Source organism: Ambystoma mexicanum, chromosome 7q (genome assembly GCF_040938575.1).
Source record: "Ambystoma mexicanum isolate Mex_15411 chromosome 7q, UKY_AmexF1_1, whole genome shotgun sequence".
Lineage (NCBI taxonomy): Eukaryota > Metazoa > Chordata > Amphibia > Caudata > Ambystomatidae > Ambystoma > Ambystoma mexicanum.
The window spans coordinates 353,727,078-353,799,166 of NC_090941.1; positions in this window are offsets into that span (position 1 = coordinate 353,727,078).

Sequence of the window (72,089 nt, forward strand, 5' to 3'; positions counted from 1 at the left end):
CGGATAGCTGGTTATGCCTGAATTGTACATAAAGTAAAGGCTGAGTGGAACTACTCAGTCGGCCAGGTGCTCACAAAATGCTCTTGTGATGAAGCTGCAGTGTATCTGTTTTTTTATTAGTAGCTTAAATTATGAAATTAGTCCATGACTGCTTTAGAAAAAATGCTCAAATTGATTTGTAATCATTATTCAAGTAGTCAAATAGCATTCTCAGCAGTGTTAGCTCATACGCCAATGCATTTCGGAAAAGGTTTCCATCTTCAGGGCTGAGCTCTTAGTAATAACAACACATAGATTGAAAATAAAGGGTACCTCTGCATGATAATTGGTGCAATATATTGCCATTCAATACAAATAATATACATAACATAATTAAAACCATTGGAAAAGAAAACAATGTGAAAAACAAAGTAAAAGAACTGAAAAGGAAACAAAAACATGGACAACATTATAGATTTTGTAATTCTACACACATTCTGGTGATAGTCCAAAAGAGATGTTCTAAATACCTAAGCTTATGAGGCTGTTTATCTGTAAACATAATGGTATGAGTCAGGACTGTGTGTAATGTAATATTCAGTCACATTTAGAGGATAGGGAAGACCTTAACTGGCTGCAATGAGTGCAGTATTCGCAGAAGTGTTCTACGACATTCAGGATCTGTGAGGAATTCAGTCTATCGGTAAAAAATGTATGTACATTCCTGACCAGCATTATGCATCATGATTTTGAATATACCTGAATTGTAGCCATTTTGGCATTATCCAAACGAATTTGAGTGACCATTCAATGTTGGAGGCTTCCTTCTCTGTACATTGGGAGATGAAGGCAACAGGGATTCACGCTCTGTCTTATGTATTGGTTAATGTATCAGGTGTAAGAATATTGTGCCCCACATCATAAGCCACAAAAGTGAATGAGCTGGTAGCCAACTGGTGGATACATTAATCTGAGCAATGGAAACGTAATATTTCCTCATTATTCCTGGTCAATATTTGGACCATTTTTTAATAAGATCCTTGGTACTAGTAAAGTCCTTAGAAAGACTGGAGGTTCAAAACCAGCTATTAAACATCTGCATGCTTATAATGAATCTTAGTTACTCGAAAACGTGATATGAGAAAGAACCTTAGAATCATATGGAAAAGGTTAGACATCTCATTTGAAGACAAGTACCAAATGTGTCGTAAATTGCGACAGTAATATGGCAACTGGCTTCATCAGACTTGCATCAATAGATCTCAAGAAGATACAAAGCTGATGTTATCTACTTTGAGTAACATGAACACCTCTGCCTTCTGGCTGGTGATTAATGGCCTTGATACTTCCCAACTGGAGTTACAAATCAATGCAGTTATGGAAGCCAATTTAGTTGCTCACTTTCAGGAAGTATTTTCTGCACCCATAGGAACATCTTATTTATCTTCTTTGGTTCTCCAGGAAATAACTGAGTCCAGTTTAATAGACTTTGGGTATGAGACAGTGTGAGGCATAATTGGTTGCCTTAGTTGACGGTATGCTCCAGGGCCTAATGTGCTGTCTAACTACTTGTTGAAATCAAATCCAGAAATGTTGGCCACAAAGTTATCCTATTTGTTTCAGGATATTGATAAACATAAAATATTCCCAGATAGTTTGTCCACTGCATACATGATCTCCATCTATAAGAGGGGTTTGAGATGTGACCCTCTTAATTATAGACCAGTAGTAGTGCTTGATGCTGACAGAAAGGTTTTTGCCTCAATCTTGCTGTAGCATCTTGAACTGTGGCCAGTGGAATGTGTGAGATTGGAAAAATGGCAAATAGGATTTTGTCGAAATATGGGGACATCACAAAACAACCTTCTATTTAACTGTATTCAGCATCTTGTCTTAAGTGGGAAGCGCAAATCGGTATATCTTGTGTCAGTGGACATAACAGTGACTTTTGATGTAGTCGATCACAGATTGTTGTAGTCCAAATTGTATGAATGAGGGATTCCATCATCCCTATTATGCATGATCATCGGTTTGTACTCCAATTCCAGGATCCAGTTTCATCTAAATCATTCAGGGCATTTACCACGGTCTGTTCTCTCCTCTCAGGGAGTCAGGCAAGCATGGGTTTTGGCTCCCTGCTTGTTCAATTTATACATAGCCGATATAGGAAAAATGTTGGTACCAGCAAACTTTATTACCCCGAAATTACATCACGTACGCCCAGTATGGTTTGCGTATGCTGATTACTACCTCCTTTTTGATTGTACCCAGGTGGGTCTCCAATGCTTACTTAATGCTTTCTCTGACTTTTCAACAAAACATTCTCTGAAAGTGAAACCTGTCAAGACAAAAACAATTCAGTGTTTAAAGTCCAATGCGAAAGAAGGGGGTCCTGATTCTGTGGGGAAACTAGGGAGTCTGATTTATTTGGGCTTCTTGATTTCCTCCAGGCTCAGTGTTCCTAAAATGTGTGCATGGATTAGGATTAGGGCTGCAGCTTTGGCCACTCAACTCCATAGGGTTGATTCCAAATTTGGTAAATTTACTTCAAAGTGTGCAATACAGTATTATGAAGGGAAAATAGTCCGCAAAAAGGCCTCTATGGGATTGATACTTACCCTATGGGAACGCTTGGTTCTTTGTCAGTTGTTGAAGCTTTGTTATGGTGAACAGTGATGAAGATTCCTTCCTCAATTCCAGCAACTGCTATTAGGTATGAGCTGAGTGGTGCATCTTTAAAAGCCAGAACTGATTGAAAGATTCTGTTGCTTTTTCGGAAAATGCTGTGTCCTTTTGAAATCTCACTGTATGTGGACCTTAAATTGATATTATAACACAGAGGTAACACTTTATTAAGTGAAATACATGTTTAATGTAGCAATCTTCTTGGGGGGGATGGGTAACACACTGCACAAGTTGATTTATTACCTAGCTAGAATCAGAAGTAAATTGTATGAGTTGGGTTGGATATTTAGCATAGAGTCCTTGCACACATACTCTTCATTGGGTCATCTGAGGGATAAACATAAGAAATAGCGATTTTGCGTGGAATCTGATCCATACTAGATCAACTCTGGCAAGGTATGATATGCTATCGGTTGAACACATCTCTTGTCGATATTGCAATGAGGAGAATGTGTGTAAAACTCTAAAAAAGATCTTAATTATCTGTAAACCCTTCCAGGGATTGTAAGGTGGAAATATTTAAAGAAATACCAAGAATATTCTTTGGCACTGTGTCACATTTGTCAGCTTGTTTAGCTGGATGTACCTCTTCAATGGTTGTTGCTATCACAGGTTTTCTAAAAGCTCTGTAGCTAGATGCTAATTCATTTTAAGTATATGTTGATATGAACAGCCTGTTTTGTGGAATTATCTGCACATAAAATGCAGATTTGCAAGCCTTTCTGCCCAAAAATCCCTGTTTGAGGTATGGGGATTTTCGGGCAGAATGGAGTGCAAATCTGCGTTTTACGCGCAAATAATTTCATGAATCAGGGGCTAAAAGTGCTGGAGCTTTCAATTAATTGGACTTGTATTCTAATATATGTTAACATTTTGAGTTTTGGATTTATGAATTAACTGAATCTTTTAATCCAGCATGTAACACATTTTTAATTGATAAATTCTCATGTAATTATGTGTGAAATTTTCTATTATCCTCTTGAATCATGATGAATAGTTTTTTCTTTTTAATTGTGTTATGAAATGTTAAAGGTTGACATTTTTTTCAACCAAATAAAAATAAAATGTGTTTATTGGGAACATGATGTACTGACAAGAAACACAGACATAGGTGCATGCGGTTGCCAGGCCAATACCTACCTGGTTTTGATGATGGTCAGGTGCAGCAAGAACTGCAAACCACAACAGTCAGGGAATATTTGAACAGGGGTAACCAAATAATAGGTGGCAGGGTAATAGATGGTATGAGGAGTGGAGGGCCCTTTTTATCTGGAATATGCAACCCTTTTTGAATACGTGGGCATTGTTTTTAGTTTGGGCTATTGGGGTATTGGGTGTCAGAGCCAACTAAAAGCCAAAACGATTGCATTAGAGTACAGATAGGAAGAAATGTCATATGAGGGGGAACACGCAGATTGTAGGTGTTGTTTGTTTATTTGGCCGCCACTCATTACCTGCCCATTGCCATTCTAATCCCTAGGGCCATTCCCAACCAGTTCCTGCCCATCCCTATCCAAAAAAACCTCCCCATGGGAACACTTTCAGCTGGCTTTAATCAAGCATTATTATCAAACTGTGCACCCAAATACCTGCCAGTGTTTTTCAAATGTAGTCTTCTGAGAGTTAAGGACTTATTTGGAGCAGTAAATATCCCCTGATGCAATACGTGTCTAAGCCAGGTATACCTTCAGCCACTTCAATTATAAGTTCTCTGCGTGTCCTTCAATGAAGTCCTAAAGCCCAAACTGCTGCCATTTTTTTTTATTTCTGTATTCTGCATTTGTTGCAGCATTTATAATACTGTGCACGAAAAGAGAGATTCAGCCTGCAACGCAGCTGCCCACGTGGTTTAGCTGCAAGCTTGGAGTAGTACTCAAAAACGTTGGAAATTGCTGTGGAGGGAGGTGAAAACCCACCACTCCAGCAGCAGTTTATAGTACCATACAGTAGACCATATAGGCCCTGGGCCCAATGAGAACTACTCCTTTGTGAACTCGACTTTTTTACCTACACCTCACAAGATTGTAATTTCAAATAATTCTGTTATCTTTATCATACTGCTCAACCCCATGTAAGCTACGGAAACACCATCATTGCTCTCTGCAGTGCATGTTTAGAATATTACACACCATCTATCTATATATAAAAGTCAAAATGTGTTTGTGTCAGTATTTTTGTCAAAACAGTGTTCCTCATACAATGCCACACCATTTTACCAATGTGCACCAAATTTTGCATAGTTATCTGTTAGGTCCCACTGGACATTACTGGCTACATCACCTTTGGAAACCCCAGCCCGTTTCCCGGATTTCAGTACAAATTAAAATTTGTTTGTGGGTATGTGGCTTGGTGATGCGTTGTTCCTTATACAATTCCACACCGTTTCCCCAACCTGCACCAAATGTTGCATAGTTACCTGTTAGGACCCTCTAGAAATGACTAGCTACATGACTTTTGGCCACCCCACCCCTTCCCCCTGATTTCAGCACCTTCACACATGAGACAGTTCCCTGATATTGGTGTATGGGATGAAAGGTCCTTAGAACCCCCCTCCCCTACACTCCTGTCCTACGTGAGGCTTATCACTCATCCGCGGCCACCTATGTGCCTGGGCCCGGGATGCAGGATGGCTGCGGGCCTACGCATGAGACTGCATGGCTCACCTTCTAGCATGATACAGACTCCATTTTGTAATACACTTTGGCTTCCTTTTGAGTACACTAATTCAAGCCTCTGTGGAACAAGCAGCCTGCAGAGTTGCAGCCCTCCCCCATTTGATCAGGCACAGCGAGCACATACTTCCCCCCAGCCTCCTCCCCATGGCGGCTCCACTGAAGGCCTGTTCTCACGAGCAACTAGGCGCAAACAAGTAACAACAAACACTGAATGTTGAACTTGTGTGCCACCCAGTCTTACCCATGCTGCTGAGCCATTTGCAAGAAGGCTCAAAACTCATAATGTTGATTGTTCATGTTAAAATGGGTTACCATTAAAAGGGATGACCCTTGCCTACCGCAGATACCTACATGCAAAGTTGTCCAACATATGCCTATTCGAACCTAGTGTCACCGACTAAAGGTTATTGCTACTGCACGATATTCACAAGGCAATGGAAAAAATCCCTATGTATGATATGATCTTAAGTGTTGTAACATATACCAGTCATTTAAAGTAACACACCCCACCCGTTGGCAAATGAGATGTCATTTGTAGTAATTGTTTTTTATCCTGAAGAATGTACATTAGTCCTATTATAAAGATAACATTGTAATTTGTACGTACACACCAATCTCGTTCTGCCCCACGCCCTATTCTAGCTTTCCCCATGTGTCCCCGCAACGAAATAAAGAACTGCAAATGATGTGATGTTTACAAAAGCTCTTCTATTGATTCTGTAAACACAGTACTTATGAGCCACGAAGAAGTGTAAGATGAATAGTGTCCACGATATATCCATAGATTAATGCATATATGTAAACATGCAATTGTACTGCCATGCCTCAGTTCTCCGTCTCTATAATGATGCGCCGGCTATCTGATGAATGTAGACCTGCAAGAAATTACAAGGCCATCTCCCCCTCCTGCTAGCATTCAACTCCCACCTTCCTCCCTCCAATACCCGGCTGAGGCTTGAAGGCCCCTGGTTCATTGATGTTAGAATAATACAGCTACACCTCCCCGCGTTCCTGTTTAGTTCACACCAAGTATTCCCCTTTTCCCATGCCCCCCTGACACCTGATGCCACCATAAAATCACCCTGTACCACCATGCCCTGAAACAACACAGCCCCGCAGCCCGCAACCTTTTGAGTTGCCAGCCATGTGCCCCTCTGACCCAATGGTACCTCGGTTCACCCCACCCTCGACGGACCACGGAGGTAGTCATTCACCCTTGTACTAATATATCGTAAAGCTGTCTCTCACTACATCTAACAAACCAAAGTGATGAAGGTACCCTAACCCGTACCCCCTGATAAGACACCTGGAGTCATGATACTGGGTCCTTTGTACCAGCAATTTTATGATGATGCATTGAGGATGCCCAGAGTTATATACTATTTATCTCTGTCTCTTTTATGGTATTAGATTAATGAGTTGTAGGAATTATAGGCTAAACTGACACAGAACGTAGTGATGAATGTGAGTGTGTGGCCACAAGGGCAACATGTTAGTGCATCCGCAATGGAAAGCTTGTGACCTGATACTCCACCCTGATGAGCCCAGCTGACCCAAGCACCCAACGATGCCACCACGTGGATCTCCACCAATCATGGATCGCCATACCTACATTGTACATAGTAGCTAGTCTTCACCACCCAATCCCCATGCTTATGTGCCCCCTATAGCTTACCTAATCCATGACATATTTCTGTAATAAATATGACTGTCTTTGCTATTGTCAGACAGGGCGCTCTCGGAGTTTGCAGAGTCCTTTATATGCCCTATATAGATTTAGATAAAGCCTTTTATATCTCATTCGCACTTGGTCTTGGTCTCATTCCCTGCTGCGTTGTGTCCATTATTGACTCTCATTGTGGAGTTTTAAATGCCTTTTTGGGGGACGCTCACTTTCAAGTGGTGACCCCATAGATGTGATTTGTCTTTTTGTTCCTTTTGGCACGAGACGTCCCCGGCCACAGCGGAGACGCACAGCGCGCCCCCTCAAGAGAGATGCCCGCCCACTGCGACTGATACTCTTAGACGTGCGCACGCAGTAGGGCGAGAGGGTACGGGTCCCACTTCAAAAAACCCTTAGTACCACTCGCCGAGCCGGGGGCCGCCCTTGTGTGTGAAGGAAAGGATCAAAGGTGAGTATTGGGAAAGGAATACAGAATAGGTTGCAGCTGTCCCTGATACACATAGGAGGAGGGGGGCCAAACTACATACCCTGGGCTCAGATGGATAAGGCCAACTTGTTGAAATGATTGCCCCCGCTGTCGGGAGGAACAAGTAAATGCATATATGCATTCGAGAAACACGCAGCAGGGATTCCACTAGCTGTTGGTGATGTTAAAAGTTTGTTGGTATCTGCAGTGGGTGATCAAGCTGACAGGGTTTGGGCAAAGGCCGAGTTCCCAGGGATAACATTAGATTGTGACCACCATGATGGTGCCTCTTTCAATACAGTACGCCTGAGAATATGGGATGCCTTGAGAGACACCTTCCCAGATACACCAGATTTGCAGTCATTAATGCAATCTACAATGAATGATGGGGAAGATGCCATGGATTTCATTTTACGGGTGCAGGAGATGTGGAGACCCGAAACGGGTACGGCTTAGGATCAATCGACATCTTTGTTTAACTTTATAATAAAGAGAGGGCTCCCAAAAGAGGTTCAGAAAGCACTCGACAAAATAGCAGGAATAGAAGGAAAAGGCTGTCCAGAACTACAAAGCATAATAGTACACCACTGCAATAGCACAGAAAAGGTTGGCAGACGAGGCAAAATTAATACAAACAAAACTAGTGAAGGTCGCAGCAGCTGTAGCCGCACTCCCCACAAATAGAGAAGCAGAGGAGGAGGAGGAGAGGTCAGTAGCAATCCAAGGGAGAAAGGCAGCTAATTGGGCGGGAAATTGGCAATCACAGTGGAACAGACAGGAACAGTACGGAGGACCGCAGTGGCAAGTGTGGAGCGCACGGGGAGGAAGAGGTGGGTACAGAAGGCACAGAGGTAATGGTTCAGGGTACGGAGGGAATGGCAGGTATGGAGGACCAAGCCCAAGGGGGGGACAAGGAAATTGTTGGAATTGCAGGAGGTGGGGGCATTTCTCACGGGAGTGTAGGAGCAGGCCAATGAATAATTACCAAAATGAACAACAGTATGGCCACCCCCACCCGGGGAGCCCATACGGGCTACCAATGGGTGGTGGAGGGGGACGAGGACTGCAAGATCAGAGGGACCCAGGGAACATAGGGAGCAAACGCATAGTGTCCAGCAACACCCACACCCTTTGGAGGGGTGGAGGGGTGGCCATGGTATCAGGAAATGTTTTCAGCCAAGGGGGCACAACGAGACACCCGGCATAGGACAGCCCACAGAGAGCTCTTGCGTGTCCAGTACTATCGACGGCCTTCGATGCTTCAGAGGAACCATTGATAGGGGCGGAGATAGAGAACAAACAATTCATTTTTATGGTAGATTCGGGAGCTGAAAGGTCATGCCTTAAAGCTATTTTAGAGTAAGGGCCATACCCTGTTTACTCTCCCTCCTGCCCTCACGGTTCTTTTCGTCCAGAGATAGTGCCAGGAACAGTGAAGTCATTAGACTTGCAAGCAGTAGATGTGTCAGCACAGAGGATATCAGTTATTGGAATGGACATACATGGCTGCCAGTGGCGCACAGTATTGTGCATAAATGCAAACATTGTTCAGCGAGATTCATCTGACGAAGACCTCTTCATAGATTCAGACAGTGATGGGAAAATAATAATGGAGATAGCAATCCCCTGTGACATCATGATACAGACAAGACAAGTGCCAGTACAGCTGATGGCAGTGGTAGGAGCGCCACCTAGATTTTTTCACAGTGACATGCAATCCATACCGGTTGACCTGTGGACAACCGGCCCACATGATGTAGGACTGTTGCATGAGGTAACACCAGTTAAGATAAAACTCAAACATGGAGCATTATTGCCCAGAGTAAAGCAGTACCCCCTGTCCCGGGAAGCAGAGGAAGGGATAAAAGAAATGATTACCGCGCTGTTATCACAGTGCATAATAGTACAATCAAAATCACCATGCAATACGTGCATTTACCCCATCAAGAAAGCAAAAGGTGGGGCTTGGAGGATAATGACATTATACAGAAAGAATTCCCATTAGTTCCTAACCTAGCATCAATTTTGTGCAGCATACCAAAAGATGTGTCTTGTTTTACAATGGTGGATTTGAAGAACGCATTCTTCTCAGTACCACTAGATGAAGAGTCCCGATATTTGACAGCATTCACATTGGGAAGAAAGAGATGCAAACAATGTAGGTTACCCGAGGGTTACTGCAAAAGCCCAAGTATATTCAACAGGATTTTTTTAATTAAGATTTAGGAGATGTGGTCACAGACAGCACAATTATGCAGTACGTGGATGATTTATTGATTTGTGGAAAAAATGAGGATGAGTGCAGGAAAGATTCTATTACTCTTTTGACAATGTTGGCCCACAAGGGTTACAAAGTAGACTAAGAAAAATTACAATACTGTCAACAAGAAGGGTTGTATCTGGGACAACTGATCTCAAAGGATGGTAAACAAATCATCCCAGAAAGGGTGGCTGCCATCAAAGCAGTAAGCAAACCAAAAACAGTAAAAGAGATGACGAAATTCCTTGGCATGTGTAACTACTGTTGAGCCTGGATATCAGAACATGCAGGATACACAAAGCCACTACTGCAGGGACTCAAGGAAGCACAGAGAGAAAACACAGACATACAATGGAGAGCAGAATTACATTAAGCCTTCACCACACTCAAAGAGCTAATATCAACAGCACCAGTACTTGCGAACCCTGATTATGAACGCGAGTTCTATTTATTTCCACATTGCAACGGGACACTCATGGCGGCAGTCTTGACACAAAAAACATCTCTAGGGCACAAACAATTGGCCTATTACCGTGGAACGCTGGATGCCGTGATGCAAGGACACTTCGCCTGCGAGCAATCTCTCGCAGCCGCAGCGTTCGCGATTGAAAAAAGTGCAACATGTGTGATGGGGTGTTCTGTGACACTGTTCGTGGAACATTCATTTTTTCGCCATATTAGAAAGATCAAAGAGCACATTAACAACCCAGAGAGCCACATCATATGAAATCATTCTGTCCACTCCCAACATACACATAGTGAGATGCAAAACAGTTAACCCTGCTACATTCATCACAGAAGCATGCACAGTGGAAGACATGCAAGCTCATGATTGTGCAACGTACAGAGGAGAGGATGGGGACACGCCCACAGTAAATGAAAATGCACTGGTTGAAGGAGAAGTTTACTTCATAGACGGGTCAGCATCAATAAACTCAGAAACAGGAGAAAAGCATGTGGGAATAGCTGTCGTGAGATTAGAGGAAGATGAGTATGAAGTTCTCGTCCAGAAAAGATTACCGGCCCATTACTCAGCACAAGCAGCAGAGTTAGTAGCACTTATTGAAGCCTTACATGTAGCAAAGGGGTGTGCGGTTACAATCTATACAGATTCTGCCTACATGACTACTACAGTGCACAGGGGGTTGGCCAGATGGGGGAGAAGAGGATTTAACAGAGCAGATGGGTCCCCTGTGCAACATGCGGAGCTACTTAAAGAGTTGATAGAGGCACTCAAGGAACCCACAGTTGTAGCTATAGCAAAATGCCAGGCCCATACAAACAATACTGATGTCATCTCTTTGGGAAACGCGTCAGCGGACGCTGCCATGAAGGAAGCGTCATACTTAACAAAACAGAGAACAAGTGAGTACTTGACACAGATAAGTATGGAAGAGGATCACACAGATGGGTATAATTCAATGCCCATATCTCAAATTTTAGAACGACAAAATGGGGCGTTAGATGAGGAGAAAGAGCTATGGGAGAAAAGAGGGTGCAGCCAGTCGTCCACAGACCTCCTTTGGCACCAGAACAATACAGGTAAAGTAGTCATGCCCCACATGCTACTAGAAATAGCATTTCAACAGCTCCACTTCCAAGCCCACAATGCAAAACAACACATTGCTGCCGACATACAAGAAAATTGATTTATCCCAGGATTGCAGGAAACACTCTCAAAACTTGCAATGGAATGTACAACTTGTCAAATATACAATTCAGGGATGACATTGAGAACATTGCAGGGGACATTGCCCAAGCCAACAGGTCCCTTTAGGGAGCTGCATATTGATTATGCAGTCATAGGAGAAAGGTGCAATGGGTCACGCTACATGATAGTGGTGATATGTCCATTTTCCAGATAGGTAGAGGCAGGTCCGTGTGCCCACCAGGATGCGAAGTGCACTGCAAAGTTTATAGTGCGGGAAGTATTTCCGTGCTGGGGAATTTTTGGCATAATTCGCTCCGATAACGGCACACATTTTGTCAATTATCTGTTGAAGGAGGTTATGGCCCTGCTAGGAATCAAACATAAACTGTGCACTATTTATCACCCACAAAGTAATGGCATGGTTGAGAAGATCAATGGCCATAAGTGGATGCTGCCAAAATTGTGTTTTACACTCAAGAAAAATTGGGTGTACTGCTTGCCTCTGGCCTTGTTTGAGTTGAGAAATCAAACCAGAAAGGACTACCACTTGTCCCCCCATGAAATAGTAACAGGAAGGTGCATGCATACTGCAAATGTCCCACTCCGCAGACATTCAGACGCCCATAGAAGTGGTACAGTGCTAGGGGAGGAATTCAATGAATACTTGACAAAGCTCACAAAAGCTGCCTGTATGATAGCAAAACAACTAGCACCCCCATTCACACGCGAGGAATGTAATGAAACAACGACACCTGTAGTAGACAGCCCAACAGGGCAGTTGATGCCAGGGGAGATGGTGTAAGTGAGGAGTTTCGTTCGTAGGTGGAATGCTCCAAGATTTCATGGACCGTATGAGGTAGTGTATTGCACACCGACAGCAGTTAAGCTAAAGGGCCTGAGATATTGGATACATTTAACAGACGTGTGAAAGGCTTACGATAGTGTTACGCAAGGACAAGAGGGAAATGGTGATGTAGGAGAGAAGGAAACACAGACGTGATAAAAAAAGAGTTCATTTTCTTGCCAGTACCGATATAAAAAGAATGAGAAATATAAAATGAATTACTACCGTGATGTACATAATGTTGATAATAAAACTGCTGAGATGCCACTCTCTCTCTCTCTCTATTTCTCTCTCTTTCTCTCTCACTATCTCTCACTCTATCCTTCTCATTCATAATTGACAATTGAACGTGTTAAATTAAATATATATGGATGTTTTGGGATGCTTAATGCACTTTTATGTTTCACCATATAGGAGAAACCATCGAAAAAGATGGGGCCCCGCAACAAACGTTGTTAGAGCAGATAGAAACGGGAATGTAAATTTTGACTTGCGTAGATATTCGTATGAGTATGGCTTGTTTGTATGTCCGTATTATTTTTCACACTAATGTTTGGCCTAGTTTGTACTGGGAAGTTACATTTATATCTATCGATATAAATGAGGGGGGAGGGAACGGAACAAGCATGATCAAACAAGGGACCTATCTCAAATGGGATGGTTTCCAGCTCATATGGGGGCATGACACCCACCATGATGGTACACAACACCCAAATGACACAGACAATAAGCGAGCAACCCCAAGCCCAATTCTCCCGCACAATGCCTCTGAATATAGTGTTTATGAATTAAATTATCAAAATCCTTCTGTTTTATCCTGGTTATATTATTTTACCACCGCCACTGTCACATCAACATTTGAAACATCCATAGGGTATGATCCCCCCACAAGCATAAAAGGAGATAATGTGGAAATGACTGAAAGGTTCCTTTCCCTGTATGATGAGTGGGAAAAGGGGGGGGAGGGCAGGAGAGTCCACTCCAATACAACGTACATTAGAACATGAGAGAGTACACCCCATAAGCAACAGGAGAAGGAGGGAGGTTGGGAGGAGAAAATATGAAAAGTATTCCGGTCTGGGGCTAGACACAATAGAAGACCCCAGGCACCCGCATCAATCAAATAAATGGTACGCAGACATGAGTTCCACTGCCAAACAAACAACCAACGAGATGTTAAGTATGCTCTCTGATACCCCATGCCTCAGGTACCCCTAAGGTGCTCCTGTCTCAAGAACTGCCTCTTGCTGACGCCCAGTGTCTCCTTCATCTCACCTTATGTAGAATAAAGAACACCTTCCAGGGACACACAGCCGCTTTTGAAATGCTGCAGAACAAAAAAACATGCTACTCAAGACATAAAGGAGTGATATGCTTGAAAGATCCTTTTTTGGTAATAAAAGGAAAATTGTTTTCAGAGAACAAATGGAAGTAAGAACAAGTGACATGCAAAGCAGAAGTACTACGAGGGTTAGCGGCAGAAAAACTGCAATGGCTCGAGAAAACATGTTCACCAGTATTGGCTGAGCACATCACAAATCTCATCTTGGGTCAAAGCCCTGGAAAAACCCTTCAAACTGCAGAAAGAAATTACATATGAACTGTGCTTCCTCGGTGAAAGGAACAATAACATGGGCACAAACTGGAACTGTAACAAAACACTCATCATTCCACAATCCTGGAAGGGCACGTGTTCTTTGGCAATGCTGCACTCTGCCCTGATGGTGATTCCGGAGAGCCATATCGAAGGGGGAAAGGGGTGCAAGCCGTCCGGGTCCCAGAACACCCACAACCAACAGACGAGACGCCAATATATGCCCTATCCGCGGACAATGTGCAAAGCCTGTTATCCAGAAAACAGAGGTCATCCAACTACATATCCAAGGCCTCCACAGAACTTTTGGTGCAAATTCCAGACAGGTTCCAGCTCTTTAACTCTGCTGAAACATTCTTTTCTTCCCTCGCCCCAGGCATCCAAGCACGAGCCAACGCAAAATGGCTTCAAATAACGCGCTGGGAGCTGATCCAACTGGCCAACGACACTGAATAAGGGTTCAACGTGATCAAATTGTAGCTACGGGCCCTGCGGTTAATGACAATGCAGAACAGGTATGTCCTAGACCTGTTAACGGCGATGGATGGAGGTGTTTGCTGAAAAATCGAGAGCGCATGTTGCACATTCGTGCCTTCTGCAGACACAGACAATGTAACACTGTCTCAAGTTATCACAGCAGTGCACAACCTGGGCGAGCGGATGAAGAAGGAAGGAGGTGTGGGTCTGAACTCTTGGTTCGAAGAAATGTTTTCATGGGTACACTCCTGGCTCGGAATGACTGTTAAAATGCTGATACCCATCATTGTGTTTTTGCTCCTGATTTTTTTGTGTGTTCCAGCTAGGTCTTCGGTGCTGCACAAAAGCGGTTCTTAATGGTACAATGATAATGCTTTCATTGGCAAAACATCAATTGGTGGTCTTAGAAGAATCGGTCCCGAAGCAAGGAACAAAACTCACCGTCCAGGCCCTGGGATGCACGGTTTGCAAGATATTTGCACCCCAATGCACTGCAAGGAACTGCAGCATGTCAGAGTGAGGTGACAGGTGGAGAGAGAACACAGAAGGTCCCGGTATGTAGCAGCACACCAACTCTCGCCTCACCCCAATGTCTGCTTCTGGGTATGTCAGAAAGCCACACTTGCCAATTCTCAGTGCAGTTTACTTCAGGGGAACATCAGCCTACAGGATCAGTGTAATCATATATGTCAGAACCCTTCGGAGAATGGGTACTTCTGCTAGTGCTTTATATATTCCTGTTTCAAATAGTTCACCCTGTTAAATATTGCATGGCCAAACAGCGCTCTGGAGTGCCTCCACTGAGAATATCACATCATGTTGCACATTGTTGCACATGAGACAATACATGTAGTTAAAGCGAGGGCGAGTTATGCATCATCTTGTAGTTGGGCATTCCATAACAAATACTTCTAGCAATTAGTAGATGTATGACTAGTATGTTCTGTTTAGTCATATCTGAATTTGAAATATCAAACAACAACTTCCTGATTGGAGTGTGAGCGGAATGTGTCCTCATTTAAGAGCTAGTTCATAATATGACTCGTTCTCATTCATATATGTATTTACTGGTGCATGATTCTTATATAAGGTAATAAATAAGGACCTCACATTGAAAGGAATGGAGACAACAGTAGAGGACACAATTTTGTGATGGTATGTTATTATTTGTTCGCAAATTCTTGAACCCTATCTTAGATTCTCATGCTCCTCTCTTCATCATTTCCTGAAATAAAATCCCAATAGAGTCTAACGTAAATCAAAAATAAACAACGTGAGGTTTGCAATGCATAGTATGCTACATGTGACATTTCGTAAATTCATAATGAATGTTTTCATGTGGTTCATTTTTTTATTTTTTAAGAAGGAAGAAACGTTATGTCTTAGTGGGAATGTTTAGAGCAGCACATCAAAGAGAAATGAACTTTTCATGTCTACCAGTCCATTTGCCCTGAGCTCCTTTCCCAGCTCTTCCATAGGGACTTCCTACAAATTACTTCACTCCTTACAAATGCTTAGGGCACAACAGAGCTGTGTTGCTGGTACACAGTGTTATATAGTTAGATTACATCCAGAGACACCAATCATTATATACAACCACTTTTCACTCCCTTGATCCTGTTGTTGTTCAACAAGTTATTCCTTCTCAAACTGTAGAAAATAGGAATAAAATATTGCTTTGTACTTTCTGCCTTGTTACTGACACGCAGTTCCTACTTAATAAAGAAGCATAATGATGCACGTGGACCTGGAAGAAGCTCGCGAGTGTTAGCACATAAGGGATTGAGAAAAGAAAAATCACACCTCTGTTTGTCAATGTCTAGGTGATCCAAGTCAAAGAGAATCAAGCACACATAGTTCACACATGTTTCTTAATGACGTTTGCAACAAATAAAGAAACGCAGTAAATGAAATTCGTGAGGATCCGAGAAAAATGTGCCATGAGTGTATTTTATGACCTTAAAATTGTATACCTTAAATAAATAACTACAATTGCGTTTTTTTCCATATGTACTTCAGCATATATGTGTTTTATTTCCCTTAGATGTATGAACATACATTAGGCAGAAAAAAAACTGAAGTTATTTTTTATTTTTAAATTAAAAACACACTAAAACCTTCTGCTGCCAAAACTTGAATATGTATAGACATGCTCGAAAACAAAATACTCTTGACAAGTTTAACAATTAAAATGTAAGAGTTTCATTCAAAAATATGTTGTTAAGGCACCACTGCAGTCTCTGCCAGACAAATGTATTTCACAATGAGTCGCCTTTCAAATGCTATGCCTGAAAATGAATGGGTGGAAATGGGTGCACCTCCATTAACAGGCAGCTTGCAATGCCAACATGGGGTTGTTTGGAGAAGTGGCAATGGATATGAAATATTTATGAAGGGTCGATCTACAATCACAAATTAGAAGACATGATCCACAACTGTGCGCAGTGCACATTTTCGATGCGGGCAAATACACATAAAACAAAGCTGGCTTTTTCTGAACACTTCGTGTCCCTGAAATGCAGCCCCACTTTCAAGTCAAAATCATAAAATGTATACTCAGTGAAAAACCTTAACGTGCCAGTTTAATGATGTAAATCCCTCAGATTAAGCAAGTGTTGGAAGCTGCTCCATGATGAGACCCCATTTGCTAAGTCCATAAGTAGGCTGCTGATATAATAATGACATCACTGATGACATCACTATTGCATCTCTCACGAGATCCAATATGATATCTTCAATGAGAATGCTGAAAGCTAGAGCACACTGATGACATCACTGATGATATCACTCCTGGGCACATCAATGACATCCCTGGTAAGTACCAGTCAGGGTGAAAATAAATGCCTTATTTCAAGAAAGATGTGACTAACACAGATGTCATATACTATGTCATTTTCTATGCATACTTAATTGAATGTAACTTGTTTCACAGCTTTCTAAATGAATAAAAAAACGGAATCATATTCACCGGAAGAAGAGTTTGCAACGTGTGGCTCTCTAAATGTTTTGGACTACACTGACTATGAGTCCTACCCATCATAGTCAATGGTGTGGGATCATAGTATTCGAAATTTCTGGGGGGCCACAGGTTGCAGAACCCAGAACTAGACAGAATAAAGCTTTAGTCAGTAGAGTATGTTTTTAACTCCTGCCATGATAACCCTGTGTTCACGAAACATATAACTGTGTTTTCTAATGACTGACCTTTATAGGCCACCTGCCATAACTTTTACCATTTGGCATAGTAAGGCCTACCGTTTCCTTGATTATGCTGACAGTTTTTTTGCATATGAAAAAACTGTTACTTCTCTTTTATGTAACTGACCTTTTTCGGACTACTATTAAGTCATAATTATACTACTCAAAATGACTACTTATTTCTTCCCCAAGATCTGGAAGACTATACTGTTGCCTTTTATAACACATGACTGCATGCATACAGACCACATTTCAGCACACACTAAAACATGAAATTACTACATTGAGAATCCACCCTAGAGATTTTGTGTCCTGCAAATTATAACCTAGCGGTTCGAGCTGGACTGCCCCTTTTCGGGATTGAACACGCCCGATTTGCATTTTCCCTTTCTCCTTCTGTAGTGGCATGACAGGCTAAAACATAATGGTCTGGAGGGTTGTCCAGAACTGTGCCCCTGGTTAAGATGAATTCTAAACCTTCCAGCCATCAGCATTTGGTTTTGCTTGAAACAATTTGATGGCAGAGTGATAAAAGCACTACACTATATTTTAATTGTAACTACTCCTACCACACTATCTGACACAGCTGTTTAAGAATACCATGATTATAAATGTACCGCATTTTTTAATCTGAACCCCACACAAAATGCGTACTGATCTCCGTACACTCTATTTTACATGCATCAGTACAATTTACCAGTGACGCATGTCTCTTAATTTCAGGTACGATGTCCTACACGATCCAGTGATAGCATTGACATTGATTATCAGTGATGTCATCAGTGTGCTCTACTTACCAGTGATGCCAAAAGTGATAATGTGATGTCATCAGTGATGCATTTTTGGTTCTTATGGGCTGTGCAAAGGGGCTCTTTGTCAGGGTGGAGTTGAACTAGCACCTTAATGTCACATCAACTAACAGTTTTTTTAAATGTATTTCAAGTGTCTTGTTGCACTAAACATATTCACCTTAACTGCCCTGTACCAACCATTTTGTCACCTTATTTCAATTGCGTTTATGCTACATCTACCGCTGCCTGTAATGCTGCCATTTGTTTTCTTTTTTTATCATAATTTATATCATATGGACTGTTATCATTGTGTGTTCTTCATCTATTGCTCCAGAGTGTGGTTTCCCTCATGGACGGGATAATGATGACGGGCTCAGGCACGGCTGAGGGCTGGTGATGAAGAGGAGGGACTGGGATGAGGATGACGTTATGTGATGAGGAAAAGGGACTGAAACAAGGAGGAAAAGAGACTGGAATCTGGTAGAGAAACAGGGACTGTGACAAGGAAGGGGGACTGTGACAAGGACAACTATACTTATGTTAATATGCCATGTATTATATTATGTATTATTATATATTAATTATTTTAAAATTCTATTCTTTATTATATTTGTATTCATTTTGTATATTTTATTATATTTATTGTAATTTCTGTAACACACTATTGTATTTTCTGTTAACACACTAATAATATACGTATCTTCTCCAGCTATGTCAATAAATCTGGTCAAAATGTGCATGATTATTGAAAACATTATTTCATGTTTTTAAAATCTCTTTCTTGTGGGAGAAGCTTTCATTACAGTAACAAGAAAAAGGTGTTGCTGCTGTAGTTTCACCGCTACCCCATGGCTTCATCATAGCATATAAATATACACAACATCCTAATCTTGCAATGGATTCAAATTGACCAAGAGCACCGAGAAGAGCATTTCTCCATCTATTAGCTTCATTTTGTACCGACTGTCACCATATTTCTCTTGAAACACAAACAAGATGACTGGCATTAATCCAGCATATTCAATTACATCATGTTCCTGTGACATTACGCCCCCGTTCCAAGGGCTGGAACCGGGGGTAACGGCCCGGCAGCCCAAGTTAAATGCCCGAGCTAAACAAGGGTCATTAATGAGGGCTACAGGCTTAAGGCCATTAGCAGCCGGGGCTACCAAAGGGGTAACCTGGGGTGCTAAAAAAATAAAAATAATGTTCAGTCATTGAACGGGACACCTTGCACGTCCCGTTCAGTAACTAAAAATACTGTCTTAAGATAGCAGCCATGGAAAGGGAAGACAGGGCACCTTAAAGAGCCTCTTTCCATGGCAGCTTGCAGGAGCCAAGGGCAAGGAGCCCCTGGGGTGGCAGCACTTGCCACTGCCAAAATAAGGTAGGTAGGAAGGATGTAAAGGTAAAAAGTAATGGGGACAGAGGGTGGCAGGGCGAACCAGATGTCAGGCAGCATGGAATGCGGCTTTCATCACTGATTTAAGCCGCATTCCTAGCCACCTGATTGGCTGGCTCCCCCTGACAGGGTGCTAATGAACTTTAATCTTTTGAATTCTGATGCACAGAATACCTTATATACTTCTGAAAGAAGATAAAACCACTTTTTATCTGTAGCACCCCTTTCCCCCAAAGAACCTTCTTTTTTGGAGTAGCCAGGCTTATCTGTAAATACTTGCAGGGCGCATAAAAGGAAAAATGAGTCAATGCTACCTCTCCCTTTGACGCACAGGTAGTGTTGACACAACCTATAGTCTGCTAAGGGATATTTCTATTAGCCATATATCATCACACTGGCACATTAGTAACACTGTTAAAACAAAGTGTATTCTAAAATATAATAAAAGCAGACATACATATATGGCTGTCATTGTCATTTACTATACAAGAACTAATAGCGCTAAATAAGTGGGGTTAGTAACATACAAGTGATAATATGCTGCCCACACATTGACAGCACATTTCAACTGCTGACACGGTTTTGTGTTTCTAGTTCGGAGTCTAAACGGAACAAGATTAATTGATAGTATAGTTTGACAAATGCTCCAAACTTTCGTCAGGACACTGGGTTCTTCCAAGCAGTGGAGAGTTGTTAACAAAGACGTGTTGGAGTGGATCTAGATATAAAAAGAAAAGACAAATGGTGTTTTGGATTGATGTAGTTAGCAAAAGTGTTGCCAATATAAAAACAGTATAAATAAGGACAGGGACTGTAGGTGGCAACACACCCATAAATAATTTGATACATCTTGGTCTGCGAAAGATTTTAAGACTAATGGTTGTCTAGTGTCATGCTTTCAATTGATGGTGGCTGCAAACAAATGAAACAGGGCTTGATTCAGCCAATGGATAATTTACAAATGTGCTGTTGCATTGACTAGAGACAAATCGAATATTATATCGGAAGAATGTTGTTACCTGGTAGACCATTGTATCTGATACAGTAATTTCATCGACAAAGTTTAGATGACACCGCCACAGAAAGTAACCAGTGCTGGAGGTAATGCTACAAAAAAGCACACAGGAGGAAGTCTGTTACTAAACTTTGCTGCTGGTGATAGCACATGGTAGTGCTCTCTTCAGTCTTGGCTTTAACATAAGAATGTCGCTCTTTAAACACAACTTCTGGGTCTCCCTCGTTCGAGCTCAGACCCATTTCAAGCACAATTTCTGCGTCTCACTCATTCAAGCTCGGACATGTTTCAAACACAATATCTAGGTCTCCCTCGCTCGGGCTCAGACCACTTTCAAACAAAATGTCTGGGTCTCCCTCGTTTGGGCTCAGACCCCTTTTAAAAACAATTTCACTTAGTTTCAAAAAGAACTTCAAGTCCCACAATGCCTTCATTGGCCTTTTTTTATTTCCTGCTTTCTTTCTCAAATGCAAAGCTTAGGTTCGTGCTCCAGCCACGCTCACTGGGATTTCCTTGTTCTTGCCATGAGATTCCCCCGGTTAATGCAGTTCTGGCAAGCACCTTCTATGGAGCTCTCTGGGTCGAGGTCAGGGTCTTCCCTTCTGCCCCTCAGGTACCTGGGCTTCCCTTCATATGCCATGGGGAAACGAGTACTTCGGTGGAGAGAGTCAGCAGTATACGATCGGCCGTCTCTGCCTCTTTGAAGGCACAGCTCCTCAGCCCTGCTGCTGCCCTTCAACAAAACAGAATCAGCATCCTGCCCATCAGCTCCCTTCCAGGCTCTCCAGGGTTCTTTCAACACTCTCCTCTGCTCTTCATCTCCTCTGGTTCACACTGCATCACCAGCTCACTCAAAGTGTGTCTCAGTGCGGCACCGTTTATACTTAAAGGGGGTTTTAATTGGAGTCAGTTGTGGGTGGTTGAAAAGGGAGGCCTGACTCTGCCTGTCCTTGTTAATGGGACAAGATGGACACTGCCCATAGGAATTCATGTTACATAGCTCTGTTCCTCTTCTTCATAGTCCCATGGTTTTGGACGAAGTCAATGGGGAGGAATTTTAGTTTTCCCAAATGATGGAGGGAAACTTCTGTATGTGTTTGTCAGGGTTAAGGGGGCAGATGTGTTTTTGTAGGTGAATGGGATTTAGATGATAATGTTCCATAGTGACTGTGGGTATGTCGGATAGATATATATTTCTTTTCCTAAGCCTCCTTGTAATGTTTTTACCTGTTGAAATTGGGGAAGGAGCAACAAGACAGGATTCATAACAACATATAAAAGTGGAAGAAGTGTTGGGTAGGGGCTTGTCAGAAAGTGGCAAATACTGCATCTCTCCTGAGGGCATTCCTCCAACTGTCCCCAAGGACCCGCTGCTCAGGTGATCCTCCCGCAATGGTCCACCCCAAGGGTCTGGTCTCCAAGCTGGTGGCTTTGCCCTGGCCATCTGAACATAGAATCCCTTTGGTCCATAAGGGAGAAAGCCCTCAGGTTTCTCACATACCATAATAGATTTTGTTCACTCAAACATTTTAATCAATGTTGTATTCATCAACTAAGATGAATAGCAATGGTATACCTTTGAAAGACCATTTAATTCCCATAGGGTTGATGAAAAAACAAGTTTGTGTGTGCATATCAGAAGTTCATAACCCCTTTAAAAACAATTTCAGTTACATATTTATACCATAAATTCACAGTGTCAAATAGATTTCACTGTTATTCAATAGCCACATTGTTTTTTGCTTGCTAAACTGCTTCCTGAAAAATATTGCAAGCTGTTTCTAATATGGATTCCAAAAAACAAATTACATTGACCCCTCCTTTTAAGACCTGCAGGAAACATAGGGCCTTTTTTACAAAAAGGCTAGCGTGGAGCAAAGTGACTTTGCACTGGAAAAGCACACGTTGTACTCGCATGTACACTTTGTACCGCTCTTTGGCCTAATTTACATCATTGATTTTCATCTGTGATGTCATCATTGTGGTCATATGCTGTGCAAGGAGGGGGGCCCATAGTTAAGGTGAACTTGCTTGAAATGTGATTGCTGAATTTCAGTGGTTTTGATGCATCACATCTTATCACCTTGACTCTCTCTTAACCAAGGTTTTTTTTCACTGAATTTCAAATTCTTTGCTGCTATGTATTTTTTCACATTAAATCTGATCACATTAATGCTCTCCGAACTAAAGATTTTTCTCAGAATTTAAAGTGTTTTGTTATACTATAGTTTCTTTGGGGCCGACTAGCCATGGCCTTTGGCCATGGCCACTGCAATTGCTGCACCATTACGTTTCTTTTGGGACCTCTAGCAATGGACTTTGACTGTGGCCACTGTACATGTTACACCAAAAGGTTTCTTTGGGGCATGCTAGCCATGGGCCTTTGACTATGACGAGTGGTCTTGGCTTTCATCCATGGCCACGGTACATGTTGCACCAATAGGTTTTTTTGGGCCCATTATCCATGGCGTTAGGCCATTACCAGCGGCAACCGTCTTCTGCCGTGGACACTGAATATGTTCCACCAATAGGTTTCTTCTGAGCCTACTAGCGATGGTCTTCAGCTGTTGGCACTGTACACGTTGCACCAATAGGTTTCTTTGCAGCCCACTAGTCATGGCCCTTGTGCATGGCTGTGGCACAATGGATTTCCTTGGGGCTCTCTAGCCATGCCTTTGGCTGTGGCCTCTGTACATGTTGCACCAATCAGTTTCTTTGTGGCCAACTAGCCATGCCTTTTGGCACATAGACCCATTACCCACTGCATAGGAGATGTTCTCACAGCAGGTGTAAAATTACTGTTTTTTACTCTCTCCCCATTTCTACCAAATTCCCCTGATATTCCCGTCATAATGGCCATGAACTACACATACAAAAGCATTGAACTACCCATGCCTGTGGGATTCCCCAGGTATTCCCCCGATAGCGCAAACAATTCCCAAACTCTTCCCTGTCCTAACAGACACTCACCCTCTTTCCATGGTCCCCACCACTCCCTTCAATTGATTTTAACCTCCCTGCCCCTCTCCTAGAAATTAACCTCTATAAATGTTTGGTTTGTGTCACTCATTTTGTTCTCTGGGGTGGACTTGGTTGAAATGTGACTGCTGAATTTCAGGGGTTTTGTTGTGTTAAATCTGGTCACCTTAACTCTTTCTTAACAAGTTATTTTTCATTTAATTTTAAGGGTTTTGCTATACCTTAGTAGTTTCCTTAGAGCCTACTAGCCATGCGCTTCTGCCATGGCCAGTGTACATGTTGTACCAATCATGTTCTTTTGTGCCCACTAGCCATTTCTAGTGGCCACGGTTGAACATGTTTATTTTATTTATTTATTATTTATTTATTTGTATTTATAAAGCGCACAAGTGGCCCTGAGGCATTGTGGCGTTTTTACAGTTGGTTTACTTAGTTACATGAGCAATGCAGAGTAGGGTACATTCACATTCATATTAAGGAAATTGTGCATGGAACATTTGCTTGGTGACCTGGGCCTGCAAGGGAGAGACACTTGTGTGTGATGGCCAAGGTCTTGAAGAGAATTTGCTCTTTGACAGGCAGCCAGTGTGCATAGCTTCTTGCCTGCGAGAGGTGTTCAATTTTGGGGATACTTAGTGCAGCCCTCAGAACATTGTTTTGCATGACTTGTAGCCTGTGGAGGTTATTTTTGCAGAGTTGCATAGTTTCTTGCAGTCTTACTAGCTATGGCCTTTATCATGCCTTTGCATGTGTTTTGGTTCCATTAGCCATGGCCACTGGCCATGTCACACCATTAATTTGTTGGCTAACACCAATTGCCCCTGCCAGTAGATGTAGGCACTGCAGATGTTAAACCTTTATTCCCAACTTCTTATTCCTATAATAATTTCACAGTAAGCATTCCCAATAACAGAAATTCCTGTATTAGCGTGGTGGTTCGCTGATTCCCACGATAAAGGGAAACATTGCTAAGAATTCAAATGAATTCCACATCCTCACAGTCATTCAACACCTGTCCCCTTCCTTTTTTCCTGGTTCCCTCAGTCCACTCAATTGCTTTTCCCCTCTCTAACCATCTCCCACTACCCCCTATCACTCATAGCTTCGTGACACAAACATTTTTCTGCACAAGACTTGTGGCATTGCCGCTGGAAGTGGAAGTGTTTTTATAACGGCGAGATCCAATCGGAAAACGTTCTGTGAATCAGGCCCTCAGTGTTCCTTAGGAGTGACTACTTAAATACAAAAGTTTTCAGTCTCTTTCTGATGTCGAGAACATTATTAGACTCTGTAAAGTCGTGCAGGAGTTCATTCCAAAATGTGGTCCAGTTCTTGCTAGTGGTTTACCCACTAAAGCTGTTCAAAAACTGCAATTTTTCTCTATGGGAAAATGAAAGGGAGTAGGTTGAGAGCTGAATTTGTATGTTTTTTAAATCACTTTTTTTAAAACAATTGTTCCAAAAACCATGACTAATATAAAGGTTTTAAAAAGCAGTGGACACCCGTTTCTCTGTGGAATATTTTAAAAACTACTAGATGGATTTATCCCAAATCAGTCAAGAAACTTAAGACAGCGCTTTGGCCCAATTTGTGTTTTATTTGGTCCAAATCTGCCAAGCAGTTTTCAAGCTACGCCCAGGCCAGGACTGCCCCACCGGGACATTCCCCGGTAGGCCCCTGGCTGTAAGGGCCTCTTTTTGAGCGGAAGGACACATGCATAAAACATTAAGCTCTCATAACGTGATTTCGCCTCAGCTCCGCCTGAGTGGTTTGCCTTGAATTGGCTGCCACTACCGACCGAGCCGAGGCGAGTGCAGTAATGCTTTTTTTTCTTTCCTGTTGCCGGCCTGGCCCGTGCCTGAATCATTCTTCCCTCTTCTGTACTCCCAGATGCTGCGCAAAGAGCAATTTCTAACTTTGGGAAGCTATGGGCATGGCAGGTTTCACTGCAGGTTTGAGGCAAGGCTTTTCTCCAAACATTTATTTATTACAAAGTTACACTTTGCAGCATGCCGAAGGCATTTGTGCAAAGTATATTTTAACACCTGCCCTTTCCCCACTCAGCCTTTCCTCTTCTGCGCAGCTGCTAATTTTAACTTTGTCCCCTCACTGCTTCACTTCCTTTAACCTGTGAGATGAAAGGCATTTATCGGAGACACCCGGAGCCCCCTTTTATGCAAGTAACTGCCTTTCTGGTCTCTTCATGGACGGGAGGCACTTTACCGGGGCATTGTTCGTCATCTCCCTGTTCAAACCCCCTCCGTACTAAAGTACTCTCATGCCAGCCTGCCCTCCCTAGGCAGTACCCCGCCCCCAGGCAGCTCTCCCTCCTCTTGTGCTACCCCCCACGTCCCATTTCTCCCCAAAGTCCCAGCCAGGCTCTATACAACTGATGTATGTTCTTCAACTAACACCTCACCCCCCTAGCCCACCCATGGCAAGTAAGTTGCAAGTGCTTGTTTACAGCGTTACACCTCTCCCACTGAAACAGGCTTGGATTCCCAATTTAGAGGTGGGGTCCTGATCACTTCATTTCCCCCCCAAGCCCCTGTGTCACAGCAGCCCAGCTCTGATCTGGATTCCTGGGATTGGAACACTGCCCACCAGGACATGCATCATGTGTTCAGGGATATGTCAATAATGTGTTAGAAAGAAAGTGGAAGTCGGTGCACCCAGCCTCCTCCTGCATATTACGCTCAGGGCTGGTTCAAGTGCCTTGCAATGCAGATACATGGAGACAGGCCACACTGTCCTGGGATCGGAGACATTATGGGGCCGCTGGCCCTGGAGGGGAGGTCAAAAGAAATATTGCTGCACTTTGTTTTTCTTCTGTCGTGTCGCACTGGGGAGAAAAACAAATTACAAGTAGTGTAAGAGTTCTAATACACCGGGATAGTAGCCCCGCGGATTTCCCCTGTCCTCCTTGCATATACAGGGTGAGTGATCCGTGTCCGTTTGATAGCAGTAAAATAAACTTTGACATCCCATTGAATGTATCCTATAGAGTACTAGCTGTACCAACTGTGTTCTATTTCTCTCTGGCCCCTTCAGGGAAAAACTATCATACTACATTAATTCTGCCCAGAGGAAGGCTCCAACTAGTGATGCCTATTTAGGCTCGCTGAAACGTGTTTCCCATGCGCTTTGTTCCCCTCCCTTCTGGAAGTACTTCGGGAACAATTCCTTGATCTCTCATACACGTTGGCAGTTAATCATATGGCAAGATAACCATATTAACCAAGTGGACTGAATGATTTCGCTTTGACCGACCAGGGTAATTTTTTATACACCCTGGCTATAGCTAGTCCACATGAACAACTGTTTTCCTGCTGGGCCTCATTTTCATCAACTGGGTTTCTGAAAAAATATCCAATTTGTTTTTTAATGTATTCTAATGAATATATCGCCATTGGCGAACTGATGTACATACGATGAATGTTATGTTTTATGTCTTTTTCTCACTTTTTGTTATGTCTTTTAAACTTGTGTAAAAAGCATTCTGAATTCCTAAAAATGTGTTTTGTATAATAAATGTACTGCCTGTAATCTTAGGACCTTTTCTATGGTTTTTGTTCTTGTGACTTTCTTTGAAAGCATACACCCTGTACTAACATGGAGATTTAACTGAAATAATTGACAGAAATTAAGACTGTCACTAGCGTGGGTACCTCTTCTGGTTCCTTGTTTCGAATGAGAAAAACAAATTGCCAGGAATGGAGGCCACAAGTAACTGCAATGACGACACACCCGATAAGAAAACAGGACTTCTACGGGCTGGAATTTACAAGGACCCTCTCAACTTGGGGCCCTTTTATAACAGGCACTTGCCTCGTTTGCCTACTGGGTAATAGGTGCTGATCTTTTCTCCCTTCACCACACTATATGATTGTGTCTCTCTCCCTCCCCAATGCTTTGTGTGATCTTGTATCTGCCCCTCCTGTGCTCTGTGTGATCTTGTTTCTGTCCCTCACATGCTCTGTGTAATCTTGTCTCTGCTCCTCCCATGCTGTGTGATCTTGTCTCTGGCCCTCACATGCTCTGTGTAATCTTGTCTCTGCCCCTCCCATGCTCTGTGTAATCTTGTCTCTGTCCCTCCGTGCTCTGTGTGATCTTGCCTCTGCCCCTCCTGTGCTATGTGTGATCCTGCCTCTGCCCCCTATGCTCTGTGTGATCTTGTCTCTTCCCCTTCCATCTTCTGTGTGATCTTGACTCTGCCGCCCTCATGCAATGTGTGATCTCGTCTCTGCTTCTCCATGCAACACTTGGTTCTCCCGCCATGCTTTGTGCAATCTTATCTTCCTGTCAAAAACCCAAGTGGTGATCAAAGACACATGTGCCAGACTTTGGAGTTTATTTTGGTTAACACAAATAAAAAGTATCAAATTAGAAAACAAATATTATGGTGGCTTATGATGTGTATCTCAAAACAAACAAACCAGAAGAAAGTTCCTGGGCTTTACACAGTCTTAGCTCCCATCCTGTAATCCTTTGATGGTTTTCAGTCGCACAGTTTGGGGTGTTTCTAGTGTTCCCTGCACTTCTTTCCAGGTTCCGGATAGCCATTTGTTCTCCTTCACCGTCTCGGTAGGGGTCACATGGCACATTGCCGCGATCAGTGTCAAGAGGCTGACGGTCAACAAGCTTAGGCCTGGAGGCCCCTGGCATGGCTTTGGCTGCTTATCTGGGCTGGAGGGAGGCTCTAGTCCCTTACACCACCCAGCTCCCCGCTGGATACTTTCCCCATGTCTCTGTAGCAATTCCATTCTTCTGGGAGCCCCTGTCCTCCCCCATCTCCCCTGCTGCTATGTGGAGCCTCACTCTGAACTCATGTTACCGCCTCACCACGTGCTCGTACCTCCTGCTGTCACTGCTCTGCTCATTAGGCATATAGTGTACATGCGGTAGCTTCACTCTCTGTCTCAGGCTTTCCAGGCTATTAATCCTCTCCACCTTCTCCACCGGTATCTACACCACCTCCCGTTCCGGGTCTTTCACCACCACTTTCTGTTGATGTCTCGGCCTCATCCTTCTCTCTTGCCACTGCCTCCTCTTGCTGTCACGTTACTATCTCCTCTGTCTTTTTTTGCCATCTCAGCACTGCTTCCTGATATCTCGACATCTCCCCATGCTGCCCAGCCACCGCCTCCTGTATTCTCTCCACCTCTTGCTGTTGCGCCACTGCCTCCTGATATTGCTCCTCCTGTTTTCCTTCTCCTCCTGTTTCCCACCTAGCTTCTGGTTGTATGCATTCGCTGGTCGAAATGCAACAGTTGATCAGAATACACCCTGCTGCTCAATAGTTTGCATAGCTCAGAGTTCCTTAAAGAGACATACCTCGTTAGCAAATCCCAGTGCCTACTGGGACAGGTCCCTACCCATAAGATCCCAGGGAATGCAACTGTATATGTCTGCATGCCCATGGCCAGGGAATGTAACTGTATATGTCTGCATGCCCAGGGAATGTAATTGTATATGTCTGCATGCCCAGGGAATGTAAGTGTGGATTGCAGGATGTTTTCCAGGATGCAACTGTAGATGCCTGCATGCCCAAGTGGTGTCACTGTGCACGTCTGACATCCTAGGGGGGTGTACCTGTTCGTTCCAGACTACCCAAGGAATGTAACTGTAGAGGACTGGGTGCCCATGGAATGTAACTCTAGATGCCTGGATTCCTAGACTGTGTGCTGTAGTTGCCTTATGAATGTATAACTTTATATGTCAAGGTGTAACCGTAAGTACCCCTATACTTCGAGTGTAGCTGTAGATGTACTTATTGGATGTCAGGATATCCAAGGAATGTAAATGTAGATGATGGAATTCCAATGAAATGTACCTGCATTTGCCTTGGGAATGTATAACTATATGTCAAGGTGCAAATTGAATGTAAACTATTGGCTGACTTACCCAAGGAATGTAGCTGAGCAGCCCTATACCTAGGAGTCTAGCTGTACATGTCTGGCCACACAGGGAGCGCTAGAGCAACTATATGGCAGCCAATACATGCACACAGGGAATATAACTGTAGTCAGTGATGCTTTGGGAATGTAACCGTGTATGTCAAGGCACATGAAGCTTTTCATTCCCAAGGAGATGTAACTGTTTGTACCTGGATGCTCGGGGTCTGTACATCTAACAATATGGACATGTTACTGCATGTGCAACTTTACATTGTAGGCTACCCAAGGAACGTAACCGTTAAACTCTGGGGACCTGGGTAGTGCAACAGCAGGGGTGGACTGGCCTACATGTAACGCTGGTGAATTTCCAGGGGTGGGAGGGGGGACTGTGCACCCTGGGCCTCTTGAGTGGGTTGAAGTAAGTAATAGGCTACAAAGCTTCCAGCATATCTTCATCTAGGGCCACTTTGAAATACATTTACAGGGCCTCTTTTGGTTCCCAGTCCAGCCCTGGCTACGGCCGTTCAAAAACTGCACATTTTCTCTATGGGAAAACAAATGGGAGTAGGCTGAAAACAGTGTTTGTATGTGTTCTTAATAACTTTATCACTTTTTTAAAAAAGAATTGTTCCCAACAATACCAGTTCGGGGGGAGGGGGCTTGACAACCTTTTTGTTTGACATTTTTTATCAAAAGGCATATAGGAAATCAAATGTTATTAGCCTTGCCCAGCCTCTATTCTGTAAAGCACCAAGGTGATATAAAGGTTTTAAGGAGCAAGGGGCACCCTCTTCTCTGTCTACTATTTTAAACACTACTGGATGGATTTACCACAAAACAGTCAAGGAAATTACACCAAGGCTTTCTGTCCAATTTGTTGCTTATTTGGTCCAAATCTACACAGCGTTTTCCACACAAGGACTGTTCAAAAGCTGCACTTTTTCTCTAAGGGAACTCATGGGCTCTGCAACAGGGGGGATGCAGAGTTAAGATGATCACCACTTCCCACATTGCATTACATCGAATCACCTTAACTGTCGCTTAACTAAAGTCTTTTCAATTAATTTCAAGGGTTTTGTTATACCATAGTTTATTCAAGTATATTCTCCACTGTATTCGTTGGGGCCCACCAGACATGGCCTTTGGCTCTGGCCAGTGAGCACGGCCTGTGGCCATCCCTACTGTATATTTGAATACACTATGTTTATTTGAAGCCCACTCGTCCTGACCTTGGAAACCAAAAGGTTTCTTTGGGGCCTAGTGGCGAGGACCACTGGCACAAAGACCAATTTCCCACTTCCTAATAGATATGATCACAGCAGATGTCCCCCAATTCATTTGTGTTCCTCAGTTTCCATTTCCCCAATAATTATCACTGTAACAATTGCAATAATTGCGTGCATCAACAAAAATGGCAGCTTTTACTTTTCTGAAAAGTCTGTCTGCTGCAATGCACCATGGGAGATATAGCTTTAATTGTGGGGCAGAGAGAACCCCATTCCACGTCAAATATTTGAAATACTACTGGACAGAATAACTCCAAACCTATCCTGCAAATTAAGTCAACACTTTATGCCCAAGTTGCTTCTTATTTGGTACAATTGTTATTTGCGCTTCAGTTTGATAACATGTTTCCTTTTTTTCTATGAGAATATGAGTGTGAGAAGGCCAAAAGAGTGTTTTTTGTGCTTTCTCAATAACACCTTTCCCATCATTTCTAGTATGGGGTGTGACAAACGTGTTGTTTTGCAAATATCGTCCAAATGCATCATGTAAGTCAAAGGTTATTAGCAATAGAATTGTGGGGTTTCCTATGGCTCATGTCATACACCTTAACAATAGTGCAGCTACTGCTGCATTATAATATTGATAGAGTTAGAGATAGATAGATAGATAGATAGATAGATAGATAGATAGATAGATAGATAGATAGATAGATAGAGAGATAGATAGATAGATAGATAGATAGATAGATAGATAGATAGATAGATAGATACAAAGATACATAGGGTGATAGAGAGCTAGATAAAAGGTGATTGTTGTATTCAACAATTCAACAAGCTCAAGTTGTATAGCCCAAGAGCACACTGACCATATCAGACATTACATTGCAGATGACACCACATGTGACATGACTTATCACAGCACTTATGACATCTCAAAAGATATCAATGATGCATTCACATATGACAAAACAGAGGGCATCACTTATGGCATCACTTTTGACATCATTTATGACATCATCAATGACAACACTGCAAGAGAAGATGCCAAGATGCCTTTGGTCTTATGGTGTGCTCTAGAAGTTTTATTAAGATACGAAGCTTACTACTGAAAGTGAGAAAGCTGCATCATTTAAATTAAAGTCAGTACATGCAGGAAATGGAATTGATCAATTTCTCTTTACTTCATTTTTAAAGACAATGGGCCTCATTATAACAGTGGTGGTACAGCGATAATGGCGCCGGTAGTGCTGCCAGCGCCATTATCACTGTACCGCCACATTACGAGTTCTGCTCGCGGGTGCTGCTCTGCACGCCTGGTCAGACCAGGCGTGTAGAGCCGCACCCGCAAACAGAACTGGATGGTAGCAATGGTACCATTATGAACAGTACCACTGCTACCATCCTCCCCATTCACATTGAGCCTTATAGTGACTCAAATGGGAATGGGGACGTAGAGGCTCCGGGTCCTGCGAAAGGGAATTACCAGGCCAGCCAAGGTCGGAAATGGCGTGGTAATTCCCCTTTCGCGGGACCCGGAGCCAGACCCGAGGTTGGGGGTAGCCATGCCAGTAGAAACGGCATGTCTACCTCCAACCTGGTAATGAGGCCCAATAACTCTTCTACCATTGTGATAGACTTTAGCATTTCATGACTTTCTCAGTACCAAAAATAAAGTGTTTATACTTTATAACTGTGTAGTTTAATGGTAGCATTTGGAATAAAAAACATAGGGCCTCATTATGATCCTGGCGCTCCCGTAATGAAGGGTGGCGGTACGGGACGGGCACCCTTCATTACGGGAGCGCCTATTACGAGGTTCCCTTTGCGGGACCAGTCTGGTAAAACCAGACGTCCTTTCCGGGTCCCGTGAGGGGAAGAGGGAGCTAATAACGGACCGTTAGTAATGTGCCGTTATTACCTATGGGGGCTCAAATGGGAATGGGAAATGGCTCCTTCAAGGAGGAATTACCGGGTCCTCCAATGTTGGAATGACCCTGTTATTCCTCATTGAAGGAACCCGGTATTGGAGCCAGGTATGGAGGCAGCCATGGCGCTAATAGCACCATGGCTACCTCCATACCTGTAATGAGGCCCATAGTCTAGGAGGTAATGTATGCAAAGTGTAAAGCTTCACCTTCAAAATCCATTGAAAGAGCACGTCTATATAAGTAGAAATATTAATAATACGTGAAGAACACAGTATTTATGAGTATGATTAATATATTAGGAAAAGCCGACAGCAGAATAGTTGTTAGTTTATTAAAATATCTAAAAAAAAAGAAATTCATTTTTTAGCACTTTATAGCAACACTAACAAGAGAGGCAAAGTATTACATATGTCAATCCTATTCATAATGTAGGAACCTTACTAATTATGTTGCTGTAGATCATATAGGTGTATAGGTACAGCCCACAATAACACACAAGTAATAAAAAATGGAGTCCGCAACTTGCAAGAAATAAAAGCTCTTTATTCACAAAATACAGCTGGAAGGATCAGAAAGCTCTGTTGAACTGAACTGATGGTCAGCTCACCATGTCCATTTCGAGCTACAATTTGTAAGGCAGAAAACTGCAGAGTGACCATATTCAACATGAATTACAATCCAAACATTTTTCATTAGCTATTCACCATTCAGCCCCTAAATAACACTACACATTGAAAGATCTGATTGGGGGTTTTCCTTTTCATGTGACAATTAAAATACCACCCTACAAACATGACATAATGCAATAATCATCAGGAAGTGCTGCATTGCCATTGTTTGGCACTCTTCATAATGTAGTTGATAACAAAGCTCTGTCCTAATTGAGCAATGACACAGACAGCTCAGGCCATAGCATCCCACTGAGATGGACCAATACAATTGTGAGTGGAAATCAGTGAAGTTAAAACGTTGTTGCATCCCCTGGAAACACACAATAGCTTCTGCCTGATTTTCCCTTTGGCATTCCTGCCTTTTCAGCTGTAACTCCCCTCCTGAGACATGCTGCCCACTCTGGATGTGACCTTCTAGTTATCTGTTGTCAATGCATATCTATACAAAAAAAGGTTGGCCTTGCCCTATTCCTGGAAATGTATTTCTTCTATTTATCTGTTTCAACATGGCACCTTTACCTCTAGACCAAATGCCCTGCTCTCAGTGGGGGTGATTATATACTAATTCTTCAATTTGGCAATGCTACTGTGTGGTCTTTCGTATATGTCTCACTATGTCCTTCACAACAATTTTGTATTCATTAAGCTATCATCTGGGAAGACACCTACGGCCTCACCCCCCTCTTCAGTCTGCTGAAAATGTCCCCTTGCAAAATTTAACTGACCACTTTTTGCCATCCGTTTCCTTTTTCTGACCATGGCTGCTTGCAGCCTCCTGCCCAACAGCAAAATGAAATTACATTTAAATGGCCATAGCTCCAAAATTAAACATAGCATTCAGCAAAGCATCGTAGGATGACAAGATCATCAGCCTATAACAATGGTGGGCTTCAACATGGCAGACATCTTGCTCAATAAAAGGACTGACACCTATACTCACTCACCTATATTCCAACTAAATTCGAACTAATTTAACTTCATCTAATAATATAAGTGTAACAAAACAAATACAATATAATACCAAATGGTTTGTGCACGTCTGTTTTTATGTGAAGCAAGCAGCCTAAACGCTCCCTGAAGTGTGGTACAACTACATCAACTTTAAATACAGTGTCACACTAAAAACAATACATGTCATCTAGATTATCACCAGGGGTCTTATGCATTTCTAAAAGGTTTTCTTATTGTATACTTGTGCACATCTTTTGGACTGTGGATTTGCATATTGTGAAAACATGATACTACCATTAAAAGACATATAAAGGAACATTCTTTGGTAATAGCGTTACATGTTTGAAAAACCTGTATTTAAAACTAGCAAACATAATATAGACTACTAGTTACAAACGTGCTTGTTCTTTTATTTGCTAAAAGAATATACATTTGCGGTTCAGTTTACTAAGTATGATATAGAGTTTGTATTGGATCAACATTTGCATGGACCGTGTGCACAAATTCATGTTCTATGTAACATATGTTTTGGGCGAGAATGTGTGAATTATTCACCATGTCTATAAGTATGCAATGATTTCTTTGATAATGTCATTAGTGATGTCATCCGAGACATAATCTCAGACGACATAAAATAGGCCCCCAGTGATGCCATCTGTGATCAAATAAGTAATATACACATGATAAGTAATATCATAAGTAATGCCACATGTGATATCATAAGTGGGCTCATTGGCTGTGGTACAGGAAAGCTTTGTGATAAGTTTGCATTGTTTCTAATATATGTTGAATTTTAGGGGGTCTGTTGCATTAAAAGTCACCTAATGGCACTTTAACCCAATTATGTACTCTGAATTCAAGGGTTGTGATGCTTTGAGCTAATTCACCTTGATGCTGTACGTTTTACTGAATTTAAAAAGGTTATTTATGCACTATATAATCTACACATATTTCCAGTATCATTGTATTACAAACTATATTGTACATATTTCTACACGCTCTTTGATATATTTTTTAAAAAGCATAATGCAGGGTGTGCAGATGTGAGCATGTATTATAGTTCTGGTTTGTTATAGGTTGTTGTTTTTAGAAATTATGTACACAAACATAACTTTTCAATAATTACCTTAAACACAATAGCCAATTAAAAGAAATATCTTAATGGTGTCTTTTTTTTGGGGCTTCTTAGTAGTGGTCAGCAGCGTTAATGTAGAATTGAATGCTAAGTGAAAACTAAAAGATCACACACACTATTCTGTACAAGAGGAATACTGTGCAATACAAAAGAAGATTAACTATAATCTTGGAATAGGATAAAAAGGCAAGTAAAATATGAAATGTAGTATTTGACTAATTCTCCTTTACTTATATAATTGTGTTATTCTTATTGTGAGGAATTGCCATCTGGCAAGTGCATAGGACCCCTGGCTTTATTTGATTTTTAGTAGCAAATAATAATTCCATTTCAGGAAGGAAAATGTGCTGACCAGATTTCCCTTTGATTAAAATGTATGCCAGGAATATAGTGTACACATGTGCACTGATGCATCAGTAACCTGATGGCAGCACCTGCCTGATAGTGGCACAGAGCAGGTTCAGGTGAAAGGTGCCGGTGTTACAGCTACAGTGAAAGCCAAGTCTCTGATGTGAAGGGTCTACATTTCAGATATGCACGCCTCTTCCAAAAACGGCATAACTCTGAAGATTCTGTCTGTGTTGGCATGTTAAACTCTAAATACACATCATACCCGAGTAAAGGTTTGGTGTCCAGCATCTCTCATAGTATCTCAGCCACACTAAATTAATATCACACGTGTCAGTCCTGTGGGACCAGTTCAGCTGTTTTAAGGGTTATGTGTATCTGTTCCAGACAAGGCTCCCCCTGCCCACTTAATGAACTGTAGCTTTGGGGGATTACATCTCTTTTTTCCTTTGCAAGGTAAACCCTTTCCTGAGGGACAGCCGCTCCACAGGAAGCTGGACTGGGAACTGGAATTAAATGGACAGGCACATTCACAAAGGGCTAGTCCTCACACCAGGGTGCTTCACTTCTAAAGGCATTTGATTCTATTGAAAGATTGAAAGAGAAGAGGTGAGTTACTATAGCAAGGGAGAAATCTGTACGGGGGGATTCTGCCATCTGGTTTCTCTCTCTCTCTCTCTCTCTCTCTCTCTCTCTCTAGAGCAGAGATTGGATTCCTAAGGCAGGCTAACTCCAATCACCTGTGGACTTTTATCTTTAAAAGGAGGTGTCACGCAAAACTTCTTTAAATCATCTCTAGAATTCAACCCTGGAAGAAGAGTATGCTGGGCTCTGCTGTGAGAGCAGTGCATTCTAAAGTCGTCCAGTTGTGTGTGGAGGCAGTTGTTCCAATGCAAAGGTGAGCTCTGTCCCCTAACCATCCCCAAAGACCAATGAGGCTGAACTCTAGTGCTGGGCCAAGACCTGCATTTCTGACAGCCACTCTGTTGCCTAGGACCTCACCATGTTGCAATATCTCAGAATATGTGTGCCATTCTCCCCCGTGTTTGGGAGCTAAAGAAAATGACTAACCTTGGCCATTGAGACCCTAGAGTGGTACTCACAGCTCCTAAAAGCCTGACTAGCCAAGATCCCTGTGTTTTTGATGCTGAACAAAGCTCAGGGACTCTTTGAAGCTTCCTTGTGTGTTCATTGCTCTCCAAAATGTAATTTGCCATTCAAGTCTGATTGCTGTTGTACAGCACCGGTCAAAGCACTTCATTACTTCGGCTTTAACCAACAAAGTGCCCCTGTCTTGCATGGTTCGAGTCACTGTTTGAACCGATAGCTTTTTCATCGACGTTCCTGTAAGTCGTTTGACCCAATCTTGGTGTCCCCCAAGGAGCAACCTTCAAGCCTCTTCATGAAATCGACTCATCTGCACATCCAGGTACATTAGTCCAATCACCTGTGGACCTTTATCTTTAAAAGGAGGTGTCTCACAACACTTCTTTAAATCATCTCTGATATTCAACCCTGGAAAAAGATTATGCTGGGCCCTGCTGCTGTGAGAGCAGTGCTTTCTAAAGTCGTCCAGTTGTGTGGGGAGGCAGGTGTTCCAAGGCAGAGGTGAGCTCTGTCCCCTAACCATCCCCAAAGACCAATGAGGCTGAACTCTAGTGCTGGGCCAAGACCTGCATTGTTGCCAGGTACCCTGTTGCCTAGGACCTAACTGTGTTGCAAGATCTCAGAATATGTGTGCCATCCTCCCCCATGTTTGGGAGCCAAAGAAAATGGTTAATCTTGGTCCTTGAGACCCTAGAGTGGGACTCACAGCTCTTAGAAGGCTGAACAGCCAAGATCCCAGTGTTTTTTATGCCAACGCGCTGAAAATTGTAATTTGAGCATGTTCTACACCGGGCAAAGCTCCAGGACTCTTTGAAGCGTGCTTGGTTGTTCATTGCTCTCCAAAATGCCATTTGCCGTTCAATTGCTATCGCTGCTGCACGGCGCCAGCCAAAGCACTTCATTACCTCGGCTTCAACCAAATTATTGCTGCATTCTTCCATTGTTCGAGTCACTGTTTGAAGCAACAGCTTTTTCATTGATGCTCCTGTAAACCGTTTGACCCAATCCTGGTGTCCCCCAAAGAGCAGCCTTAGAGCCTCTGCATCAAATTGACTCATCAGCACATCCTGGTACCCCGCTTGACTACCATCAAACTTTGACCGCCAACCGAACCTGGTCATCGCGTGATCTGCGGTGCTTGTGTAGGCACATCATGACAACAGCTGCCCTCCTTTTGACACCGATTCGACTCCAGCTTGCAGCTGGCCCATCATTACTGCTGCATCATCGAACCAAAAAGAACCTGCAAATGACACTCAGAAGCCAGTTTGAATGTCGTCAAGCCACCAAGACATTTGCAAAGATATTATTCACTGGTATCTGCACCCCTAGTCCATCTTTGGATGTAGAGACTGCGTATGTCATTTTAGTCCCCTTTGCAACCACAAGAAATATCCTTTTTGGTATTTTAAAGGCTTTTGCTTTCCCTCTTCCGGTACTCCATTGTTTTTGTCTTTGCATATTCTGTATTTATTCTACAGGGGTAGGTTTTACAGTGCTGTCTTGTTCGTTTTTATTGTACATCGTTCCGTTTGATTCAAGTATATAGTTTTATAGAACCTTGATTGGACAATCCATTATTTTGGACTGTTGCACTTCACCGTTTGGCCTGCTACTGAACCACATTCACACACCACTTAGCAGTATAGCCTCCCTTCGGCCTGCATTACCAAAAAAGGTGAAATAGGTATATGCTCTATTAATCCTTATACTCCTGCAGGATGGAAGTCAATTTGTCACATTCATGTTCACATTCAGTGTGAACAAAATACTTACAATAGAGTATTTGAACATCCTGTTATAAAGATCTAAAACAAATATGCTTAGAAATACGTTGTTTAGAACAGAGAAACTTCTTCTACATAATGAAAGCGTAATTTTATTTGGCATTTTTGGTTCGTCAGCTCATTACTAAAAGATGTGTTCTTTGTCTTCAAACAAGTATGATTGTTTAATGTAATTGCAGGGCTGTAGATGAACACATTACTCATCAGATAGGGCAAAATTAATCATATCTATATGTTTTAACCTTGTTTGAAATATTCCAAATGTAATTACGTTTATGGTAAATGTACCATAAGCAATCATATGCAAAGTCCCTTTCCCATATCCTCTATGAGAGATAATGTAGCTTGTCGTGTAAATGTCAACAATCTGCACGCAGTTGAAACGTAGGAAGAGAAAAATCTAAAAATAAAAGCACAACACTCGAAACCCAGGTATTGTAACGAGGTACTTTTTGGGGAAGAGTATTTCTGTGTAACAGCCACTTTATATTGCCAAGTTCTTCAAAGCACTATCGTACAACAAAGATTGTTCCCAAGCTCAGTTTAATGTATATTGAACGTTCACTATAATGTTGGCTTAATATGTACATATTAGTTACTAAAATATGTATTACATTTATTTCTCGGTTTGTGTTATTTAATTAATGATTGTTCACCTTATTGAACATGGTATGTGATTGTTAGCAAAACAGGTGAGATTAGAAATACCAAATACATTATTTACACTTTTACAGATGCAAGTAATACACATTCACAAAAAATCATATTCAGGAGTTAGCAACCAAAAATAAAGTCATGATTCAGAACAATATATCACTTCAATATTAAATTCTGAAAATGCATTCATTGAAACGCAAGATATTAGTGAAACCCTACAGAAACCTGACACTTTCATTGTGCTGTAAGTTTCCGAAAATGAATTTACAGCCTAACAAACTAGAAGAAAACAGATTACAAAAATAGAAGACATCTGCTTCCAATCATACCAAAATAGTCATCTTTCTAAATCGTTGTGTGTGACTTCAACTACGCCACATGCACACTTCAAAAGCTGTTCCCAGTCCTTTCTTTATAGTGCCATCGATGTTTGTTTAAGGCATGTTCACATTTTGTAATCTCTTCATATTAAGTATTTATGTCATATAGAAGAAATGCATATGGCCACAGAGTTTGGTGGCACATCACTTGGTAAAATGAAATGAAGAGATTACTGTTAGCACATGCATTCAAATTAGATACATTGGATGAATCAGGCCTTACCATCAAGCAAGTGGTAACAGTACATTCTGCATGCACTAATTATCAGCCATACAACAGCTTATGGGTACAATACAGGAAACATGCAAACTTATAATTTCGGTGCGTGGCATGCATAGGAAAACACTACCACCGGCAGCCATTACTGAAACCACAATCCATTCCAAATCTGGACATCCATACACCATCCCCATAAAATGAGTGGCACACAGAACACTGAGGATGCTGTACGTGAGAAGAGAGAAGGTGGGTGTCAAAGGAAGCCAACATTCCCAGAGCAGGAGCTGACAGGGCTAGCAGAGATGCTGGACACTGAGTATTCATGTGCAATTGTACAGCACTGCAATGTACACATGCATTTCTTTGCTTTCCCCCCAATGGTGCATTTTGTCAATTGTGCAATGTATGTTCTTGCCATGCTTTCCTAACATACATGCAGTTTACCATTTTTATGTGCATTCTGGGCCTTTCACATAGGATCTGGCACTCAAATGTGCTGAGTAAATGTTCCCAATTTTCTGAAATTTAAATGTGTGGTTTGCAGCTGTTATGCTTTTGGATGGTACAAGAAAACTGTGAAAGCAAACAGCATTGTAATTCACTGTCAGTTGATGTGAGGAGATGGTACAAATGACAATGGGAATATTGAGTAGGTTATGCAGGACAAGTGGCAGGCGCCCTGTTACCATGCATGCAATCAATGCACTTGCTATGCTTTGGTAAGATACATACAGTTTTCATTTTCTGAGTGCATTACAAAACATATGCATAACTGTAGTTTGTGTTGATGGATGTAGATGTGGATGAATCTGGAAGTAGAAATCTTGGAGAGTTTTACAGTACTTTTGGATGCAGGTGCTTGGAATCATAGAAGACCTGTGCTCAGATTGTTGAACAGTACATCTGCAGTTTTGTACTGAGTTGATAGAGTTAGATGAAGAGATCCTGGATGTGATTGGTGGATGGTTGTATGACTGCTTACCAGTAACCAATGAGAGAGTGCTGTTAAGTATGAAGTGGAAAGGAAAGAAGGGCCGCCCCTGTGTTACGAGATCTGCAAACACTGCAGTTGTTCGTGGATCACACATGCTACATCTGGTGCTTCTGAGCATGCCTGCCATGGAAATGTGACTGTGGGCATTAGCCAATCAGGTGTTAAGGGTGTGCTTTACATGAAGGGAGGGTAATACTTTTTTTTCTTTGTTGTGTTGGTTGTGTACTGAAGATGGCTGGAGTTATTGTATGGATAATGGGAGATTCATTTTTATGTGATCTGGAGAGGTATGTAAAGACAAGAGGGGTTTCTGCAGATCTTGGTTTTCCAGGCCTGGAGGATTTATGGTGAAGTGTGTCTGGACGCAATTTGCAGGCACTGCTTGCTGTTTGCAGAAACATGGCTGCTTTTGGTAGTCCTGATGTTTTGGTGGTGCACTCTGGAGGAGAGCATTTGGGAAACATCAGTGCCCCAAATTTGATTCCTGTATTGAAGTTGTTGGTGGAAGAACTAATGCTGTTTTTCTCAATGCAAAGGTGTTTTTTTTCTGAAATACTACCAAAAGCACAATGGAATAACCCCAATGTCTTCAATCCCCAGCAAAATGTTGGACCGTTTATAGAGGCATTGATATAGTTTTGCGACATGCTGATATGTCTATCTTCTCCAATGACAACATTGACTCCCTTAGCGTGCACTATTTTACCGCAGATGGTGTTTCGTTGTCCATTCTTGGAAATGCTAGTTTCTTTCAGAATCTAAGGGGTGTTTTTCAGAGTTTGATGTAAGGCAGTAAGGAGGAAATAAGAGAAAAAAAAATACAAACAAATGTGTTTGTTTACAAGCACCTTTAACAAAAAAAAAGCTCTTTTCAGAGCCACCGCTAAATTTCAGAGCCACCGCTAAAGCGGAAACATCCTACCCTGGTTGAAATTTCTTTCCCCATCCCTGTGAATTGCACGGTATGTCTGCGGACACCGTGGAAGTCCATGGACCACATGTGCCACATCGGACACTTTTTAGGATGGCAGGCATGGAAATGGGACTGTGGAGGCGTAGGGGATTGGTTAATAAAGTTTCCTGGGTGTGGTGTGCAAGGAGAGACTGTGGCAGAAGGTCTGTTTGCTGAAAGGAGTGCAGATGGCTATGGCTATGGCTGTGTCTTTCAGGAGGCAGAGTGTGTGGATTTTGGGGGACTCGTGGATACATTGAGTGGCTGCACATCTTGGATTCCCTCATGTGGATGTGCACTGGTATGGAGTGTGTGATATGAAGTGGCTGGATTTCCTTCCCCTTTTTGCCACTTGGGTGATGCAGCATCATCCAGCTACTATTATTGTTCATTGTGGAGGGAACAGTTTAGGCCATGTTACTGGAATCTCTCTGCAGTTTGCGATGAAAGAGGTACTTGGGAAAGTCATGGACATGGTTCCAAACTCTCGAGAAATCTTTTCTTGCATTGCCTAGAGACAGATGTGGTTACGCTCCTCCTCCTTTGGTCAGCAAATGGAGAAAGCCAGGCGCAATGTGAACAAGTCTGTTTGCACATATTTGCCCAATGTTGGTATGTCTTCCTTCCATAATGAAAATGTTACATTTCGTAGCACCAACATTTTACATAGAGCTGGCGTCCATCTTACTGATACTGGAAATCACCTTTTTTTGTGCAATATCCAAAATGCTTTGCAGCCATTTCTGCAAGCATAGCAAGCATGTGTTTAGTAGGTGTTGGCCACTTCAAAACTTCCAAAAACAAAACCCAAAAAAGACTCTTTTCAGAGCCAACACTTTCTCCCGGAAAAGAATGCAATGGTTTACATGCTGTCTCCACCTGCATGGTTTGGAAGTCCGCGGACAACCGCGCTCTCTGCGGACTTTGTGGACTGCACAGGTGCCTGCACTATTTCATTGGCACTTCTATTTTTAAACTGTGAAATGTGTCTCTGAAAAGAGCCTTTTTTTTTCTTCAATTTTGAGAATTGTTTTGGATTTTTTTAAACACGACACACAATGGAGGGTAGGGTAGGGAGGGGGCACCAATCACAGGGATAAGAAAGGGCAGATGGAGAGATGATTTGGGTATGCCTCATTGAGGTAGAGGGCACTTTTGTTCATGGTCCCGGACCACAGCCTCGAAACCACTCTGGAACTGCTCACCACTGCAGAGTACCGCATCACAGTACACACACAAAACAGTGACCTTTGAAAGGTAAGGATCTACTGTGGTGAGTATGGCCTGGAGGCTGCTGGAGGAATGTTCTGCCCACAGGAGTGTCCCTTGTGGTGACAGGAGCAGATGTCAAGGATGCTGCAGTGGAAGTCAACCTACTGCCATGTTCAAAGGGGACAACCCTCCAAACTCCTGCTTTGTGAATGGATCACAGGTGACACCGCATGGAGGTAATCCCATAACTGAACAGCCAAGTTTTGCCGTGACTGAGTACCATGTGACACTCAATGCAGACAACCTTGGCCGTGCCAGCCTTGGGTTTACCACCAAAGGTGGTAAAAAGTGTCCAACCCAAGACTCACATCGGCAGCTTGTAGTGGTGACTTCCACTACCTCATTCTTTTCTCCTATTCTTCCTCCTCTGCATCGTCATGCCTTTCCCCTCCTCAGGCCCTTGGGAAGGTAGTGGTGGTGCTGGAGGTGCTGAGGATGGTGCTGCGGCAGAGGCAGATGCAGCAGCAGAGGTAGACATGGATGTCATTATCCATGTTAAAGTAGCCTGGAACCAGGAACAGAGGAATCGGCAAAACAGCAGGAACACAGCAATCTGGCAAACAGCACAGCAACCTGCAGCAGTATTAGTGGTCAGCGAGAAACAACCGCAATGCCAATTACAGCCAAGTATCCGAGCAGCAATCCAGCAATAGAATGCCAATGACAGCCAAGTGCTCTGTGTCCTGGAAATCCAAAAACAGAATAAGAATCAGCACTGAGGCATGGCCTTTTACAGGGCTGCTGGGGAGCACTTCCCAGACAGTCACACGCTTTGCAGACACTTCAAACCCGAAGCTGGGCTCAAAAAGTTCCAAAAAGTATCCAGATTGCCAGGGGTATGGTCTGGGACCTCTGGGACGGTGTAATTTCACAGCAAAACACCTTACATTGCTCAAAAAAGTACTTTTCTGCTGTTCAGGGGCCCGGACCCTGTCCATGAATAAGGACCGACGATCAGCGTGGGTGCGGTCACATGGTGATGTTGCGGACGTTCATGAATGGGACGACTGTAAGCAAGACACCTATGCGTGGGATCCATTGTGTCCATGTGCATAGTTGTCCTACGGACAGGGTTGGGGTCCCCGAACTAATTAAAAGTGTGACAGATGCGCAGTGGACAGTTCAGAACAGGCGTTGTGTTCGTAGGACCCAGGGGATGATATGGGCATGCACCCAGGTGTCCGCCGGACATGGGTAGGGTCCCCGAACTAATTAAAGTATGTCACCACTATGCAGGCATGCCAGATAGGCACGATGTCCGTAGGACACAGGGAATGAGATTCACATGCGCCCAGGTGTCCGCTGGACATGGGTGGGGTCCCCGATAATTAAAGTATGTCAACGCTTTGTAGACATGCTGGATAGGCATGATGTTTGTAGGATTCAAGGGGAGATTTGCGCATGCCCCAAGTGTCTTCCGGACAGGGGACGGCTACCCAAACTAGTTAAAGGTACATCACAGCTTTGCAGACATTCGGCTAGGAGCGCAGGCCTACGGACATCTCCATTTTGAATGCAGACTTCCCGGACAGTTGCAGTGTCCATAGGACACCTCCATTTTGATTAAATGTGGACATCTCGGACAGTACCGTGCTTTGCAGACTCCTAACAGGGCTTTTCAAAAAGAAAACACACACACGCAGCAACAGTAAACACATCGAACTTTATTTAAATACATAAGTACACACAATTAAGAAAGGGAAGGGGTAGCAGAAATTGAAACATATACTGGGGAATTGGGGTTTTCCAGAGGTTGGGCATCAGTGGAGGAAGGGATTGAGATCTCATCATAACTCCTTTGCTTACAGGGAATTTGTGGTGATGGTTGGCTAGGACAGGGGCAAGGGGTACAGGTGCAGGTGGGGCAGCAGTATTTAATATTGTCCATTATATGTCTCTATACAAATTCTTTTAAGTCACCAAAACTGTTCATTAATTGGTCCATTTTCGCCTCCAGGGTCACCAGTTTATTTTGCACTGTCAGTTTGGTTTTCTATGTGCCCATGTACTCGTGGAGGAGCTGCTGCTTCTGGGCCATTCCCTTCATTTCCTGTATGCACTGTTAAAGAAAAGAATATGTCTCATGTACATGTGAAGCAATGTAAATTAACAAGGGGGGTCCTGGGAGTCCCTCTGCCAGCCATTTGTCCTGGTTACGAGAGCCTTACCCATCTTCTTTAGCCCACTATCTTTCACAGATGAGAAATATCTAAAACATATCAGTCTTTGTCCTGCCCTGGGTCAGTCCAGCACCGAAATGCTAGGCAATTTTCCTCTGAACAAGAGTACCAACAGCAATCCCAGACGCTTTTTTTGGTCTGGTTGGACCTCATCAGTAGGATGGAGCTGTGCCTCTCTAAGAATAGTGAGCAAGGGGTGCACTACTGGATTCCCCATGTCATTTAGGGTGACCTACAGTTACTTAAATTATGCAAATTAACAAGGGGGGTCCTGGGAGTCCCTCTGCCAGACATTAGTCTTGGTTACGAGAGCCTTACCCAGATTCTTTAGCTCACTATCTTTCACAGAGGAGAAATTTCCAAAACATATCAGTCTTTGTCCTGCCCTGGGTCAGTCCAGCACCGAAATGCTAGGCAATTTTCCTCTGAACAAGAGTGCCAACAGCAACCCCAGACACGTGTTTCGGTCTGGTTGGACCTCATCAGTAGGGTTGGTGGTGTGTCTCTCTAAGAATAGTGAGCAAGGGATCCACGTCTGGATTCCCCTAGTAACTTAGGGTGACCTACAATTAAATTATGATAATTAACAAGGGGGCCCTGGGAGTCCCTCTGCCAGACATTAGTCCTGGTTACGAGAGCCTTACCCAGATTCTTTAGCTCACTATCTTTCACAGAGGGGAAATATCCAAAACATATCAGTCTTTGTCCTGCTGTTGGTACTCTTGCTCAGAGGAGAATTGCCTAGCATTTCGGTGATGGACTGCCACAGGGCAGGACAAAGACTGATATGTTTAAGATATTTCTCCTCTGTGAAGGATAGTAGCTAAAGACTCTGGGTAAGGCTCTTGTAACCAGGACTCATCTTTGGCAGAGAGTCTCCCAGGAGCCCCCTTGTTATTTTCATGTGAAGCAATGTGTATTAATTCTCTTACTTTTCAAACTGAAAGAGATGGCAGTACAAGTCAAAATTATCCACAGCGCTTTTACAGAAACTTGCAAATAGCAAAGAGGCAGCGGGTGTCAAGGAAGGATGGGTGAACTGCCAGTACACTACCACATTCGAGAGGAATAGACAAATGCCCAAAACACACTGCACCAAAAATGCAAGAATTTAAATACAGTAGTGTATTTATTTGCGTTGATCGGTCAGCCTGACACGTGTTTTGAGCCAAAAAAAACGGCTCTTCATCTGAGGCCTAATACAGAGGTTGGAATCGCAAACCGGAGGGGCGTAAATTGCCAATGCAAACCATAGGGGCATAAATTGCCAATGCAAACTCTTATGTTTGCAGATGTGGCAGAGGCTGGGCGCTGGACAGAAAGCAAGCCGAAATCTGTTGCTTTCTGTCCAGCGCCCAACCTCTGCCGCATCTGCGAAGCATAGGAGTTTGCATTGGCAATGGACAGAAATGATTGCTGTGTTTCAGGCCTGCTTCTTCCCCTATGTATATGCATCACATGATGTGACTGAACCCTAAGGAAAGTAGTGTAAGAACATATGAGAAGGGTAAGGTCTACAAATATAGTACCTTTTGAATTTTGTGTTCCTGACTGTAAGTGAAAACCACCTGGCCTAGATATTTCAGTGAGCAAAAAAAGATTGAGCCTGGAATGTGGTGTCATCAATGACAATTGTGATGTCATCTTTGATCTTAGCAGTGCATGGTGGTGGTGTGAGTTATGGTTGCTTAGCTTACCATAACTGGTGAATTTCTGGAGTTTTTCGGTTTTACTTGTAACCTTAACAGAGATATGTTGTTATTAGTACAAAGTAACTATAAAGTCCCTTTAAAAAAAGTTTTGGAATGAGTTTGATAGGTTTTTATTAGTGCAACTTAACCATAATGTCCCTTTAACAAAGTTTTTTCACTGAAAAAATATATATATATATAATTTTAGATATAAGGATCACCACAGTAACCCAACAGGCACTACTGGGTATGCATAAGGCAGCATACAAAGACCAGAGCAATTGGCTTGAGTACTGTATGCTCACAGTTCAGGTTATTTAAATCAAATACATTCATGAACACCTATATCGTGGTAATAACCATATACAAAACAATGCATACACATAATAATTAATTTAGTGATCCATGTTATCAATGGGATGGAAAACAGAAGGAAGGAGACACCTTGGACAATGCATTTCAGATTCATACATTTTGTGTGCAAAAAGTCTATTTCTCTCCCTTAAAGAGGTTTCATCTGCTTCTGTATAGCAGTGACGATTGGCCAAAGCAATAGCAAATCCAGACAGGGTATTGCATAAAAGGGGCTCTTCGCTGTGGGATGTGAAAGGAGAATGAGTCATATAGTAGGGATTGGAAGCTGTGGAATACTGTGTTAGTGGAAGAGGGATTGTCTGTGAAGGAGGAGAGTGATAGCTCTAGGTTAGAGAGAAAGGGAGGAATGTCATAATGTTTACCTTTCCTTTTATTAATAGGTGAGGCAAGTGGTGAGGAGAGGTAAGAGGGTGGGAAGAAGATGATGGTGGAAGCAATGGAGTGATCTGACAGGGAAGGTGTGACAGTAGTAGTAGTGGCTGAGGGAGGGGTGGAGATGAATAAGAGATCTAAAGAGTTACCCTCCGTGTGGGTTGGTAGCTTATGAAAAGAGTGGAGAGTGTGGTCTTTAGGAACAAATGAAAGGTGAGCATGTCATTGAAATATGGAATAGGCAGTGGGCCTCATTACAAGTCAGCCGGTCCAGAAACAACAGTTGCGGTAAATCTGCTGCCACTGCTGTTTCCGGACTGGCTGATTCCGAGTTCTGCAGGCGGGAGGTGTCACGCCCGCCAGGTTAGACCTGGCGGGAGTAACGGCCCCCCGCCTTCAGGTGGAAATGGAAGCACCGGCTCTGGCATAGACGGAACCAGTGTTCCCATTGTCCCCATGGAGTCCTATGGGACTCCAGGGGAATGAGGATTTATTGAATTCTGCCTCCGGAATTACCGGGTCACTGGGGTTGTAATGCCCAGATGATTCCGGCAATCATGGAGGCGGAATGGTATTTCGGGTCCGGCGGCATCCTGACGGTTTTTCCGACACGGCTACTGCCGGACTCATAATGAGGATGGGACTGGAGTGATCCTGGAGCCTGGGTGCCACCAGTTGTTCAATAATGTTGGGCACAGAGGTGGTTTACAGGGGATCTCCCAGGCTCCTGATTCCATCACCAACCTTAAGGCATCACTTCCCATTACCTTCCTAAAGATCCCACCCTTGGCATTCACAGTACAATTTCTGTGACAGTAATCAGCAGCCTCTCCAAGGGGAATGACCTAAGTATCAAGAACGGTGGTCAGTCAAAAGGCCGAAACAATAATACCGAACGACAAAAATCTCGAAACAAAAATCTCGAAAAAAAAAATATCGAATAATTTAATTATTTTTTTATGTGTTTTTGGGGGTCAGGTAAGTAAAAAAAAGGGTTAAAATAAAAAAAATAGAAAAAAGGGGGGCTGGGGGGGAACCCCCCATTTCGAAAAAAAAACGTCAAAAAAAAATTCGATATTTTTGTTTTCGGCCTTTTTTTTCGATATTTTTGTTTTCGAGATTTTTGCGTTCGGTATTATCACTATAAACCATCAAGAACATTGGGAAATTGTCTGTGATTAGCCTAATCAGAAAGACAAGGGAGCCTTGAATGCTCTTTGGCTTTGAAAGAAACCATATATATCCCTCAAGTCCTGGGGTACAAAAGGAGAACAAGCTAGAAAACCCTGTTAACAGTAAAGAAGTGTTTGTTTCCCCAGTCTGAGGTGTTTTAGTTCTTTGTCGTCATCATATTCTCCTTTGTAATCTTGGTGTGATTTCCCACCACTATAACGAAATACCTCTGTTAAGGTCAGTGACACATAGTGCAGTAACCCCTATCAAAAATTGAAGATTTGCAGGGAAATTGAATGTATAGAATATCATGTAATAAGGGCATTACACCATACATGTGAACTGTGTGATCCTTCCACTCACGACTTCCCTCCTGTAGACAATCTTGAGTTGCACTCTTTTACCATGAACAATAGATTTGAATAATAAAATAGTGTCTTGGGCCCCATGTTTACATACAGTGGCCCACAAAACTGGTGAGTTGGACCCATGAAGCCTCACTCAACATTAGAATACAACAATGACTTTTCTGCTTACAAAAAGAAGTGTAAGCCTCAGCGAAGGATCACTATCTCTGGAACAGGGCAGAAACTGTTCAAGAAGAAAGCCATCCTTACTCATCGATCAAGATGCTGAACCGCTCAAATTAGCACAAAAAGTAGGATTCAGCTTTGAATTATGTATGCAAGCATCACTCAGCCAATCATGAGCATGGCCAAACAGGAAATGACTATAGAATTAAGCAATCAGTAAACCAAAGCACTTTTCTATGGAAGGGAGAAGCAAATGATAATGATGAGCAGTATGGGTGGCAAGTGTCGACAATGGTCAGTACAATTTGGGGAGTACCGGAGAGGATCGGAGAGGGAGTCAGCAATGAAAAAGCTGAGAGGAGGAGAAGAGGAGTTGAAAAGAGCATTGAGAGGACTAGAGGAGTTATGGAGAACTTAGTAGAGGAGATGTAGACAAGAGAACATCGTTTGGTGAAGAGGATGAGGTGAATATAGGATGAGTAGAGAAGTAGAAGAGAGTTGACTGGATATAAAAGGAAACAATAGAGGGAGGAATACGAATTGGTGGAATGAGCAGATTCAAAAATGGTGGTACTTCAAAGATAAAAGGAGGGGAAATGACCAGAAGGAGCAGGGAAATAAAGAGTTATTAAGAGTGATAAGGGGAGGAGGAAGGAGGGGTAAGAAGGATCCAGGAGAAAGAGTTGGCATGAAGCTGGACTCCAGTATAGACACCTGAGTTGATAGCAGAGACAGAGGCAAGCTACCCTCCCATAAACCAAGTAGGGGGAAAGCAAAGCAATCTATGTTTCCCAAGTGATCCTAACCAGGATCCAAATGGGCCATACAAAGACCCGATCCTGACGACGTCTGACTCACTGATGGTGACTCATGTATCTAGGATTAGAAGCAGACGGGTGACAGTTTAACACAAGCACTGCCTTATTCAGGAAAAAAAAGTGTGGGAGGGTACTTCAAACAGCAGAGCAACATTTGGTGGCCCACAGTCTGACAAGAAAGTTTACGTTGCTGGTTTTGTTTTTCCTTTATTCCAATACCTTAGTTTTTCTGTTGATGAAATAAAGGCCCTTTGAATGTGATATCTGCTTTTCAGTTCTGCGCCGATGCCTCAGCCTGCACCATTAGACGAAAAGATGCTTAATGAGTCCTGCGAAATCGTGAAGTCTTGGAAGTTGTTTTGCAAAGTGAAGTCAGCAGCAGAAAATATATTTCTCAATTAATAAAATATGCACACCTGTGCCGATTCCAATGATGCGGAAGATGGGACCAATCTGAAGCAGAGAATAAACCAACTTGCGCTCGTATTGAAGTACAATAATGGAACACTATCTTCAAGTGTAATGTTTGCAAGCTTTCAACAGTCTTGTACTGCGAAATACTGTGTAGAAAGATGTGTGTGCCGGGTAGTAAAGAAACACATTGTTACAATGGGCCTCATTACGACTCAGGCGGTAAGGGGTTTACGGCGGCGTAAACAGCGCCAACGCTTAGCGCCTGAGTACGAGGTCCCTTAGCGCCATGGCGGATTTAACACCTGCTTTTAGCAGGTGTTAAAATCCATGACGCTAAGGGACCATGGAGTTAATTACGCCACCGTAATTTACGGTGGCGTAATTAACGCCTTCCCCACTCCCATTATGCCCTATGGGGCAAAAATGGGAATGGGGAAGGGTAAATGGGGATTGGGGACTTACCGCCCCGCCGACCTCGGAATGGGGCGGTAAGTCCGCCTACCACCATGGCGTAAACATAGTTTACGCCATGGTGGTAAAGTCATGGCCCAGGCGGTAACTTACCGCCTGGGTCGTAATGAGGCCCAATGTGTTTGAAATTCTCAGAGCGTGAATAGGATATGCGCGAACATCATGTTTAATTATCCATGCATACCACACATATACACCATTTTTATTGATATTATCAATTTGCTTTGAAATCAAAATAACAACTTACATGTGTGAGGGGTGATGTCCACGTTTCATATGAATCATTCAATAACTAAGTATGTGTGAGAGGATCTCAGTGCTATCTTCATTCAGCAGGTATCACATCGGTTCTTTATATGGATTTTAGTCTAAACCATAACAGCATATGCATACATTTGTAATGCTTGATCCTATTACCAACACAGCGAACTTTCAAATTTGTATAATGAAAAGCAACACACAATAATATGGGGAATGGGGAAAACACATCGTTCTCTATTATCAAGCAAGCATCCCTAAGAAGGCATGCCTTGGAAATAATCAAAGAAGTTGTGAAGAAGCATCCACTGCCATATTAGAAAGGGAGAAGAGATAGGCATCATCATATCGAAGACATGATGAACGGCCTTTTGTCAAAATCCTTGGATCTGGGATGCGATCCTGGACGTGTACACATGAGCCAGATTCTCAAAAAAGAGGAAATATCAGTGAGATGCGCCAGGTGCAAAGATGCGGCTGCACCACAGCGCATCTCATTGGAGATGGCACATTCACAAAGAAAGCACCCATACAATGACCAGTGCGCAAAGGTGCGCATATTGTGGTACAGAACAAATAAGTGCACATTTGTGTCGCTTCTGTCAGATGCCCTCTTTTTCATGTGCAAATCCTGACATGAGCATCGCTTGCACCGAAACAAATTGTACATCTCATCATATGCCCCCCAAAAAAGAGTGCATCTACCCTAAAAAACACAAGCAAATTATTGCGGACGATTTGTTCATGGTTCATTCTCCTTTTTTTGTCTGATGGGCATAAAAAGTCTTAGTATAGGACAATGCATATTTTTAATTTCATCTTTGTCGTGAGTTTACTTTGTTAAGTGGATCACTTTCCAAGGGACTAAGGGCCTCATTACACGGTAGGCGGTGGACCAAGGTGCTAATAGCACATTGGTCCATGCCGGTAAAATACCGGCACCGCCTTGGTGGAAAGGGGAATTACCGCCCTATTCCAAGGTTGGCGGGGCGGTAATTCCCCCTTCCACCATTGCCCTTCCCCATTCCCATTTTTGCCCCATAGGGCATAATGGGAATGGGGAAGGTGCTAATTACGGTACCGCAAATTTGCGGTGCCGTAATTAGCACCAAGGTCCCTTAGCGGGTTGGTTTTTAACACCTGCTAAAAGCAGGCATTAAAGTACCAACCCGCTAAGGGACCTCGTAGTAAGGCGGTAAGGGTTAACAGTCACTGGTACCATTACCGGTGACCGTTAACCCTTACTGCCTTCCGTGTAATGAGACCGTTAGTGTTTAACATTTAAATGTCTCAGTGGGCTGTTTTGCCACGTCATTATGGAATGTCAGAGAGTGATGTCAATGACAGCCACATGGAAAGTGCTCTACTTCCTATTGTACTCTCAATCCTGGTGTTCTATGGCTGCACAGGACAAGAGGGCCACTTGTGTACATTTAAAGACAACACAAACACAGAGCACCCAGCTATGTCATAAAATGCCGTCACTAATCCTGCCCGGGTACATTTATAATGAGGGATGCCTACAAATATGCAGGCAAATGTAAGGAACATGTTGAAGATCTTGCATTGGGTCTGTGACGGTGAGGATTATGATATAACTACCATAACACCACTGGTGGTAAGGAGCCTTTTGGAAAGAAATACAGAGATGACAGTGCAGAGACAATGGATGGTATGACATGGGCTGCTACGGATGTGGTAAAGGCCCCCTATTATTGATTCAGCCCTTATGATATGCGGTGGGAAGCAGTACTTTTGGATAATCAGCAATTAGAAATACAGTGATTTGTTTCTTTATAGAATTTTTGTAATGCCTAGACCCTGGGGTATCACAGGGTTTGTACAGTGGGGGCATGTTTTCAACAGTAGGTAGTGTAGGATCGCTCATCCCTGATATTTAGAGGTAAAGAGTTCCAGAGTGAGCTCTCAACTTCTTAAATGGTAGAGTGAAACGAAAGATGCTGTTAGTGGAATGAAGTGCACGCAGGTGGTGTTTCTGGGAAGTACTCTTGTTCAGGTAAAGTAGGGCAGCATTGTAGATTCAGCAATTTGCCAGAGTCAGGGTTTTGAAAGCAATGCATGTTTTGATGGGTAACCTGTGAGCTTTTCACCTGGATGCTGAAATATGGTCAGCCGTGAGAGACTTGGGCAGAGGAGAAAGGTATGGTCACAGTATGATTGGGGAGGTCTGATGGCGGTGGAGGAGATTTGGTAACTAGTTGTTTGTTTGCCAGTAATGTTGTTTCATACTAGGTCCATTTTGTTGGAAAGGGCATCTTAAATGGTGGAGCACCTTGTGAGGAATTGCCATCTGGCAAGTGCATAGGACCCCTGGCTTTATTTGATTTTTAGTAGCAAATAATAATTCCATTTCAGGAAGGAAAATGTGCTGACCAGATTTCCCTTTGATTAAAATGTATGCCAGGAATATAGTGTACACATGTGCACTGATGCATCAGTAACCTGATGGCAGCACCTGCCTGATAGTGGCACAGAGCAGGTTCAGGTGAAAGGTGCCGGTGTTACAGCTACAGTGAAAGCCAAGTCTCTGATGTGAAGGGTCTACATTTCAGATATGCACGCCTCTTCCAAAAACGGCATAACTCTGAAGATTCTGTCTGTGTTGGCATGTTAAACTCTAAATATACATCATACCCGAGTAAAGGTTTGGTGTCCAGCATCTCTCATAGTATCTCAGCCACACTAAATTAATATCACACGTGTCAGTCCTGTGGGACCAGTTCAGCTGTTTTAAGGGTTATGTGTATCTGTTCCAGACAAGGCTCCCCCTGCCCACTTAATGAACTGTAGCTTTGGGGGATTACATCTCTTTTTTCCTTTGCAAGGTAAACCCTTTCCTGAGGGACAGCCGCTCCACAGGAAGCTGGACTGGGAACTGGAATTAAATGGACAGGCACATTCACAAAGGGCTAGTCCTCACACCAGGGTGCTTCACTTCTAAAGGCATTTGATTCTATTGAAAGATTGAAAGAGAAGAGGTGAGTTACTATAGCAAGGGAGAAATCTGTACGGGGGGATTCTGCCATCTGGTTTCTCTTTCTCTCTCTCTCTCTCTCTCTCTCTCTCTCTCTCTCTCTCTCTTTCTCTCTCTCTCTCTCTCTCTCTCTCTCTCTCTCTCTCTCTCTCTCTCTCTCTCTCTCTGTCAAAAGGACAAAGTCAACTAATTCCTAGAGCAGAGATTGGATTCCTAAGGCAGGCTAACTCCAATCACCTGTGGACTTTTATCTTTAAAAGGAGGTGTCACGCAAAACTTCTTTAAATCATCTCTAGAATTCAACCCTGGAAGAAGAGTATGCTGGGCTCTGCTGTGAGAGCAGTGCATTCTAAAGTCGTCCAGTTGTGTGTGGAGGCAGTTGTTCCAATGCAAAGGTGAGCTCTGTCCCCTAACCATCCCCAAAGACCAATGAGGCTGAACTCTAGTGCTGGGCCAAGACCTGCATTTCTGACAGCCACTCTGTTGCCTAGGACCTCACCATGTTGCAATATCTCAGAATATGTGTGCCATTCTCCCCCGTGTTTGGGAGCTAAAGAAAATGACTAACCTTGGCCATTGAGACCCTAGAGTGGTACTCACAGCTCCTAAAAGCCTGACTAGCCAAGATCCCTGTGTTTTTGATGCTGAACAAAGCTCAGGGACTCTTTGAAGCTTCCTTGTGTGTTCATTGCTCTCCAAAATGTAATTTGCCATTCAAGTCTGATTGCTGTTGTACAGCACCGGTCAAAGCACTTCATTACTTCGGCTTTAACCAACAAAGTGCCCCTGTCTTGCATGGTTCGAGTCACTGTTTGAACCGATAGCTTTTTCATCGACGTTCCTGTAAGTCGTTTGACCCAATCTTGGTGTCCCCCAAGGAGCAACCTTCAAGCCTCTTCATGAAATCGACTCATCTGCACATCCAGGTACATTAGTCCAATCACCTGTGGACCTTTATCTTTAAAAGGAGGTGTCTCACAACACTTCTTTAAATCATCTCTGATATTCAACCCTGGAAAAAGATTATGCTGGGCCCTGCTGCTGTGAGAGCAGTGCTTTCTAAAGTCGTCCAGTTGTGTGGGGAGGCAGGTGTTCCAAGGCAGAGGTGAGCTCTGTCCCCTAACCATCCCCAAAGACCAATGAGGCTGAACTCTAGTGCTGGGCCAAGACCTGCATTGTTGCCAGGTACCCTGTTGCCTAGGACCTAACTGTGTTGCAAGATCTCAGAATATGTGTGCCATCCTCCCCCATGTTTGGGAGCCAAAGAAAATGGTTAATCTTGGTCCTTGAGACCCTAGAGTGGGACTCACAGCTCTTAGAAGGCTGAACAGCCAAGATCCCAGTGTTTTTTATGCCAACGCGCTGAAAATTGTAATTTGAGCATGTTCTACACCGGGCAAAGCTCCAGGACTCTTTGAAGCGTGCTTGGTTGTTCATTGCTCTCCAAAATGCCATTTGCCGTTCAATTGCTATCGCTGCTGCACGGCGCCAGCCAAAGCACTTCATTACCTCGGCTTCAACCAAATTATTGCTGCATTCTTCCATTGTTCGAGTCACTGTTTGAAGCAACAGCTTTTTCATTGATGCTCCTGTAAACCGTTTGACCCAATCCTGGTGTCCCCCAAAGAGCAGCCTTAGAGCCTCTGCATCAAATTGACTCATCAGCACATCCTGGTACCCCGCTTGACTACCATCAAACTTTGACCGCCAACCGAACCTGGTCATCGCGTGATCTGCGGTGCTTGTGTAGGCACATCATGACAACAGCTGCCCTCCTTTTGACACCGATTCGACTCCAGCTTGCAGCTGGCCCATCATTACTGCTGCATCATCGAACCAAAAAGAACCTGCAAATGACACTCAGAAGCCAGTTTGAATGTCGTCAAGCCACCAAGACATTTGCAAAGATATTATTCACTGGTATCTGCACCCCTAGTCCATCTTTGGATGTAGAGACTGCGTATGTCATTTTAGTCCCCTTTGCAACCACAAGAAATATCCTTTTTGGTATTTTAAAGGCTTTTGCTTTCCCTCTTCCGGTACTCCATTGTTTTTGTCTTTGCATATTCTGTATTTATTCTACAGGGGTAGGTTTTACAGTGCTGTCTTGTTCGTTTTTATTGTACATCGTTCCGTTTGATTCAAGTATATAGTTTTATAGAACCTTGATTGGACAATCCATTATTTTGGACTGTTGCACTTCACCGTTTGGCCTGCTACTGAACCACATTCACACACCACTTAGCAGTATAGCCTCCCTTCGGCCTGCATTACCAAAAAAGGTGAAATAGGTATATGCTCTATTAATCCTTATACTCCTGCAGGATGGAAGTCAATTTGTCACATTCATGTTCACATTCAGTGTGAACAAAATACTTACAATAGAGTATTTGAACATCCTGTTATAAAGATCTAAAACAAATATGCTTAGAAATACGTTGTTTAGAACAGAGAAACTTCTTCTACATAATGAAAGCGTAATTTTATTTGGCATTTTTGGTTCGTCAGCTCATTACTAAAAGATGTATTCTTTGTCTTCAACCAAGTATGATTGTTTAATGTAATTGCAGGGCTGTAGATGAACACATTACTCATCAGATAGGGCAAAATTAATCATATCTATATGTTTTAACCTTGTTTGAAATATTCCAAATGTAATTACGTTTATGGTAAATGTACCATAAGCAATCATATGCAAAGTCCCTTTCCCATATCCTCTATGAGAGATAATGTAGCTTGTCGTGTAAATGTCAACAATCTGCACGCAGTTGAAACGTAGGAAGAGAAAAATCTAAAAATAAAAGCACAACACTCGAAACCCAGGTATTGTAACAAGGTACTTTTTGGGGAAGAGTATTTCTGTGTAACAGCCACTTTATATTGCCAAGTTCTTCAAAGCACTATCGTACAACAAAGATTGTTCCCAAGCTCAGTTTAATGTATATTGAACGTTCACTATAATGTTGGCTTAATATGTACATATTAGTTACTAAAATATGTATTACATTTATTTCTCGGTTTGTGTTATTTAATTAATGATTGTTCACCTTATTGAACATGGTATGTGATTGTTAGCAAAACAGGTGAGATTAGAAATACCAAATACATTATTTACACTTTTACAGATGCAAGTAATACACATTCACAAAAAATCATATTCAGGAGTTAGCAACCAAAAATAAAGTCATGATTCAGAACAATATATCACTTCAATATTAAATTCTGAAAATGCATTCATTGAAACGCAAGATATAAGTGAAACCCTACAGAAACCTGACACTTTCATTGTGCTGTAAGTTTCCGAAAATGAATTTACAGCCTAACAAACTAGAAGAAAACAGATTACAAAAATAGAAGACATCTGCTTCCAATCATACCAAAATAGTCATCTTTCTAAATCGTTGTGTGTGACTTCAACTACGCCACATGCACACTTCAAAAGCTGTTCCCAGTCCTTTCTTTATAGTGCCATCGATGTTTGTTTAAGGCATGTTCACATTTTGTAATCTCTTCATATTAAGTATTTATGTCATATAGAAGAAATGCATATGGCCACAGAGTTTGGTGAAATGAAATGAAGAGATTACTGTTAGCACATGCATTCAAATTAGATACATTGGATGAATCAGGCCTTACCATCAAGCAAGTGGTAACAGTACATTCTGCATGCACTAATTATCAGCCATACAACAGCTTATGGGTACAATACAGGAAACATGCAAACTTATAATTTCGGTGCGTGGCATGCATAGGAAAACACTACCACCGGCAGCCATTACTGAAACCACAATCCATTCCAAATCTGGACATCCATACACCATCCCCATAAAATGAGTGGCACACAGAACACTGAGGATGCTGTACGTGAGAAGAGAGAAGGTGGGTGTCAAAGGAAGCCAACATTCCCAGAGCAGGAGCTGACAGGGCTAGCAGAGATGCTGGACACTGAGTATTCATGTGCAATTGTACAGCACTGCAATGTACACATGCATTTCTTTGCTTTCCCCCCAATGGTGCATTTTGTCAATTGTGCAATGTATGTTCTTGCCATGCTTTCCTAACATACATGCAGTTTACCATTTTTATGTGCATTCTGGGCATTTCACATAGGATCTGGCACTCAAATGTGCTGAGTAAATGTTCCCAATTTTCTGAAATTTAAATGTGTGGTTTGCAGCTGTTATGCTTTTGGATGGTACAAGAAAACTGTGAAAGCAAACAGCATTGTAATTCACTGTCAGTTGATGTGAGGAGATGGTACAAATGACAATGGGAATATTGAGTAGGTTATGCAGGACAAGTGGCAGGCGCCCTGTTACCATGCATGCAATCAATGCACTTGCTATGCTTTGGTAAGATACATACAGTTTTCATTTTCTGAGTGCATTACAAAACATATGCATAACTGTAGTTTGTGTTGATGGATGTAGATGTGGATGAATCTGGAAGTAGAAATCTTGGAGAGTTTTACAGTACTTTTGGATGCAGGTGCTTGGAATCATAGAAGACCTGTGCTCAGATTGTTGAACAGTACATCTGCAGTTTTGTACTGAGTTGATAGAGTTAGATGAAGAGATCCTGGATGTGATTGGTGGATGGTTGTATGACTGCTTACCAGTAACCAATGAGAGAGTGCTGTTAAGTGTGAAGTGGAAAGGAAAGAAGGGCCGCCCCTGTGTTACGAGATCTGCAAACACTGCAGTTGTTCGTGGATCACACATGCTACATCTGGTGCTTCTGAGCATGCCTGCCATGGAAATGTGACTGTGGGCATTAGCCAATCAGGTGTTAAGGGTGTGCTTTACATGAAGGGAGGGTAATACTTTTTTTTCTTTGTTGTGTTGGTTGTGTACTGAAGATGGCTGGAGTTATTGTATGGATAATGGGAGATTCATTTTTATGTGATCTGGAGAGGTATGTAAAGACAAGAGGGGTTTCTGCAGATCTTGGTTTTCCAGGCCTGGAGGATTTATGGTGAAGTGTGTCTGGACGCAATTTGCAGGCACTGCTTGCTGTTTGCAGAAACATGGCTGCTTTTGGTAGTCCTGATGTTTTGGTGGTGCACTCTGGAGGAGAGCATTTGGGAAACATCAGTGCCCCAAATTTGATTCCTGTATTGAAGTTGTTGGTGGAAGAACTAATGCTGTTTTTCTCAATGCAAAGGTGTTTTTTTTCTGAAATACTACCAAAAGCACAATGGAATAACCCCAATGTCTTCAATCCCCAGCAAAATGTTGGACCGTTTATAGAGGCATTGATATAGTTTTGCGACATGCTGATATGTCTATCTTCTCCAATGACAACATTGACTCCCTTAGCGTGCACTATTTTACCGCAGATGGTGTTTCGTTGTCCATTCTTGGAAATGCTAGTTTCTTTCAGAATCTAAGGGGTGTTTTTCAGAGTTTGATGTAAGGCAGTAAGGAGGAAATAAGAGAAAAAAAAATACAAAAAAATGTGTTTGTTTACAAGCACCTTTAACAAAAAAAAAAGCTCTTTTCAGAGCCACCGCTAAATTTCAGAGCCACCGCTAAAGCGGAAACATCCTACCCTGGTTGAAATTTCTTTCCCCATCCCTGTGAATTGCACGGTATGTCTGCGGACACCGTGGAAGTCCATGGACCACATGTGCCACATCGGACACTTTTTAGGATGGCAGGCATGGAAATGGGACTGTGGAGGCGTAGGGGATTGGTTAATAAAGTTTCCTGGGTGTGGTGTGCAAGGAGAGACTATGGCAGAAGGTCTGTTTGCTGAAAGGAGTGCAGATGGCTATGGCTATGGCTGTGTCTTTCAGGAGGCAGAGTGTGTGGATTTTGGGGGACTCGTGGATACATTGAGTGGCTGCACATCTTGGATTCCCTCATGTGGATGTGCACTGGTATGGAGTGTGTGATATGAAGTGGCTGGATTTCCTTCCCCTTTTTGCCACTTGGGTGATGCAGCATCATCCAGCTACTATTATTGTTCATTGTGGAGGGAACAGTTTAGGCCATGTTACTGGAATCTCTCTGCAGTTTGCGATGAAAGAGGTACTTGGGAAAGTCATGGACATGGTTCCAAACTCTCGAGAAATCTTTTCTTGCATTGCCTAGAGACAGATGTGGTTACGCTCCTCCTCCTTTGGTCAGCAAATGGAGAAAGCCAGGCGCAATGTGAACAAGTCTGTTTGCACATATTTGCCCAATGTTGGTATGTCTTCCTTCCATAATGAAAATGTTACATTTCGTAGCACCAACATTTTACATAGAGCTGGCGTCCATCTTACTGATACTGGAAATCACCTTTTTTTGTGCAATATCCAAAATGCTTTGCAGCCATTTCTGCAAGCATAGCAAGCATGTGTTTAGTAGGTGTTGGCCACTTCAAAACTTCCAAAAACAAAACCCAAAAAAGACTCTTTTCAGAGCCAACACTTTCTCCCGGAAAAGAATGCAATGGTTTACATGCTGTCTCCACCTGCATGGTTTGGAAGTCCGCGGACAACCGCGCTCTCTGCGGACTTTGTGGACTGCACAGGTGCCTGCACTATTTCATTGGCACTTCTATTTTTAAACTGTGAAATGTGTCTATGAAAAGAGCCTTTTTTTTTCTTCAATTTTGAGAATTGTTTTGGATTTTTTTAAACACGACACACAATGGAGGGTATGGTAGGGAGGGGGCACCAATCACAGGGATAAGAAAGGGCAGATGGAGAGATGATTTGGGTATGCCTCATTGAGGTAGAGGGCACTTTTGTTCATGGTCCCGGACCACAGCCTCGAAACCACTCTGGAACTGCTCACCACTGCAGAGTACCGCATCACAGTACACACACAAAACAGTGACCTTTGAAAGGTAAGGACCTACTGTGGTGAGTATGGCCTGGAGGCTGCTGGAGGAATGTTCTGCCCGCAGGAGTGTCCCTTGTGGTGACAGGAGCAGATGTCAAGGATGCTGCAGTGGAAGTCAACCTACTGCCATGTTCAAAGGGGACAACCCTCCAAACTCCTGCTTTGTGAATGGATCACAGGTGACACCGCATGGAGGTAATCCCATAACTGAACAGCCAAGTTTTGCCGTGACTGAGTACCATGTGACACTCAATGCAGACAACCTTGGCCGTGCCAGCCTTGGGTTTACCACCAAAGGTGGTAAAAAGTGTCCAACCCAAGACTCACATCGGCAGCTTGTAGTGGTGACTTCCACTACCTCATTCTTTTCTCCTATTCTTCCTCCTCTGCATCGTCATGCCTTTCCCCTCCTCAGGCCCTTGGGAAGGTAGTGGTGGTGCTGGAGGTGCTGAGGATGGTGCTGCGGCAGAGGCAGATGCAGCAGCAGAGGTAGACATGGATGTCATTATCCATGTTAAAGTAGCCTGGAACCAGGAACAGAGGAATCGGCAAAACAGCAGGAACACAGCAATCTGGCAAACAGCACAGCAACCTGCAGCAGTATTAGTGGTCAGCGAGAAACAACCGCAATGCCAATTACAGCCAAGTATCCGAGCAGCAATCCAGCAATAGAATGCCAATGACAGCCAAGTGCTCTGTGTCCTGGAAATCCAAAAACAGAATAAGAATCAGCACTGAGGCATGGCCTTTTACAGGGCTGCTGGGGAGCACTTCCCAGACAGTCACACGCTTTGCAGACACTTCAAACCCGAAGCTGGGCTCAAAAAGTTCCAAAAAGTATCCAGATTGCCAGGGGTATGGTCTGGGACCTCTGGGACGGTGTAATTTCACAGCAAAACACCTTACATTGCTCAAAAAAGTACTTTTCTGCTGTTCAGGGGCCCGGACCCTGTCCATGAATAAGGACCGACGATCAGCGTGGGTGCGGTCACATGGTGATGTTGCGGACGTTCATGAATGGGACGACTGTAAGCAAGACACCTATGCGTGGGATCCATTGTGTCCATGTGCATAGTTGTCCTACGGACAGGGTTGGGGTCCCCGAACTAATTAAAAGTGTGACAGATGCGCAGTGGACAGTTCAGAACAGGCGTTGTGTTCGTAGGACCCAGGGGATGATATGGGCATGCACCCAGGTGTCCGCCGGACATGGGTAGGGTCCCCGAACTAATTAAAGTATGTCACCACTATGCAGGCATGCCAGATAGGCACGATGTCCGTAGGACACAGGGAATGAGATTCACATGCGCCCAGGTGTCCGCTGGACATGGGTGGGGTCCCCGATAATTAAAGTATGTCAACGCTTTGTAGACATGCTGGATAGGCATGATGTTTGTAGGATTCAAGGGGAGATTTGCGCATGCCCCAAGTGTCTTCCGGACAGGGGACGGCTACCCAAACTAGTTAAAGGTACATCACAGCTTTGCAGGCATTCAGCTAGGAGCGCAGGCCTACGGACATCTCCATTTTGAATGCAGACTTCCCGGACAGTTGCAGTGTCCATAGGACACCTCCATTTTGATTAAATGTGGACATCTCGGACAGTACCGTGCTTTGCAGACTCCTAACAGGGCTTTTCAAAAAGAAAACACACACACGCAGCAACAGTATACACATCGAACTTTATTTAAATACATAAGTACACACAATTAAGAAAGGGAAGGGGTAGCAGAAATTGAAACATATACTGGGGAATTGGGGTTTTCCAGAGGTTGGGCATCAGTGGAGGAAGGGATTGAGATCTCATCATAACTCCTTTGCTTACAGGGAATTTGTGGTGATGGTTGGCTAGGACAGGGGCAAGGGGTACAGGTGCAGGTGGGGCAGCAGTATTTAATATTGTCCATTATATGTCTCTATACAAATTCTTTTAAGTCACCAAAACTGTTCATTAATTGGTCCATTTTCGCCTCCAGGGTCACCAGTTTATTTTGCACTGTCAGTTTGGTTTTCTATGTGCCCATGTACTCGTGGAGGAGCTGCTGCTTCTGGGCCATTCCCTTCATTTCCTGTATGCACTGTTAAAGAAAAGAATATGTCTCATGTACATGTGAAGCAATGTAAATTAACAAGGGGGGTCCTGGGAGTCCCTCTGCCAGACATTTGTCCTGGTTACGAGAGCCTTACCCATCTTCTTTAGCCCACTATCTTTCACAGATGAGAAATATCTAAAACATATCAGTCTTTGTATTGCCCTGGGTCAGTCCAGCACCGAAATGCTAGGCAATTTTCCTCTGAACAAGAGTACCAACAGCAATCCCAGACGCTTTTTTTGGTCTGGTTGGACCTCATCAGTAGGATGGAGCTGTGCCTCTCTAAGAATAGTGAGCAAGGGGTGCACTACTGGATTCCCCTAGTCATTTAGGGTGACTTACAGTTACTTAAATTATGCAAATTAACAAGGGGGGTCCTGGGAGTCCCTCTGCCAGACATTAGTCTTGGTTACGAGAGCCTTACCCAGATTCTTTAGCTCACTATCTTTCACAGAGGAGAAATTTCCAAAACATATCAGTCTTTGTCCTGCCCTGGGTCAGTCCAGCACCGAAATGCTAGGCAATTTTCCTCTGAACAAGAGTGCCAACAGCAACCCCAGACACGTGTTTCGGTCTGGTTGGACCTCATCAGTAGGGTTGGCGGTGTGTCTCTCTAAGAATAGTGAGCAAGGGATCCACGTCTGGATTCCCCTAGTAACTTAGGGTGACCTACAATTAAATTATGATAATTAACAAGGGGGCCCTGGGAGTCCCTCTGCCAGACATTAGTCCTGGTTACGAGAGCCTTACCCAGATTCTTTAGCTCACTATCTTTCACAGAGGGGAAATATCCAAAACATATCAGTCTTTGTCCTGCTGTTGGTACTCTTGCTCAGAGGAGAATTGCCTAGCATTTCGGTGATGGACTGCCACAGGGCAGGACAAAGACTGATATGTTTAAGATATTTCTCCTCTGTGAAGGATAGTAGCTAAAGACTCTGGGTAAGGCTCTTGTAACCAGGACTCATCTTTGGCAGAGAGTCTCCCAGGACCCCCCTTGTTATTTTCATGTGAAGCAATGTGTATTAATTCTCTTACTTTTCAAACTGAAAGAGATGGCAGTACAAGTCAAAATTATCCACAGCGCTTTTACAGAAACTTGCAAATAGCAAAGAGGCAGCGGGTGTCAAGGAAGGATGGGTGAACTGCCAGTACACTACCACATTCGAGAGGAATAGACAAATGCCCAAAACACACTGCACCAAAAATGCAAGAATTTAAATACAGTAGTGTATTTATTTGAGTTGATCGGTCAGCCTGACACGTGTTTTGAGCCAAAAACGGCTCTTCATCTGAGGCCTAATACAGAGGTTGGAATCGCAAACCGGAGGGGCGTAAATTGCCAATGCAAACCATAGGGGCATAAATTGCCAATGCAAACTCTTATGTTTGCAGATGTGGCAGAGGCTGGGCGCTGGACAGAAAGCAAGCCGAAATCTGTTGCTTTCTGTCCAGCGCCCAACCTCTGCCGCATCTGCGAAGCATAGGAGTTTGCATTGGCAATGGACAGAAATGATTGCTGTGTTTCAGGCCTGCTTCTTCCCCTATGTATATGCATCACATGATGTGACTGAACCCTAAGGAAAGTAGTGTAAGAACATATGAGAAGGGTAAGGTCTACAAATATAGTACCTTTTGAATTTTGTGTTCCTGACTGTAAGTGAAAACCACCTGGCCTAGATATTTCAGTGAGCAAAAAAAGATTGAGCCTGGAATGTGGTGTCATCAATGACAATTGTGATGTCATCTTTGATCTTAGCAGTGCATGGTGGTGGTGTGAGTTATGGTTGCTTAGCTTACCATAACTGGTGAATTTCTGGAGTTTTTCGGTTTTACTTGTAACCTTAACAGAGATATGTTGTTATTAGTACAAAGTAACTATAAAGTCCCTTTAAAAAAAGTTTTGGAATGAGTTTGATAGGTTTTTATTAGTGCAACTTAACCATAATGTCCCTTTAACAAAGTTTTTTCACTGAATATATATATATATATATATATAATTTTAGATATAAGGATCACCACAGTAACCCAACAGGCACTACTGGGTATGCATAAGGCAGCATACAAAGACCAGAGCAATTGGCTTGAGTACTGTATGCTCACAGTTCAGGTTATTTAAATCAAATACATTCATGAACACCTATATCGTGGTAATAACCATATACAAAACAATGCATACACATAATAATTAATTTAGTGATCCATGTTATCAATGGGATGGAAAACAGAAGGAAGGAGACACCTTGGACAATGCATTTCAGATTCATACATTTTGTGTGCAAAAAGTCTATTTCTCTCCCTTAAAGAGGTTTCATCTGCTTCTGTATAGCAGTGACGATTGGCCAAAGCAATAGCAAATCCAGACAGGGTATTGCATAAAAGGGGCTCTTCGCTGTGGGATGTGAAAGGAGAATGAGTCATATAGTAGGGATTGGAAGCTGTGGAATACTGTGTTAGTGGAAGAGGGATTGTCTGTGAAGGAGGAGAGTGATAGCTCTAGGTTAGAGAGAAAGGGAGGAATGTCATAATGTTTACCTTTCCTTTTATTAATAGGTGAGGCAAGTGGTGAGGAGAGGTAAGAGGGTGGGAAGAAGATGATGGTGGAAGCAATGGAGTGATCTGACAGGGAAGGTGTGACAGTAGTAGTAGTGGCTGAGGGAGGGGTGGAGATGAATAAGAGATCTAAAGAGTTACCCTCCGTGTGGGTTGGTAGCTTATGAAAAGAGTGGAGAGTGTGGTCTTTAGGAACAAATGAAAGGTGAGCATGTCATTGAAATATGGAATAGGCAGTGGGCCTCATTACAAGTCAGCCGGTCCAGAAACAACAGTTGCGGTAAATCTGCTGCCACTGCTGTTTCCGGACTGGCTGATTCCGAGTTCTGCAGGCGGGAGGTGTCACACCCGCCAGGTTAGACCTGGCGGGAGTAACGGCCCCCCGCCTTCAGGTGGAAATGGAAGCACCGGCTCTGGCATAGACGGAACCAGTGTTCCCATTGTCCCCATGGAGTCCTATGGGACTCCAGGGGAATGAGGATTTATTGAATTCTGCCTCCGGAATTACCGGGTCACTGGGGTTGTAATGCCCAGATGATTCCGGCAATCATGGAGGCGGAATGGTATTTCGGGTCCGGCGGCATCCTGACGGTTTTTCCGACACGGCTACTGCCGGACTCATAATGAGGATGGGACTGGAGTGATCCTGGAGCCTGGGTGCCACCAGTTGTTCAATAATGTTGGGCACAGAGGTGGTTTACAGGGGATCTCCCAGGCTCCTGATTCCATCACCAACCTTAAGGCATCACTTCCCATTACCTTCCTAAAGATCCCACCCTTGGCATTCACAGTACAATTTCTGTGACAGTAATCAGCAGCCTCTCCAAGGGGAATGACCTAAGTATCAAGAACGGTGGTCAGTCAAAAGGCCGAAACAATAATACCGAACGACAAAAATCTCGAAACAAAAATCTCGAAAAAAAAAATATCGAATAATTTAATTATTTTTTTATGTGTTTTTGGGGGTCAGGTAAGTAAAAAAAAGGGTTAAAATAAAAAAAATAGAAAAAAGGGGGGCTGGGGGGGAACCCCCCATTTCGAAAAAAAAACGTCAAAAAAAAATTCGATATTTTTGTTTTCGGCCTTTTTTTTCGATATTTTTGTTTTCGAGATTTTTGCGTTCGGTATTATCACTATAAACCATCAAGAACATTGGGAAATTGTCTGTGATTAGCCTAATCAGAAAGACAAGGGAGCCTTGAATGCTCTTTGGCTTTGAAAGAAACCATATATATCCCTCAAGTCCTGGGGTACAAAAGGAGAACAAGCTAGAAAACCCTGTTAACAGTAAAGAAGTGTTTGTTTCCCCAGTCTGAGGTGTTTTAGTTCTTTGTCGTCATCATATTCTCCTTTGTAATCTTGGTGTGATTTCCCACCACTATAACGAAATACCTCTGTTAAGGTCAGTGACACATAGTGCAGTAACCCCTATCAAAAATTGAAGATTTGCAGGGAAATTGAATGTATAGAATATCATGTAATAAGGGCATTACACCATACATGTGAACTGTGTGATCCTTCCACTCACGACTTCCCTCCTGTAGACAATCTTGAGTTGCACTCTTTTACCATGAACAATAGATTTGAATAATAAAATAGTGTCTTGGGCCCCATGTTTACATACAGTGGCCCACAAAACTGGTGAGTTGGACCCATGAAGCCTCACTCAACATTAGAATACAACAATGACTTGTCTGCTTACAAAAAGAAGTGTAAGCCTCAGCGAAGGATCACTATCTCTGGAACAGGGCAGAAACTGTTCAAGAAGAAAGCCATCCTTACTCATCGATCAAGATGCTGGACCGCTCAAATTAGCACAAAAAGTAGGATTCAGCTTTGAATTATGTATGCAAGCATCACTCAGCCAATCATGAGCATGGCCAAACAGGAAATGACTATAGAATTAAGCAATCAGTAAACCAAAGCACTTTTCTATGGAAGGGAGAAGCAAATGATAATGATGAGCAGTATGGGTGGCAAGTGTCGACAATGGTCAGTACAATTTGGGGAGTACCGGAGAGGATCGGAGAGGGAGTCAGCAATGAAAAAGCTGAGAGGAGGAGAAGAGGAGTTGAAAAGAGCATTGAGAGGACTAGAGGAGTTATGGAGAACTTAGTAGAGGAGATGTAGACAAGAGAACATCGTTTGGTGAAGAGGATGAGGTGAATATAGGATGAGTAGAGAAGTAGAAGAGAGTTGACTGGATATAAAAGGAAACAATAGAGGGAGGAATACGAATTGGTGGAATGAGCAGATTCAAAAATTGTGGTACTTCAAAGATAAAAGGAGGGGAAATGACCAGAAGGAGCAGGGACATAAAGAGTTATTAAGAGTGATAAGGGGAGGAGGAAGGAGGGGTAAGAAGGATCCAGGGGAAAGAGTTGGCATGAAGCTGGACTCCAGGATAGACACCTGAGTTGATAGCAGAGACAGAGGCAAGCTACCCTCCCATAAACCAAGTAGGGGGAAAGCAAAGCAATCTATGTTTCCCAAGTGATCCTAACCAGGATCCAAATGGGCCATACAAAGACCCGATCCTGACGACGTCTGACTCACTGATGGTGACTCATGTATCTAGGATTAGAAGCAGACGGGTGACAGTTTAACACAAGCACTGCCTTATTCAGGAAAAAAAGTGTGGGAGGGTACTTCAAACAGCAGAGCAACATTTGGTGGCCCACAGTCTGACAAGAAAGTTTACGTTGCTGGTTTTGTTTTTCCTTTATTCCAATACCTTAGTTTTTCTGTTGATGAAATAAAGGCCCTTTGAATGTGATATCTGCTTTTCAGTTCTGCGCCGATGCCTCAGCCTGCACCATTAGACGAAAAGATGCTTAATGAGTCCTGCGAAATCGTCAAGGCTTGGAAGGTGTTTTGCAAAGGGAAGTCAGCGGCAGAAAATATATTTCTCAATTAATAAAATATGCACACCTGTGCCGATTCCAATGATGCGGAAGATGGGACCAATCTGAAGCAGGGAATAAACCAACTTGCGCTCGTATTGAAGTACAATAATGGAACACTATCTTCAAGTGTAATGTTTGCAAGCTTTCAACACTCTTGTACTCCGAAATACTTTGTAGAACGATGTGTGTGCCGGGTAGTAAAGAAACACATTGTTACAATGTGTTTGAAATTCTCAGAGCGTGAATAGGATATGCGCGAACATCATGTTTAATTATCCATGCATACCACACATATACACCATTTTTATTGATATTATCAATTTGCTTTGAAATCAAAATAACACATTACATGTGTGAGGGGTGATGTCCACGTTTTATATTAATCATTCAATAACTAAGTTTGTGTGAGAGGATCTCAGTGCTATCTTCATACAGCAGGTATCACATCGGTTCTTTATATGGATTTTAGTCTAAACCATAACAGCATATGCATACATTTGTAATGCTTGATCCTATTACCAACACAGCGAACTTTCAAATTTGTATAATGAAAAGCAACACACAATAATATGGGGAATGGGGAAAACACATCGTTCTCTATTATCAAGCAAGCATCCCTAAGAAGGCATGTCTTGGAAATAATCAAAGAAGTTGTGAAGAAGCATCCAATGCCATATTAGAAAGGGAGAAGAGATAGGCATCATCATATCGAAGACATGATGAACGGCCTTTTGTCAAAATCCTTGGATCTGGGATGCGATCCTGGTCGTGTACACATGAGCCAGATTCTCAAAAAAGAGGAAATATCAGTGAGATGCGCCAGGTGCAAAGATGCGGCTGCACCACAGCGCATCTCATTGGAGATGGCACATTCACAAAGAAAGCACCCATACAATGACCAGTGCGCAAAGGTGCGCATATTGTGGTACAGAACAAGGAAGTGCACATTTGTGTCGCTTCTGTCAGATGCCCTCTTTTTCATGTGCAAATCCTGACATGAGCATCGCTTGCACCGAAACAAATTGTACATCTCATCATATGCCCCCCAAAAAAGAGTGCATCTACCCTAAAAACACAAGCAAATTATTGCGGACGATTTGTTCATGGTTCATTCTCCTTTTTTTGTCTGATGGGCATAAAAAGTCTTAGTATAGGACAATGCATATTTTTCATTTCATCTTTGTCGTGAGTTTACTTTGTTAAGTGGATCACTTTCCAAGGAACTAAGGGCCTCATTACACGGTAGGCGGTGGACCAAGGTGCTAATAGCACATTGGTCCATGCCGGTAAAATACCGGCACCGCCTTGGTGGAAAGGGGAATTACCGCCCTATTCCAAGGTTGGCGGGGCGGTAATTCCCCCTTCCACCATTGCCCTTCCCCATTCCCATTTTTGCCCCATAGGGCATAATGGGAATGGGGAAGGTGCTAATTACGGTACCGCAAATTTGCGGTGCCGTAATTAGCACCAAGGTCCCTTAGCGGGTTGGTTTTTAACACCTGCTAAAAGCAGGCGTTAAAGTACCAACCCGCTAAGGGACCTCGTAGTAAGGCGGTAAGGGTTAACAGTCACTGGTACCATTACCGGTGACCGTTAACCCTTACTGCCTTCTGTGTAATGAGACCGTTAGTGTTTAACATTTAAATGTCTCAGTGGGCTGTTTTGCCACGTCATTATGGAATGTCAGAGAGTGATGTCAATGACAGCCACATGGAAAGTGCTCTACTTCCTATTGTACTCTCAATCCTGGTGTTCTATGGCTGCACAGGATAAGAGGGCCACTTGTGTACATTTAAAGACAACACAAACACAGAGCACCCAGCTATGTCATAAAATGCAGTCACTAATCCTGCCCGGGTACATTTATAATGAGGGATGCCTACAAATATGCAGGCAAATGTAAGGAACATGTTGAAGATCTTGCATTGGGTCTGTGACGGTGAGGATTATGATATAACTACCATAACACCACTGGTGGTAAGGAGCCTTTTGGAAAGAAATACAGAGATGACAGTGCAGAGACAATGGATGGTATGACATGGGCTGCTACGGATGTGGTAAAGGCCCCCTATTATTGATTTAGCCCTTATGATATGCGGTGGGAAGCAGTACTTTTGGATAATCAGCAATTAGAAATACAGTGATTCGTTTCTTTATAGAATTTTTGTAATGCCTAGACCCTGGGGTATCACAGGGTTTGTACAGTGGGGGCATGTTTTCAACAGTAGGTAGTGTAGGATCGCTCATCCCTGATATTTAGAGGTAAAGAGTTCCAGAGTGAGCTCTCAACTTCTTAAATGGTAGAGTGAAACGAAAGATGCTGTTAGTGGAATGAAGTGCACGCAGGTGGTGTTTCTGGGAAGTACTCTTGTTCAGGTAAAGTAGGGCAGCATTGTAGATTCAGCAATTTGCCAGAGTCAGGGTTTTGAAAGCAATGCATGTTTTGATGGGTAACCTGTGAGCTTTTCACCTGGATGCTGAAATATGGTCAGCCGTGAGAGACTTGGGCAGAGGAGAAAGGTATGGTCACAGTATGATTGGGGAGGTCTGATGGCGGTGGAGGAGATTTGGTAACTAGTTGTTTGTTTGCCAGTAATGTTGTTTCATACTAGGTCCATTTTGTTGGAAAGGGCATCTTAAATGGTGGAGCACCTTGTGTGGGTACCTGAGCAGACTGGGTTGTACAGCTCTCGTAAGATAGCAAACAATTCCCTGGAGTTTGCGCTGGAAATTCTTGTGTCATAAGAGTTAGCTTTGTGGGAAATTACTGGATTCATGTAATCCTTAGCAGCATTTGCAAAGTTCATGTAGTTAGCGTGAGTGTATTTTTTTTAAATGATGATACTCTAAAGCTCTCTTGTTTCCTCAGAAAACCAGGGGAAGGCTGGTTTGTGTGGTTAAAGAGTTTTGAGTTTCAGGAGTGCGTGTTGATTCATCATGGAGAGGAGGCTCTGATGGTAGTGGTTAGCTAGGTATTTGCTTTGGATTAAGGCGCTATATATATATAAAACACCTCATTATCACTAACATTATTATGGGAATTTGGTTGAAGGTAGCGGGGTGGTTAGTAGGGAGGTGAGAGTAGGTGTGAGCGTCTCATGCGTGAGAGTGTCCGTATTATGAATCAGTATAGATTTGCGCAATGTTGTTGTGGTAGGAGGGGGATTGGAATGAGAGAGATAAAATTCTATGAGGAAGT